We start from the raw sequence: 61482 nt of genomic DNA, 5'->3' as shown, positions 1-61482 counted from the left end.
CTAGTTAAAATACTTTTTGAATTATAAGCATTTTTATTTTCTTTTTATACAAAATAATGGAGATAAACTCTGCTTTTACTATGTCATGGGGGATAATACAATATGTGAGCAAAGGTTATGTGCTAATTAATAATTATGTGAGATAAATGATTCTAGCTGAAATATGTTTTGAAGTGTAAGCATGGAGGGACACATGAACTTGTGCAATGACGGATGAAAGCCAGGTGGTCATAGACCTATAAATAAGACCTGACATAACATATTTTTACATTTTGACATATATCTGTTGTCAGGTCTTAGCGGTTCGTTATTTGGCAAAAAAAGTTCTACTGTTCTAGGTCAATGTGACCTTGACCTTTGACCTATTGATCTCAAAATCAATAGGGGTCATCTGCTGGTCATGATCAACCTCTGTATTTAGTTTCAAGTCCTACAAAGCGTTCTCAAATTATCGTCGGGAAACGGTTTAACTGTTCCGGGTCACTATGATCTTGACCTTTGACCTACAGATCTCAAAATCAATAGGGTCACCTGCTGGACATGATCAACCTCCCTATTAATTTTCAAGAGCTTGGGCCCAAGCGTTCTCAAGTTAACTTCCAGAAACCGTTTAACTGTTGGGGGTCACTGTGACCTTGACCTTAGACCTATTGATCTTTAGTTTGTTTTGGTTTACACAGTATTACAACAGTATTTCAGTTACATAACTGCGGGCAGTTTACCTAACCAATGTTCCTGGATTCTGAACCAGTACAAACCAGTTCTCCGCAAGTAACTGCCAACTTCCTCACATGAATCAGAGGCAGAGGATGAATGATTTTAGACAAAATGTTTTTTATCAAATTGTCACAAAGAACATATGCCCTCGCCCAGGGCTCGAACTCACGACCCTGCAATCTGTAGATCTGTGCTCTCCCTATTGAGCTAAGCAGGCAGGCTCCCTACTGATCTTAAAATCAATAGGGGGCATCTGCTGGTCATGACCAACCTCCCTATAAACTGTCATGATCCTAGGCTCAACAGGGGGCATCTGCTAGTCATGACCAACCTCCCTATAAACTGTCATGATCCTAGGCCCAAGTGGTCTTGAGTTATCCTGAAAACAGATTGGTCTACGGACCGACCGACCAACAGACAGACATCAGCAAAACAATATACCCCTCTTCTTCAATTTTCAGTCCCATGATCACTATGACCTTGACCTTTGACCTACTATCCCCAAAAGCAATAGGCGTCATCAAATTAATTAACCTAATCATGCTATCAAGTTTGAAGATAGTGATACTGGGTCAACTAGTTCTCAAGTTATTAAGTGGAAACAGTTTTCAAAGTTCTGGCCAATGCGACCTTAACTTTTTGACTTACATTTGACAGATCTGTGTCAAATGGTTCTTAAGTTATCATAAAATCCTGGTGTCTTATGGATCTTGTGTCATAATATGGGTGTGGGTGATGAGGTGAAAAAATCAAATTAAGTTTGAATCAAATGCATTTATCAACATGAGATATATTGAAAAAGCATAAAAATTAAACTGAAATTCTAAGTCAAGAGGGACATAATTAAAAAGATATTTGTGCAGAGTTATGAACCTTGTGTCATATGACGAGGACAATGGTGAGGAAGAATGCAATAACAGGCCTCAAAATACATGATATATTTCACAAGATGAAGGTAAAACTATTTGTGTGTCCAAAGGTCACAGGTGCTCCCACTCCTGTCACTGTAAATAGTTTCATGACTAGGAGAAATATTTTTTAGATATACGCAACATGAACCTTTAAGCACTTAATAACTCTGAGTGAAATCCCAAACAAAACACCAGGTGCACAACTTCACATGCAATATAATGTTTTATTACTCTAGGTCTAGTACATTTTCACTAAACATTTATGCATAGTTTTGACTAAGTCAAGGGCATAACTCCGGTCTGGCTGAGTGATACCTCTAACAAAGCCCCATGTGCACAACTTCACATGCTAAAAATATTCCTGTAATGTTTCATAATGCCGGGTTAAATACTGTTTGAGATACATTGGACAAAAACTTATTATTATAGGCCCTTTTTATGCATGTTTTTGACTAAGTCACGGGCATAACTCTGGCCTGGCTGTGTGAGAACTTAATTAAAACATCAGGTGCACAACTTCCCGTGCTGAATAACAATCCTATGAGCTTTGTTGACCTGGCTCAAATACTTCAACACACATTCGAACTGACAGACAAGGGTCACTCTAAAAGTCCAACCCCCACAAAACTTTTGGGGGGCACAAAAGCTTTCAGTAACTGGGTGCTTATCTGTTTACTAGCTAACTAACTGACTTTTGTAATTACCATATTTTCTCCTGATCCATCGGCCATGTCCAAAGACTGCATATCACATGAGGGTCCTGCCTGTAAAGAAAATAGCTTAATACCTTATCAAGGACAGACAATATTCAGTTCCCAAATTACTGAAAAACTAGAATGTGTCTGTAGGACACAGGGTGTGCCCCCCCCCCCCCCCCACCCCACCCCTGGTACATTTGTCAAAAATAAGGGGCAATTATTCAAATGTTTGCAGTCTTAATGGGGTATAGTCGCAACAAATTTTTATGAAAACGATTCATTATTCTAGGCCATATACTTTTTGAGCTATGAGCATCACAAACAAAAAAATCCGCTATTTTGGCTATTTCAAGGGCCATAACTCTGTAAAAGGGCTAAGATTCTCAAGAAGAATGCCAAGTGTGCAAGGACACATCATGATAAAGACTTGAGCAAGGTTTCATGAATTTACATCGAATACTTTTTGAGCTAGGCACATAATTATGTGAAAATATGCATTATTTTACTATTTCAGGGGCCATAACTTTAAAAATAGGGGGTGGAGCCAGCCAAAAAATAAGAGGTTTGCAAGTTTATATCATGATGAAGACTTATGCAAGTTTTCAACCATTTATATTAAATACTTTTTGAGCTAGGTGCGTCACAAGATGAAAATGTGCATTTTTGACTATTTCAGGGGCCATAACTCTGAAAATAGGGGGCGGAGCCAGACGAAAAATAGGAGGTGCGTAAGTTCATATCATGATAAAGACTCATGCAAGGTTTCATCAATTTATATCAAATATTTTTTGAGCTAGGCACATCACAAACTTCAGACGGACGGACAAGACCAAATCTATATGCCCCCACCACTCATGGGGTGGGTGGGGGGCACAACAAAAAAGACGTCAACAATGTATGACAAATGCACCGATTCAAAAAGGGCCTAAACTCCAGAAAAAAGTCTGAAAACTACAGTGTTAATAATTTTTCTGTAATTTGTCCTACTAACCTAATTTTCAACCTTTGTACCATGGCCTTTACTTCCTAGAAAAAAGAAACTCTTAACAAAATTTGGTAAGGATCAAGTAGAAAATGTGACCTTTTAAGGGTTAAGATTCCAAATAGGTTTTAGTCACTCATTTTTGAACATCATTTTAGGTTTCATTGAAACACTGACAAATGTAGTGCGCGTGTGTGCGTATGTGCATGTGTGTTTTGAATAAGTGCCTTTTTCAACAATATTTCAGTCATTTAAAGAACAGTGTCTACTAGTATCAGTGAGCACAATGCCAAACTTAGTGGTGCCTCACTGGAATATCACGCTGTAGACACATGACATGATACACAACCCAGTCACATTATACCGACACTGAGCTGACCAGTCCTAGAACACTCTTCTAAATGCTGAGCACTAAGCAAGGAAGCTACTAAATCCATTTTTCACATCTTTAGTATGATGTGGCCAGGGAGTGAAAGCTTTCTCTGTCTCACAATTTTATATGTTGATCAGATAGAAAATGTAACCTTTAGAGTGTAAACAATATACTTCTATGATTTGACCTAGTGACCTACTTATCAACCTCTGGTAACTAATTTTCAATCTTAATGGTTAATAAAAGTCTACAGATTATTGTAAACTTGACCTTTGATAATAATTATCATAACATTACAAAAGATAATCTATGATTATAAGCAACTGTGCAATTATATTTGGCCTAGTTTTAAACTTTCATCCACATTGATTTATGACCTTTGCCCTGCTACCAGGGTATTTCATCCTTATATAAGGCCTAAAAAAAAAATATGTTTGTTTCCTGTAACATACTGAAAAAAATGGGGGTCGGTAGGTAGGGAATGTTTTTTTTTTTTAATTTTTTTTTAGTAGGTGTCAGAACATTTCAGCGTTTAGTAACCTTATTATCGCCAATTAACTGCCTAATCAGGCCTCAACCTTAACTTTTTTCAGCAGTTGCCAGCAGGTTCACCAACTGCTAAAATCTAGTAGACCTGCTCAGACTTTAGTGGACCTCCAATTCTATCTCATAAATTGTGATGCTGTAGACGTCATAACTTCATATGACTCAAAGAAACAGGACTTATTTCTAAATAATTAAAAATGGAAGACTGTAGCAATCTGTTATCCCGAATAATAATTATTTTGAAAAGTGTCCCAAAATATGGACACAATCAGCACCAGTGTTGAAAGTGAAAAAAAAAAAAAAAAAACATCAACAGTTATCGGTAATCATTCTGATGATAAACTAAGTAATTGGCCTCGTTTTCATCATCAATTAACACCCCCTCAAAGAGCTAAAAGAAGTGTGTCGGTTATTGTGGCATCTGCAGTGGAGATCAAAGCGGTATAGTTTCCACGAGATTGTCATTGCATTACGTCATGTTTTCGCGCCATGTGACACATCACTGTCTGATCGTACTTTCTCGATTCCTTTAATTGTTGAGAAGAAATCAGTAAAAAAGTTTTTTTCTTTAATTTTTTAAAAGCGAATGTGCAATATCCCGAATAAACTGACATGTAAATGTGTCAGACCGTGAACGATGCTGACCTATTTGCCCTCAAGAAATTTACATTATTGTTTGAGAAGAATATCTAACAAAGTGTTGTGTCAAAAAATATATGTACGAAGACTCATTTAAAACTTATTAAAAATCGCAACGACATCATACTGTCTCATTTTAAAACCACATTTCTATTTACGTTCATGAGGTCACGTAACCTATTCTGCCGTGCTAACAGAAGTCTGTTTGCCAAAAAATCGTTTTACTCCATGTATTTAAATTGCTGCCGCTTTTTCATTATTTAAGATTTTTTAATTGTGTTTTTTGTACTTTCTGGTCAAAAGTCTGAATTTTATTACCATAGTATGTACCGTTTATTTACTTTAAAAAGGAAATAAATAATCAAGATCGCGCTGTTTGAAATTTTACAAAACATTATATGAAAATTTGATCGTTTTAAAAGGATTTTGCCTACATTCCTGTCGATATCTTATTAAAATTGTTATAGAATTCAAACTTTATTAGTTCTCAAGCGGTGTTGAATATCTGAAGCGATTTTATTAAAAAATGAATACACTACGCGCGTTTTTTGTGTCAAAAGTAACTGCGATGTAAATTAAGTATTAATAGGGCGCACGTGCTTGTCGAATGGAAAATTACCAGCATGACGTTTTGATATTTTTACGATTCGCGGGTAAATTCCAGTCAATCAAGGTAATTTTGCCTGATGTAATTACTCAATTTGGTAAAGTTAACACGTAAAAACCACTCACCCGATCGGTGGAGTAGTCCATTCGTGCTATCCTGACTTTAACTCGCCAATGCTTATAACTGTAGAATGCCGTACTAAGGCAAAATCAACTTTCGTTTTGTGAATTCGCCGATATGGGTATGATCCCCCACCCCCCACCACCCCTATTTTTTCACTTTTAAGGGTTTTATTTTATTTGCAGACCGTGACTGAAAATTGGTTGACCGTCGGTCTACCCAACTTTTGATAGTGGACCTGCCGATATTTTTGGTTGCGTCAGTCCAACGGTCCACCGCTAAGGTCGAGGCCTGTAATTACTAATCAAATAAAATTGTTGAAAATTTGCTCCCGCCTTTCAATAACAGATGTTGTTCATACAAGTTTTTTTTCTACACTGATTCCTTTTGTTCAGTAAACATTGTGTAACAGGCAAAGTTCATAGTTTTGCAGACAGACATAGCTTCGGGCCGTTTTTGCCAATTAGAGATTTTCGGGGCCACAATTAATCTTTTGTCGCAAATGGCTCAAGTGCAACCGACAGCGTGACCCCTGAACAAGTGGTACAAACATGATAATAGACTGCTCTTCTACGAATTGTTTATCAATTAACGTTTACACCTTGATCAATAAACACCTTTCATAATGAAGTACTAAATACAAACCGCGAGATAACCACGTGTCAGTCGGCGCGTGGCGTGACTGACATCTGTCAGTAGCTAATTAGTATATGACGCTCCGCCTACTGCCATACTTCTGCTTGTGGCGGCGAACAGTATTGAAATTCACCGAGATTTTGATTGACAAGGGGCAGAACTTTTGAACTCGATATGCATCAAAGAAAACTTCTCGATTTTCGCGGGTGAAAACCCGGAACCTCGAGTCTACCGACAAACAGGCTTTTCGCCATGTTGTTTTATGTCGACAGAACCAGGAACGTTCGTGACTATGCGCGACGAGGTCGGGTACAACTAAATTATCCCTATAATCAATAAAGATATGATCAGAATCTCGAATTTCAGCCCATAAAAAAATTGCGGTCGGCGGTAAAAACTTACGGTCGGTCGGGTTACAGGAAACAAACATATTTTTTTTTTAGGCCTAACAGAGGCTGATATTCCCCACTTCCCAGTTGAAAACAAAGATATTTAGACCAAACTGTGGCAGAGAATTTTTGAAAACGTATTTTTAATTTGGCAACATTATTTCACAAATAATGAAGTAATGATCACATTTAGGATTAGGAAACCAACAAATTTCTTCCTCTCAGTCTGTAACAGACACCTTTTGCAGACGGGAAGTTGCTGGTTTTAACAAGAGCTGTCAGTTGACGGCGCGCTTGACTATTCTCAGTGCTTGGTAGTATAATATAAGCTATGAGTAAAACTTTAACATTACAATAAGCATATTCTAAGTCGAAAAGGGGCCATAACTCAGTCAAAATGCTTGATAGAGTTGTCTGCTCTTATTTACAGACTGGGGTCATGATGGTAAACAAGTATGCAAAATATGAAAGCAATATCTCAATGGACTTTGAAAATATTTGGGGTGGTACACAAACTAACATTACAATAAGCATATTCTAAGTCGAAAAGGGGCCATAATTCAGTCAAAATGCTTGATAGAGTTGTCTGCACCTGTTTACAGACTGGGATCATGATGGTAAACAAGTATGAAAAATATGAAAGCAATATCTCAATGGACTTTGAAAATATTTGGGGTGGTACAAACGTTAACATTTATTCTAAGTCAAAAAGGGGCCATAATTCAGTCAAAATGCTTGATAGAGTTGCCTCCTCCTTTTTACAGACTGAGGTCATGATGGTAAACAAGTATGCAAAATATGAAAGCAATATCTCAATCGACATTGAAAATATTTGGGGTGGTACGCAAACCTTTACATTTATTCTAAGTCGAAAAGGGGCCATAATTCAGTCAAAATGCTTGATAGAGTTGCCTCCTCCTTTTTACAGACTGGGGTTATGATGGTTAACAAGTATGCACAATATGAAAGCAATATCTCAATGGACTTTGAAAATATTTGGGGTGGTATGCAAACTTTAACATTTGTGTGACGCTCACGCTGACGCCGGGGCGAGTAGGATAGCTCCCCTATTCTTCGAATAGTCGAGCTAATAAAATGCTCTTCCCAAACTAAGAAAATTATCACATTCGAATTTCCAAATTTAAAAGGCCAGGGCCTTTTCCCAATTTCCTGATGAAAAGCCCTTGCTACATTAAGTTGCCAATAAATATTTTGTCTTGAAGATACAAGCAATTATTGAACTTACCTCATTTTGTGATTCCTCACTACAAATAAACTGAAGGCACTTTTTCTTTTTACTTCTTTTCTCTATATCTGAAATTATGAACTGTTCAACATAAACTATCTTTTATTGACATTTTGTTATTTTGATTGCAGATGTCATCTGCACTTTGCTGCAGTACAATATTAAAATGTTTCAACTCCATTTCAAATCTAGCATGAGATTTCGTTTGACTGGTTTAAATTCACTTTGTAATATTGTTCACAAAGGAATTGTAAAGCAGTCAGTTAAATCTGCCTCAGTCCATGAAATGACATTGAAATCAACAATAACAAGAATTTGTAACAGAGTTACCAATATCCCTCGCCTATGGACATTTTTCACAAAACATACTGCATGCCAATACAGCATCTTGGCATGAACAAAATATAACAAAGAGTGCCAGGATCTCACAATACCGTAATGTAGATGTTACAGTAAAACATACTCTGTACAAGGCAATTCATTGATGCAAGCATCAAAGACGCCGCCAAGTGTTGTGTCTGAAGTACATTTATTGCAATATGAGAAATCACCTAATCATTACTTTATTAGTCTGACTGGCTACAAGTTATCAACATTAGCACATAAAATGAAGAATAAACATGATAGAAAAGTTTTACCATGCAATACAAATCCTCTACCTGCAATGACATTAACATTGCGAGTAGGTGGTCCCTTTACATACAAAATTAAGGTAATTATTTCACTAACTAAGGTCATCTCCTGTGAAAAGTTCTTATATGCAGGAGCGTGTGTATGAAGTTTCACAGAAATGCAGTTTGTTGGGAAATGAGGAAATGTTGAAATTATTTCAAAGTTGTGGTTCACAGAAACCATTATTTTTATTATCATGTAATGTAATGAGTGTTTTCTATTTACTGATGAAGTTTTATGGACCTTAGTCACCTACATTATAGATTTCAGAATGCAGATTATACACAGCAATTTACTGTTTCCCTTGACAAAAACAATCAAAAATTTTGTCCAAGAAAAGAATGATATAACATAAATAATCTCTATATTGCCCCTATTCACAAAGCATGAATCTTTCTTATATACTTTTGAATATCATAGAAATCATTTTTTTTTTCGGACGAACGATAAACTTGAAGTCCTCGTTGAACTGTAAGGTTACTAGGAGTATTTTAGGGTCTAGTTCAAATCTAATATTACAAGAAATTTAGAAAGCATAATAACCCACTGCCAAAGTGTAGAAAATATTTCAATGAAAATGTTTTTTATTTATTTTTTTTCTTTGTCAGGAATGGACAAATACAAAAACTATCTATTAAATTAAAAAGAAAAAAAAAAGAAGCAAGTAACAAGATATAATAAAACCAGAGCAACTGACTAGTCATATAAGATCAATGAACATATAAATTCAACAAGGAATTCTATTTTAAAGTCACTGATGCTTTGATAAGTTATGGTCCCATGGCTTTTGATATTTCGATCTAACCACATTTAAAGAAGTATTAACTTGTCACTGACAAATTCAGCCAAATGCTCTTTAGCCTATTGCACACCTTAGTTGACAGTGTATATCTGTAAACAATGAGTAGAAAACAAACAAACAAACAAAAAAACAAATAGAAATAGGAATTTGCAAAAGTGTGCGCATTCTGAAATTACATCACTGTACCTATCAACAAAGAAAATAAGACAAAAAGGTTAAAAATAAGTTAACAGCGGTACTTCCTTCGTTCATTTCAACATATCTATGCTTATTGATTCCTTTATTTACTTTGTAAATACGTTTTTTTTTTTCCAAGGAATTTTTATGCAGGCAATTGTAATTTTCCATAATTTTTTTTTTTAATATTCTCTGCGAAGTTGTAAAATACACGAATGCTCCCTTGTCCAGGCGATTCACGCTTTACAGTATGGTATATCTGCGGTGTGTTCTATTTATAGAAAATGAGATAGGTAAGTAGGTCATGCTAAGAATAGAAATAGAAACTTGACTTACAGAGTAACCTCCCTTATCAATAAATCGGATCAACATTTTTGACGAAATTGTAAATAAAAAAATATGTTCTGCTCTACAAATAAGGAGAGGAAAGACAGATAGCATTGTTTTAAATCACATAATAAGTTGCATTACATACATTTTTTATGTTTTCTTTTTGCCATTTTTTGTTTATTCACTAAAATGTATTGTGCAATATCGTTGATCCTTTTACAAACTATTCACTGTGTTCAGTTTATCACACCGAAACTATTCATTACCATCTTTACAGGGTCCGAAATAAAAGTGTATCCCATATACTCGACACCGCCTTCAGGGCGGCGTCGAATAAGTTTGGTCAACAGCTACTAGTAAGCCAAAACAATGACATAAATTATCCAATTCTAACAACCAGGTTAAAAAGTTTCAAGAATAAGCTATTTATAGTAGCAATAAAGGGAAGTAAGTTTTCTTTTTCTAAGTCCACAAAAAACTCCTTACCAGGAAGTTTTGTTTGTTTTGGGTTTAACGCCGTTTTTCAACAGTATTTCAGTCATGTAACGGCGGGCAGTTAACCTAACCAGTGTTCCTGGATTCTGTACCAGTACAAACCTGTTCTCCGCAAGAAACTGCCAACTTCCCCACATGAATTATCAGAGGTGGAGGACGAATGATGTCAGACACAATGTCTTTTATCAAATTGTCATGGAGAACATACGCCCCGCCCGGGGTTCAAACCAGCGACCCTGCGATCCGTAGACCAACGCTCTCCCTACTGAGCCTAGCGGGCGGGCTTGCCTTACCAGGAAGAGATACCTTAAAATACACCTAAAATTTGAAAGTAACATCTATGTTGTACGACAGAAAAGTGGTCTTGATTTTTCCCTATGGTCAATTTATAAACAAGAGGGCCATGATGGCCCTATATCGCTTACCTGAGTTAAGTTGCTTGTTTGAACAAATCGAGGGGTTAAAGCCAGAACGGTATAAGTCCATTTTTCAAATAGTGGAGAAAAATGCAAAAGAAGGTTTTAGACACATAAAACGTTTTACTGAATGAGAATATTTAGGTAAGATTTGGTTATATCATAGACAATAATGTTGTTATAATATATGAGGAATATAAAAGGACTACTCACAAATTAAATTGGTTTTATAGTTAAAATTGTACTTAACTCAATCTGGCATACAACAAAATGGAAAATAATTTGGGGGTTCAAATGTGTTAAGTGCACTTAGTACTCTAAAATATTGCAATAATGCTGATTTTATTGGATGCCATACTGTCACAAGTGCACTTAGAACAAAACTATCAAATCTTATGACATGATTTACAAAGTCTAAGGAAATATGTGCACTTAGTACAAATAGAAATGTTGAGTAAAATGTGTATAAAATTACAAAATATGTTTAAAATTGTATAACTATTACACCACACAAAGTTTCAACAATCCATTCTAGATATTAGTAAAAGAATGTTTTCCCATCTGTTTCTATATAGTACCTCTTAAAACAAAACAACTCTTTTGTACTTATAATAACTATTCAAATTATCAGGCTCATCACTTACTTCCAACATGTCTGGTTCTGATAGGCAGTCTCTGGCTGCTTTTCCAGAATGAATATTCTTGAAATACTGATGGAATTCTGAAGATATTGTTCCATCAGAACAAAGCTAAAGAAGGACCTTCCTTTTTTGTATAATCGGAAGTTTTGCATTGTAGATCGACAATAAATCAGATTTTATAGAAGCTTCTTTCCTTGATGATTTCAGTTTTATACATTGGAAATGTAGGTCATCGAAACTGTATTCAACATATTCATTTGCAGGTTTACCTTCTTTAAATTTGAACCTTTTAGATTTTTTTTACTTTTCTGTCCCTTTTTATCTTAGCTTTTTTTGGAATTCATACATTGCAATGCTCTTTATAGAAAGAAAAACTCTCACTCAGGTAAATGTGCTACAACAGAAGGATTTTTTGTTTTTGCTATTCTCTAAATATTCTCTATCCAACTGACAGGGTATGAATACAGTAACAGTTACTGAAGTTACTTTCTATGCTCTTCTATCACCTTGTTTATACTACTACTCCATTTACAATCATTATCTGTTTGCATAAGTTACTTTACTTAAAACTTGCTCAATGGCTTCTATTGTTATTGTATTTTTCTAATGCATGCCAAGTGTATATAAACCCCCCTTGATCAAAATTCCTTTCACTGAAAAAAAGACAGTATGTTACAAAATCCCATTCATATTTTTACAGTGGTATCATATTGCCCTCTTCCTCTTTAAAAATAGCAGGGGTATCATAATCCCCTTCATGAAAATGTCGGGGCTATCAAAATCCCCTTGATTAAAATACCTCCTACTGAAGAAAATATCAACAAGGGTAACTTTTAAGTTAATATTTGAAGAATTGTGTGGTTCCTATTTTGATAAAGTGAAAATAATCAATGAACTAACTTTAAGTATTATATTAAACCATTTTATAACCAAAATTCAACAAAATAGAACTTTGAGTGTTTACACCTGAAAAACTGAAACGGTGGAAGTGATAATTAATATTAAACAAACTGAATTATACATTTCTCTTATCCTTTTCATTAAAATTATTATCAGTGTTATTAAATAAACAACAGTATTTTCTGACAAACAAGTATAGATCAACTTTATGCATTGAAGTGTGTCTGCACTTTTAGCTCATAACAATATTGCGGTAAACATCGAGGATAGCGGATAAGTCACGCCTCACTAATTGACGTTGAATTATACCAGCCAAACACTATTATCACTAAATGGCAAATTCTGTTAAAATAATTATCAATTTTGATTGTCCCCCACTTTAATGTTACAGCAACAATGCTCACCTTCACAAGAATCACAACGAAAACACACATGCTTTACTGTCCTAGTAAATTATTTCATGTACATGTATACCAACTTCAACATGTTCAAAGTTCACAAAAGTTTCTTTATTCTTCCGATATTTTCCACAATTTGCATGTTGAACTTAAATTCGGCAAAGAGAAGAAAAACAAATTGTAGCCATCTAACTTTCTCTTTATACATGTAATAAACTTGGTTGACAATGGAACATTGAGTCAGTAAAACTGCGGATGGTTGGTTTTGTTTCGTGCTAAATTTGTTTGAATTTTTTCTCTATCTCTGGTTTTCATTTTACTATGTTCCCGATTAAACAGTCTCAACTGTTCTGTCACCTGTTCTGACAACTCTTGTTTTCTGTTCACAGCACAAGCTTGACAAAAAACTGATAGTAACTTACCTCCTTTTATAATTCCCTCTCATAGTTTTAATACTTTTCTTTGCCAAAACTATTTAATTTATACAAATATGGCAGAATACTGTTAAATCTGGAGAGTTTTCACCATTTTAGCAGGGAACAATATTAGTTTTCCCAGGCTGTCAATTTGCTGGTAAATAAAAGGTTAGAAATTGTCAGACTCGATTCCCAGGCTAGGGGTCATCAGGTAATTATAATTAAACAGTCTAGGAAATATGATCTGATAATTTTTGAAGTATTTTTTCCTATATAACTCATATATCAAGTGACCCCTGGGGCAGGGCCTCTTTTCATCCCAGGGGCATAATTCGAACAAACTTGTTACAGATCAACTAGGCAATGATTCATACAAAATATTAAAGGCATAGGCCTTGAACTTTCAGACAAGAAAATTTTTAAAGTTTTTTCCTATTCAAGTCTATGTAAAATTTGGGACCCCAAGGGCAGGGCCTCTTTCACCCCAGGGGCAAAATTGGAACAATTTTAGTAGTAGTCCACTAAGCAATGCAACATACCAAACATCAAAAGCATAGGCCTTGCAGTTTCAGGCAAGAAGATTTTTAAAGTTTTTTCCTACATATCTCTATGTAAAACTAGGGAACCCTGTGGCAGGGCCTTTTTTCACCCCAGGGGAATAATTTGAACAATCTTGGTAGAGGACCACAAGGCAATGCTACATACCAAATATCAAAAGCCTAGGTCTTGTGGTTTCAGACAAGAAGATTTTTAAAGTTTCTTTCCTATACAAGTCTATATAAACCATGTGACCCCCTGGGCAGGACAATATTTCATCCTAGGGGATCATTTGTACAATCTTGGTACAGGCCCACTGTATGATGCTACATAATAAATATGAAAGCCCTAGGCCTTATGGTTTTGGACTAGAAGATTTTCAAAGTTTTTCCCCATATAAACCATGTGACCCCCAGGGCGGGGTCATAATTTGAACAATCTTTGTAGAGGCCCACTAGATGATGCTACATACTAAATATCAAAGCCCTAGGCCTTATGGTTTTGGACAAGAAGATTTTCAAAGTTTTTCCCTATGTAAGTCTATATAAACCATGAGACCCCCGGGGCAGGGCCATATTTGACCCTAGGGGGATAATTTGAACAATCTTGGTAGAGACCAACTAGATGATGCTACATAACAAATATCAAAGCCCTAGGCCTTGCAGTTTTGGACAAGATTTTTTAAGTTTTTCCTTTCGGTTGCCATAGCAACCAGAGTTCTGTACAAAATTCAATTCTTTGAACAATTTTTAAAGAAGACCATCCAAGGATCATCCCTGTGAAGTTTCATCAAAATTGGCCTGATGGTTTAGGAGATGTTGTTTAAAGGAAAGTGTGGACGGACGGACAGACGGATGCCGGACGGTGAGTGATCACAATAGCTCACCCCGAGCACTTTGTGCTCAGGTGAGCTAAAAAGTTACAATATATATATTATTTATACAAACAACAAACGGAAGTTAATCTTAAAAAATAATTTTAAGTCCACACAAAAATCCTTATCAGGTAGCGATAGGTCAAAATACACCTAAAAATTGGATGTAACATGCATATTGTAGTACAGAAAAGAGGTCTCCATTTTTTCCCTATGGCCAGTAATAAACAAGAGTGCCAGAATGTCACAATATACGCCCGTCACATCAAATTTCTTTACACTATAGCATCTGTATTTGCAAATGGAATAGAGAGATACCTTAACATACACTTAAAATTTGAAAGTAACATCTATATTGTACCACAGAAAAGTGGTCTTGGTTTTTCCCTACTGTCAATTATAAAAAAGTTACAATATAAGTTATTTATAGTAAGTAGGGGTGACTACTGAGGCCAATTTTGACTATTGCAATACTATTGATATTGCTGAAAAACTATTGTGATACTATTCTATTGCAGGTTACTATTGCGATACTATTGCAATAGTTATCGGCCACCATGTTGTATACAGTAAAACTACCAACTGGCATTGTTACTTAGTGTAAGACATGGCACTGTTTATAATTGCTGTTAATACACATTAAGATGTTTGTATAACTGAAATGGACAGAAATAAATCTAACATTCTAACATGGCTCAAATTGATTTCCAGTTAAACAAAGAAGAAAATCAAGCTCTTTTTTTTATGCGATAAAACAACGGTTGACGCGCGAGAGCATTATGACGTCAATGATGACGTCAAATTGTCGCATGACGTCTGATACATTACTCCTCGCGTAAATGAAGCCCAGCATAATATTTATTAAAATATATCAATGAACATGTCAGAATGAAAACAATCAAGGCCTTCTTGTGATTTATCGTCTAATTTACCACGGTTCATCGTTCAGATGCTTCAGTATTTAACCACTCGGGCTAACGCCCTCGTGGTTCAATTCCTACGCATCTGAACTCTGAACCGTGGTAAATCAGATGATAAACCACTCGAAGGCCTTGATTATTTGTTAATTAAATATTTTTAACATTTTTTTTTCTATTTCTTGCCTCCCTTGGCTTTGAAACAATAAGTAAAACAATAAACCTATGCAAGGTATACTCAAACAAATTGGCCATTTTGTTGCGAATGTCAACATGTTTAATAACCCAAAGCATCGAAAAAGACGAAAATTGACCGATCAGACTGGTGTACCAGCACTAAATGAAGGGCCCTACCGAACAGTTTGCTATAACATACAAGTAGCCTACTTTCTCCATGTCCATAGTACATTTTCTCATTTAAGATTAACAGGTTATTTAAATATATTTAATCAAAGTTTCTAAGAAACTAAATTTATTAATTATCTCCCAGACTTCCCAGTCTTTGTGGTAGTTTAATTCCATGAGGGTAATTATTGTAATGGAGACGTAAACATTTTCCGAGGCGCAAATGAAAGCTGGCTCTGTTTCTTGGTTTATAAATTAAAAATATTTTCTGTATTTACTAAAATTTCAAAACTATCGAAACTATCGATTGTTGAAGGAACTATCGGCGATTGTTATTGGATCGTGACTTTTCTATCGATGCATACTATCGGGACACTCAGTATCGCAATGCATCGATATTTCGATGTATCGTTACACCCCTAATAGTAACAACGAAGGGAAATTAATCTTTAAAAAAAAAAAAAAATCCCCCCCCAAAAAATTTGTAAGTCCACATAAAAATCCTTACCAGGTAGAGATAGGTCAAAATTGGATGTAACATGCATGTTGTACTACAGAAAAGTGGTCTCGATTTCTCCCTACGACTAGTAATGAAAAAGTTACAATATAAGCTATTTATAGTAACAACAAAGGGAAGTAATTCTAAAGATGGGACCTGCGCATGACACTCCGTCTCATGATGGTGTACAATTGTGCCAGGTTACATCAAAATCCCTCCATGCATGAAGAAGAAATGCTCCGGACAAAGTCATTGTTGTATCTGACCTTTGGCCTCTAAATGTGACCTTGACCTTAGACCTAGGGACCTGGTTCTTGCAAATGACACTCCGTCTCATGATGGTGAACAATTGTGCCAAGTTACATCAAAATCCCTCCATGCATGAAGAAGATATGCTCCGGACAAAGTCATTCTTGAATTTGACCTCTAAGTGTGACCTTGAACTTATACCTAGGGACCATGTTCTTGCGCATGACACTCCTCTCATGATGGTGAACAATTGTGCCAAGTTTCATCAAAATCCCTCCATGCATGAAGAAGATATGCTCCAGACAAAGTCTGTGGACACCGCTCATCCGCCTGCCCACCCGCCTGGGGCATTCCCATAATACGTTTTTTTCAAACGGGCATATAAAAAGTTACAATATAAGCTATTTATAGTAACAACAATAGCCATGTTACACATGGCTAATCCCCCCGCCGGGCATATTATAATTGAAGGCTGAAGTTCCTGGCAAGTTAGTGTCTGAAAGTATTAATTTTGGGGAAAGCTTTGAAGAACCGTTTAGTTGTGGTCCGCATCAGGGGTTTTAAGATGTGGAAGAAAGAATAAGTCAGTAGTGAGGTGGTTTACTGCTAAATTTTATTAACTTTCATGGACAGTATAGCTATGATGTTTTTCTATATGGCTACTGTAAAAAGAAGGAATGGAAAGCTAACAGGGAACAAGAGTGCCAGAATGTCACAATATATGCCCGTCAAAGCAAATTTCTTTACTCTAGCAGCTGTATTTGCAAATGGAATGTTAATTTTGTGGTTGTTTAGTAATCACTGTAAGTCTTTTGTTTTTTAAAGTCCACAAAAAAAACTCCTTACCAGGTAGAGATACCTTATATATAATAAAATACACCTAAAATTGGAGAGTAACATCTATGTTGTACCACAGAAAAGTGGTCTTGTTTTTTCCCTAGGGTCAATTATAAAAATGTTACAATATAAGTTATTTATAGTAACAACTAAGGGAAGTAAATCTTTAAAAAAAAAAAAAAAAAAAAAAAAAAAAATTGTAAGTCCTCACAAAAATCTTTACCAGGTAGAGACTGGTCAAAATACACCTCAAAATTGGATGTAGCAAGCATGTTGTACTACAGAAAATTGGTCTCGATTTTTTCCCTACGACTAGTAATGAAAAAGTTACAATATAAGCTATTTATAGTAACAACAAAGGGAAGTAATTCTAAAGAAGGGAACTGCGCATGACACTTCGTCTCATGATGGTTTATAATTGTGTCAAGTTACATCAAAATCCCTCCATGCATGAAGAAGAAATGCTTCGGACAAAGTCATTCTTGTATCTGACCTTTGGCCTCTAAGTGTGACCTTGACCTTAGACCTAGGGACCTGGTTCTTGTGCATGACACTACGTCTCATGGTGGTGAACATTTGTGCCAAGTTATATCAAAATCCCTCTATGCATGAAGAAGAAATTCTCCGGACAAGGTTTTCATTCTTGTATCCTTTGACCTCTAAGTGTGACCTTGACCTTAGACCTAGAGACCTGGTTCTTGCGCACGACACTCCGCCTCATGGTGGTGAACATTTGTGCCAAGTTATATCAAAATCCCTCTATGCACGAAGAAGAAATGCTCCGGACAAAGTTTTCATTCTTGTATCCTTTGACCTCTAAGTGTGACCTTGACCTTAGATCTAGGGACCTGGTTCTTGCGCATGACACTCCTTCTCATGATGATGAACAATTGTGCCAACTTTCATCAAAATCCCTCTATGCATGAAGAAGATATGCTCCGGACAAAGTCATTCTTGAACTTGACCTTTGACCTCTTAAGTGTGACCTTGACCTTAGACCTAGGGACCTGGTTCTTGCGCATGACACTCCGTCTCATGATGGTGAACAACTGTGCCAAGCAGGCTTGTTGCAGTACTAGGGATATAGTACTGAAGTACCAGTACCAGTACTTGCACATTTATGCAGTACCAGTACCAGTACCAGTACTAAATTTTGTCTGAGTACTGCAGTACCAGTACCAGTACCAGTACTTTCTTGAGGTCAATTGTTATGGGTACTTGCAATAAACTGACTCGTCATAAAACATTACATTTTCTCAGCTATTTTATTTCTAACTTAAATCTAGTGCATATTACATTAGTGCGAGAATATCATTTATGTATTTGTTTAACCTTGAACACAGCACTTTATGTATAGTTATTCATGTTTAAAGTTTCAACACACTTGTTAACTTTTTATGCATTTTTAGCTTCTGAATTGCATTTGATCATCATAAGGTTATGAAATGTCTCGTGCAGGATTGCTATTATATTGCTATTATACATTCAACAGCAAAACAGGTTTATCCCATAATTGCTGTTCTTTTATATATGCTTCAGTCATGTCAATAAATATGATTGCTTAAAGGCATAACATCTAAATTATATTAAAGGCAGCATGTATTAGATGCTAAGTTATAAAGGCACCATTTCATAAAAATAGTACAATTTTTTGAAAATCAAAACAACAAAGAAAAAAAAAACAAAGTACTGGTTGAGTACTGCAGTACCAGTACCACTTTTTTGAGACAGTAATGCAGTATCAGTAACAGTAGTCGCCAAATTTTGACCAAGTAATTCAGTAGCAGTACCAGTAGTTGCTAAAATGGCTTCAGTAGTACTGCAGTAGCAGTACTACTGGTACTGCAACAAGCCTGGTGCAAAGTTTCATCAAAATCCCTTCATGCATGTAGAAGATATGCTCCGGACAAAGTCTGTGGACGCCACCCGCCCGACCGCCCGCCCGCTCTTCCCATAATACGTCCCGTTTTTCAAACGGGCATATAAAAAGGTTAAATATCAAGAGTTTTAAGTTCAAAAGGGGGAATAATTTTACCAAAATGCATATCAGTTATGGGACTTGCTGCTATCAACTAGTTTTATAACCCCGAAGGCACATGTGAAGTTTCAATTCAATATCTGCATTAGTTTTGGAGATAGAAACTTGCATGTAAAACTTTAACCAGAATTTTCAAAGTCCAAAAGGGGGCATAATTTGCCCAAAATACATGCCAGAGTTATGGGACTTGATCCAGTGAGGTTAGTAATTGATCTAGAAAAAGAAAAAATAAGTTTCAAATCTATATGCCTTAGTGATGGGCCGACAATCGGCGACAATCGAATAATCGTCGGCGTTGCATTCATGAGCGCGATCGCCGACTTCACTTTTCCCTGACCGATTAATTATTTGGCACCCTAAACGGATAATTTAGTTGTTTCTGACCTCTTTCTTTCTGGTATTTATGGTTCTTTTGGGCAATTACGTCAAGGGAAAGTACTCTACCTAAAAATGGCATCCTCCAAAGTCTCGAAAGAAATTGAGGTCATCTGTGATCACCCAGATTTTGGAAGATATATGGCTTTTACAACATTAAGCCGGGAAACCCATCAACCTAAACTCTTGACATTAGTATGGCAGTATGCATAGCATGCCGTAAGACTTACGCAAGCATATTAGCAAAGGAATTTTCATTTTTTGATTTTGTGGGATTGAAATCATTCCAGTCGTAAACTAAGAATTAATAAATCATTAATACGTTTTTTGCTCCAAACAATTTTAATTTGATAACACAATATCACTGGATAAGTCCCTTGTGAAATTAAGACAAGTACCTGATTTGAAGTTTACTGTCTTCACAGATATTTTACTCTTATGCTATTAACTTGCTCATGTTTATGAAGGGATACAATAGAAACAGGATATTTGACGTCTGTGTGGTTCATTTCCTAAGTAATGACATAAAACATACACTGTGAGATGACCTTATAGATATGCAACTAGAGTAACCGATTATCCGATTATATCCGATTAATCGAATCGGTTGGCTTGTCCGATTATGCCGATTAATCGATTGGCAAATCTAACCAATTTGCCCATCACTAATATGCCTTTTAGTAATAGCTGTATGTACTTGCACGCAAAACTTTAACCAGAATTTGCTAAGTCCAAAAGGGGATATAAATTGGCCAAAATGAAGGTCAGAGTTATGGGACTTGCTGCTATCAACTAGTTTTATAACCCCGAAGACACATGTGAAGTTTCAAATCAATATCTGCATTAGTTTTGGAGATAATAACTTGCATGTAAAACTTTAACCAAAATTTTCTAAGTCTAAAAGGGGGCATAATTTGCTCAAAAAACATGTCAGAGTTATGGGACTTGACCCAGTGAGGTTGGTAATTGATCTAGAAAAAGAAAAAATAAGTTTCAAATCTATATGCCTTTTAGAAATAGCATATGTACTTGCACGCAAAACTTCAACCAGAATTTTCTAAGTCCAAAAGGGGGCATAATTTGGCCAAAATGAAAGTCAGAGTTATGGGACTTGCTGCTATCAAATAGTTTTATAACCCCGAAGACACATGTGAAGTTTCAAATCAATATCTGCATTAGTTTTGGAGATAGTAACTTGCATGTAAAACTTTAACCAAAATTTTCTAAGTCCAAAAGGGGGCATAATTTGCTCAAAATACATGTCAGAGTTATGGGACTTGACCCAGAGAGGTTGGTAATTGACCTAGAAAAAGAAAAAATAAGTTTCAAAGCTATATGCCTTTAATTGATGGCTGTATGTACTTGCATGCAAAAACTTAACCAAGGTGTGACGCCGACGCCAGGGTGAGTAGAATAGCTAGACTATTCTTTGAATAGTCGAGCTAAAAATACAGCCTCTATCACATACACAAGCTAAATGTTGACAGACGACAGACAGACGCCGGACATTGAGCGATCACAATACTCACCTGAGCATTCAGTGAGCAAAAACTTATACCAGAAAACTTCTAAGAGCATTACGATGCTGCTAGCTCAAAAAAGAATGAAAATTTGTATGAGGGTCATGATGACCCAATATCACTCACCTGTTAAACTTGGCTGTGGAATCACCAAGATAAACATTCTGACCAAGTTTCATGAAGATATGGTTATAAATGAGGCATCTTTTCCAGGGTAAAATTTAACATATTTTTGGCTCTTTCAGAGGTCAATTAGGGGCCGTAACTCCGGAACCTATGATTGGATCTGACAGTCATCAATTCATGGATGTTGTTAAAGATATTTTGCAAGTTTGTATCAAATCAAAACACAAATGAAGTCTCTATATTGCTGCAAAAGCCAAAAATGTAAATCTTGGCCCATTAAGGGGCCATTACTCTACAACCCATGATGGGATCTGGCCAGTTTTCAAAAGGATTCCAGATATTATGCCAATACAATTTGTGTGCAAGTTTGATTAAAATCAATTGCAAATTGTGGACGGATGACGATGGATGAATAGCGAATAGCTATGTGACAGGTGAGCTAACAAGTATGCCCACGGGCAAAATGCCGAGCCCGCCAGCTGTCAAGTGTGACCTTGACCTTAGACCTAGGGACCTTGTTCTTGTGCATGACACTCCTTCTCATAATGGTGAACATTCATGCCAAACTTCAATTTGACCTTTGACCTCCAACTGTGACCTTGATCTTTGAGATAGGAACATGGGGTTTGCGCACGACACTCCTTCTCATTGAGGTAAACATTTATGCCAAATATAAACAAGATTGGTCTATGCATGTCTAAGTTATGGTCCGGACAAAATTGGACAGACACACGCACATACCCCGACCCACCAAAAGTGACGACTAAGTCGAGCTCACCGCAAGCGTGCTCGACAATAAAAATGAAATATTTTCACCTTTTCGTATCATATTTCTGATATTTTGAAGCCGGTTTGTCCAGTCATCTGCCGAGAAATGATAAATTACAGGAATCTCTTCACCCTTTGATTTGTGTTCTTTTGGTTTTGCATTCACAACTGCGTGTATAACACCATTTGCATTTATGAACTGCCTGAATAACTTTTGACCTTCTATCTCCACTTTTCCAATAGTTTGACCATCTTTCACCATTTCAACTGAGTTGTCATCACTCACTGAACATAAAATACGATCACCAATACTTGGAACCCGAACTTCATTGTAAACATGGAATCCTCTCATTGTCATGCCCCTAACGGAAAATTCAAACTGGGTTTCATCAGTATCTGAAAATGTCTGAAAAATGAAATTACTGCTTTTACATAATGATATTATATGTTTCATGACTCTGTCAGTTTGTTTTTTTTTGTTTTTTTTAGATACATGTGACAAACTTCCAGGCACATATCCCTATTTTTATTCAGAATTTTTTAGGGATGTAGTCTCTAATGCAACTAGATCTACATAAATTTAAAGATTAATTCAATATGTAAAGTGTTTTGTTTAAATTGAAATTAAAATTAAAAAAATACCATTTTTTCACTTTCATCTCCATCCACAACCTTCAATGATTTCTTTTTCAGCTTCGAAATGCCTGAAGTAAGAAGAATTAATCAGAGCTCCAGATAAGCTGCGTATTTGCTTATTTACGCAATTAAAATTGTAGAAAACCCAGTTGAATTCATACAGTGTGCATACTAAAACGCAATTAAAATTCCTAATACCCAATTCATAAAAAATCGCTTGCGTATCACGTTTTCCTTATTGGCTTAAGCCTATGTATTGTTTTTGTTTTTTTTGGTACCCAAGTGTGTGTTAGTATGATACGAAAAGCCGGGAAGCTGTTGCAAACCGAGATCAATATGTTACGAATTCAGTGATTGGTTGCAGCAACAAGTGACCTGTGACGTAAGCTGCGCAATTGCGGAAATATTGGAAGTTTTCCGATTGCAGTTGCTCTTTTGTTTGTCTATTATTAAAATGGGGGTGTACAGCAATATGAATATAACTATAAAACGTAAGTCTGTACGATAAACTGAGAACTTCTCAATTTTGACGTTTACGTTATTCATGATTGAGTTTACATTTATCCATTGTAGTAATTGTTAAAACGATTTAACAGGCAGCTGTGAAATTTGTTCGAGAACACCCCCCTGAAAGGATGTAACCTGCCAAAAGGTGTCTCAAAAGACATTTTGCCGCCAATTTTTGACAGGACTATTATGGTTGGTTCGATTATTTTTGTAGGGGTGTTATTAAAACAAGTTAAGGAAGTGGCTCTGCAAGGTATATTAAACCAATTTTTTTCACAATACCACTGTATTTTGTATATCAGTGTTTATATTTCTGTGTTCGTATTGTAATTATTGGTGAATGCCACGGCAAATCTGGGTTGTTTTTCGTATGTGCACCCTTTTGTAAGGAATAGACCATACCCTTAGAAAACTGGTGTTCCCATGGGAACAGCAGTAGAAAATCGCAATCATGTTTTGCATAGAATCTTATGTAATGACCCCTACCCCCACTTGTCCATTTATGTAGACTATGCCAAAACCAACCAAGCCTTTCCTTTTTAAAAGGAAACTTTATTTTATATACTAGAATGGGTACGAGACTTTAATGCTAGACAAATGACTGGTTATACGGTTTTGTTTTTCTAAGTCCACAAAAAAATCTCCTTACCAGGTAGAGATACGTTAAAATACATCTAAAATTTGAAAGTAACATCTATGTTGTACCACAGAAAAGTGGTCTTGGTTTTTCCCTATGGTCAATTGTAAAAAAAGTTACAATGTAATTATTTATAGTAACAACTAAGGGAAGTTAATCTTAAAAAAAAAAAAATTCCAAACAAAAAATTGTAAGTCCACACAACTCTCCTTACCAGGTAGAGATAGGTCAAAATTCACCTCAAAATTGGGTGTAACATGCATGTTGTACTACAGAAAAGTGGTCTCAATTTTTCCCTATGACTAGTAATGAAAAAGTTACTCTAAAGGGACGTGTGCATGACACTCCATTTCATGATGGTGTGCAATTGTGCAAAAATACATCAAAATCCCTCCATGCATGAAGAAGAAAAGCTCCGGACAAGTTATTCTTGTATCTGACCTTTGGCCTCTAAGTGTGACCTTGACCTTAGACCTAGGGACCTGGTGCTTGCGCACGACACTCCGTCTCGTGGTGGTGAACATTTATCCCAAGTTATATCAAAATCCCTCCATGCATGAAGAAGAAATGCTCCCGACAAAGTTTTCAGTCCTTTGAACTCTAAGTGTGACCTTGACCTTAGACCTAGGGACCTGGTTCTTGCGCACAACACTCTCGTGGTGGTGAACATTTCTGCCAAGTTATATCAAAATCCCACCATGCATGAAGAAGAAATGCTCCGGACAAAGTTTTTAGTCCTGTATCCTTTGACCTCTAACTTTGACCTAGGGACCTGGTTCTTGCTCATGACACTATGTCTCATGATGATGAACAATTGTGCCAGGTTACATCAAAATTCCTCCATGCATGAAGAAGATAATGCTCCAGACAAAGTCTGTGGACACCGCCCGACCGCCCATCCGCCCGCCAGGGGCGTTCCTATAATACGTCCCGTTTTTCAAACAGGCGTATAAAAATTGGAACTGTCCATTAGATAAATGGGAAGTAATTACATGTACCAATAAAAAAAGAAAATTATTGAGATCCCTGTCACCTTATCCTATGGGCTAAAGGTCAGGGTCTTACCGACATATCAATTGTCATGTAATGTTGAATATAAGTGACAAATTATCAGAATATCCATCCATGCACATAAGATAGAGACTGGACAAAAAAAATGAATCTTTTAAACTTCAGTGTGACCTTGACCTTTCAGCAAGGGGTGTAGGTCTTGCATGTGATACATCATTTTGTTGTGGTGACGTAATGTGTCATCTTGAATATCCATCCCTGCATAGCGAAGTAAAATAGTCTAAATCATTTTCCTCTGAACACAACATTGACCTTTGAAATAGGGGAGGAGTCTTTGGAGCAACGTTTTCTAATTATGGAGAACAATTATGCCACATACTGAAATCCCTTGATAACTGAAGAGTTATTGATCAGAAATGAAACTAACTCTGTTATCCTTTAAGCTAAGTTTGGCTTTGACCTTCAAGCCAGGGGTCTGGGTCTTGCAGGTAATATATAATCTCATCATGGGGTACATCTGTCTCTGGTAATTTCTCAGGTAATGGACAGTCAGACACATGCAGCCCATTAATTTTCTGTATTTCTTTTTTGTTTTCATAGCCTGCTACACACTAAGTTTGGTGACAGTATGTCAATCCAACCTTAATGAAAGAACCAGAAACCACCTTTCTGCTGATACAAGCAAAACTATCTATAGTTTCAACAACTGACCTTTTACCAAATAAATAAATTTAAATAAAGCCGGGACCAGAATTCGAAACAGTACTTGTCAGCAGCCCTCCTAAATTTCTACATTTCAAGTTCTTAAAATAAATTAAGATCTGGTGGTCACACCAAGGAATTTTGATTGAAAAATAATTTGTAGATTCAAAGTTTTGACATAAACTAAAGTGGAATATTTTTTCTATTAAGCTTTAATTGTGCAACCCTAAAAGAAACAATAGCACCGCATGCATGTGCCATTGCTCATCTGCAAGTGCTGGACAATATGTAAGAGAAGATTTACAGTTATTGGCCTTCTTACCCAAAGCTATAGTTAGTATTCAAGAAAAATTAACTTAGACAACAAACAACCAAGAAATACTGGGTTTTTTTTAAGTACAAGGGCCATAATTCTGACAAAATGCATATCAGAGTTATGGTTCTTGGCCTGTATACGAGGGTTGTCCCAGAAAATCGTAGACTTTTTATAATAAATTATATTATTTCTAAAATAAGCGACGCAAAAAATAATCCTTTTAACTGATTTACAATGTATACTCGACAAGACTGTATAGTTTAAAATTGAATACCTCTCATATTATTTGAATAATGGACGGCAGTCAGTGCTAGTCGGTGCACGCTCATTTTTCCTCCTACAAAAAGAAGAGGCTTCCATTTAAAATCATGTCACTTACCCGTTATACAGGGTTTTCCCTCGGGTTTTTTATTTGGGAGTCCATGGACTCCCATGGCTGCTAATTTAAGGGTCCCTAATAATTTTTGGGGGTCCACAAATTACTGCTCTTGAAAATGGCCATTAAATATTACTATAAAAATTTACCCTTTAAAAATCTACCCGAATGAACTTGTATCTTTTTAATTTAGATAGCAGCTGATTCAATATTTCGGAATGGTATCTTTCAAAATGACATGAGCTTCTCAATTCAGACCGAGAACAAAAGGTGTGATACTGTGAAATCATTTATATTTGTGGGGGACTAACCTGTGGTTGAATCAATCCACGAAATTTAATCCCAACAAACAAGTGAAATTCCCATTCATTTTATGTTCAAAAGTTGAAACCCACGAATGCATATCCCCATGAAATTGCCTCTTTTACCAAAACCACGAAATTTCATGTCCACGAAATTAAATGATTTTACAGTAGTCTTTTTGTTACGATCAAATAGCCAGTTATTACCAGCAATTAACGTGTCACCTTGTGTTAATTATAATGTTCACAGTTTGATCTCGGTTAAAGATAATACTCGATCCTTAATTAGTATCATAATTTTTGTGATTTATTAATATTTCTTTCATCAAAATACTTTTAAATTTATATGGAATTAATTTTGTTTGAAAGAAAAATAAATCATTCGATCTTTTACGGAACGTAATGGCAATCTTAGATTTTAGTGGTGACAGTTAGCGCGGAGAGTAGTTTCCCTCTACCAAAATGGTGAACATCGCTGTAACAAAACCTGTTTTGAAGTTGGAAAATTGTCTATACCCATGTATAATGTGCAACCACGATTCGGGGGTGGTCCTGGGGGTCAAAAACCTGCGCATTATACATGGGTATCTGCGCAAAGGAGGCTTCAGTGCAAAGGAGTTTCGTGACTGATTTTACGGGTCCACTGGACGCAGAGGCACTAAAAAATGTGAGTTCAAAGCAGTAAAAGCGCGTCTGGGACGCAGAAAGCCTGTGTCCGGGAAAACCCTGCGTTATACATCTCATAGAATTAAAATTTATATCGACGTTAATTGCAATGTGTGGCACGTAATTATGTTGCGTTTCAAGTCTTTGGCATCACTTGCTTTAAAATGCTGATGTAAATTTGAAAGTAACGGTTGCACGAACTTCCAGATATGACGACATCAGAAAAGGTGGCGGCACAGGAAGTATTAATAAAATATTGTGTAGGTCGCGGTGTGACACCTTCACAAACAAAACGGGAAGTGAAAAATTCTGGAAGTCAGGCAAATATAAGCAAGACACTTGTCTGTACGTTGTACAAACGTTTTAAGGAAAGTTGGGCAAGTGATTCAAAGAGAGGGCGACAAAATGCTTTTAAAACATTCTGCGTTGCGAAGTTATCTGATGTAGTCATTTCTGAAAGTGCGTGCAGCCGTGACGTTCAGAGTTATATCATTATTTTAACATAAGTGATGCCAAAGACTTGAAACGCAACATAATTATGTGCAACATGTTACCATTAACGAGGATATAAATTTAAATCGTGTAAAATGTATATCAGGAAAGTTTCATGAATTTGAAAAGGAAGCCGCTTTTTGTCGAAGGAGGAAAACTGAGCGTGCGCCGACTAGCACTGACTGACGTCCATTATTTAAAAAATACTCGAATAATATGACAGATACTTAATTTTAAACTCCATAGTCCTAGAGAGTATAAATTGAAATAACACCAGTTGAAATAATTATTTGATGCTTGGCTTATTTTAGAAATAATAAAAAAGTCTACGATTTTCTGGGACAATTTTTAACCCTCCTGGTCACCTAATGATGATAAACAAGTACGCGAAGTTTCAAAGCTGTCCCCTTACAGGAAAAAATGGTCTGTGGTGAATGGATGCGGTGAATGGTCGTTCAATGATTGGTTAATAGAAAGTGAATGAAGTTGGGACCATTAACTTTTCACATGCAAATGAGGTCTGCGGTGAATGGCTGCTGTGAATGATCTGCGAACAGTCTGCGTTGAATGAGCTGCGAACATTCTGCAGTGAATGATCTGTGAACTGTCTGCGGTGAATGAGCTGCGAACAGTCTGCGGTGAATGAACTGCGAACAGTCTGCGGTGAATAAGCTGCGAGCTGCATGTCTGCAGAAAGTTTTCATCTTGTAGGTTCAGAAGAGACATTATTTTAAGAAAATATTTAGTTGATGGATGAAAAGGTGGACAGACAATGAACAATCACAATAGCTCATCCTGGCACTTAGTGGCAGATGATTTAATAAGCTAGTAAATTAGCTGCATGGATACCTCTATCCATTTACATGTACAAGAAATCAAAGTCATGAAAACTGATGACAAAAATAAGTCTGCATCTGTTTAGAATTACATGAATCAACTGATACCATGCTATTCACATAATTCTGCAGTGCTCAGCATGGTCCAGAATTTCAAACTATACAATCATTTTGCCACCAAAACTGGTGCAGCTATTTTATTTACATTTCATGAAATTAAAGTTTCTCTGGTGAATAGAAAGTGAATTAATGATACAATATTTAAAATACCAAGTCCTGCGGTGAATAAGAAGTGAACACTGGAGTCTGCGGTGAACAGAATATTAAAAAAGAAATTTGATCGCCAATCATTCACCAGATGTGGTGAATGAACAGCGAACTGCTGTGGTGAATAGCTCCATTAACTTTTTATTAACTTTTCATTCACCGGAGAAGGCTTGTACTAATAGTCTTTTTGAAAATATGGACCTAAACAAAAAATTTATAACCAAGAAACTCAAATTTTCCAAGTACAAAAAGGGCCATAATTCTGACAAAATGCAAACCAGAGTTATGGTTCCATGCCTACATAGTCAACTACTGATGATAAACAAGTGTGCAAAGTTTCAAAGCTGTAGCTCTCTCAATTTTTGAGAAAAGGTGGACCAAAAAAAACGTGCTCGCAAACACCAATGATCGAGTGAAAACAATACCTCATAGAATTTTTTCAAAAATCAGACGAGCAAACATAAAATAAACATTCATTTTGTATGTAAGTATACAGCATAATTATGATATTTTTGTACAACGTAAATATGTATAATATAAATGAAATTACCTGTGGTTATTGCGTCTTTAAAATGAATCATTCTAAAGTTCTTAATGCTCCTAAAAACAAACAGTACAGGCACTTCCTCTCCTTTCTTCCCAGGATGTTTTTTTGGCAATCCTGTAACTACAGCTTCAATATTTCCATTTTCTTTAAGCCAGTCTTTGCACTTATTAGGAGCTTCTGTTGCAACTTTCCCAACTGACTGATCATCTTTTAATACATCAATTGCGCCAGAACGAAGGGCACATGACAGTCGCTGACCTCCTTTAGGCACCCACTTGTCATCATTATGATGAAATCCCCTGACAGTCAGGCCCAACACAGAAAATACGAGACTTTCCTCGGACATGCTGCACCTAGGTAGAGATTCTTACAATGTAATGATGATGATTGATAATACAAGTTTAACAAGAGCTGTCACTAATGGTGACAAATGCCCCCGCAGCACCTTGACCTTTGACCTGGTGACCCCAAAGTCAGTAGGGGTGGTGTACTCAGTAAGTACTATCAGCATGTGAAGTTTGAAGGTCCTGGGTGAAGTGGTTCGCATGTAAAGTGCCTTCATGCAAAAAGTTAACGTTGGCCCCTGTGACCTTGACCTTTGACCTGGTGACCCCAAAGTCAGTAGGAGTGGTGTACTCATGAAGTACTATCAGCAGGTAAAGTTTGAAGGTCCTGGGTGAAGTGGTTCGCAAGTAAAGTGCCTTCATGCAAAAAGTTAATGTTGGCCCCTGTGACCTTGACCTTTGACCTGGTGACCCCAAAGTCAGTAGAAGTGGTGTACTCAATAAGTACTATCAGCAAGTGAAGTTTGAAGGTCCTGGGTGCAGTGGTTCGCGAGTAAAGTGCCTTCATGCAAAAAGTTAATGTTGGCCCCTGTGACCTTGACCTTTGACCTGGTGACCCCAAAGTCAGTAGGGGAGGTGTACTCAATAAGTACTATCAGCAGGTGAAGTTTAAAGGTCCTGGGTGCAGTGGTTTGTGAGTAAAGTGCCTTCATGCAAAAAGTTAACGTTGGCCCCTGTGACCTTGACCTTTGACCTGGTGACCCCAAAGTCAGTAGGGGTGGTGTACTCAATAAGTACTATCAGCACGTGAAGTTTGAAGGTCCTGGGTGCAGTGGTACGCGAGTAAAGTGCCTTCATGCAAAAAGTTAACGTTGGCCCCTGTGTCCTTGACCTTTGACCTGGTGACCCCAAAGTCATTAGGGGTGGTGTATTCAATAAGTACTATCAGTACGTGAAGTTTGAAGGTCCTGGGTGCAATGATTCGCGAGTAAAGTGCCTTCATGCAAAAAGTTAACGTTGGCCCCTGTGACCTTGACCTTTGACCCCAAAGTCAGTAGCGGTGTTATACTCAATAAGTACTATCAGCATGTGAAGTTTGAAGGTCCTGAGTGCAGTGGTTCGCGAGTGAAGTGCCTTCATGCAAAAAGTTAATGTTGACCCCTGTTACCTTGACCTTTGACCTGGTGACCCCAAAGTCAGTAGGAGTGATGTACTCAATAAGTACTATCAGCATGTGAAGTTTGAAGGTCCTGGGTGCAGTGGTTCGCGAGTAAAGTGCCTTCATGCAAAAAGTTAACATTGGCCCCTGTGACCCCAAAGTCATTAGGGGTGGTGTACTCAATAAGTACTATCAGCACGTGAAGTTTGAAGGTCCTGGGTGCAATGGTTCGCGAGTAAAGTGCCTTCATGCAAAAAGTTAACGTTGGCCCCTGTGACCTTGCCCTTTGACCTGGTGACCTCGAAGTCAGTAGGGGTGGTATACTCAATAAGTACTATCAGCATGTGAAGTTTGAAGGTCCTGGGTGCAGTGCCTTCATGCAAAAACAGACGGACAGTTGAAAACTAATATACCTTCGGGGGCATAAAAAATAGGGGCTGCTTTTAGTAAAAGTACATATCTTGGGAGAGACTCTATACCACTTCATTTAAACAAATAAGTGAAGGAGGAAAAAACGAACAAAGGAACACAGTGAAGTAATAATCAAATAAATAGGAAAACTCAACAAGTGTGTGTGTGCATGCAGGCTTGGGGCTGATGTGTCAGTAATTGATTACATTACAATTACTTTGATATTATCTTAATACAATTACATTTGATTACTCTAAATTTGCATCAGTAGTTGATTACATTACATTACTTGCACTCAAGTAATCATGATTACATTTGCTTTAACTTTCAATATAACTTTCAATATAACCATTTGTTTGGACGACAGAAATATAGGTATATAACTGAATATATAAATTTTAACTTTATTTATAGATTTGATAATGCAATTAATGAGTCATTAATCTGGAAACCCAGAAACTTAATTTTTTGGCACTGTGTCTCACTATATGGTATTATTGCACTAATAATCATCATTAACTTGTGAAATTAAGCTGTGACAAACAAACTAAGAACATTATTTCCATTTTCTAATATTCAGTATTTAAGCTTCCAGGTATTTTTATATATGTACCCCCAGAAATTACAGATGGGCACATTTTACATTTGGCCTTTATGGACCCAGAACAACCCTTGGGTATAATATAGAAATAGTCCAGCACTCACTTTGACATCTTTCAATAGTGCTGAAAGGACTGTTTGGTTGAAATTATATCATGCAGAGAAGGGACTGCTCACAAAAATGCTACTGATGTGAATGCAAGGGGGTAGTAACTGGGGCGGCAGGGGCGGCTACTGCCACCCCAATATTTTGAGGAGCGTCTAAATGCTGAACTCGTAAACGACTAGAAAATATAATTGAGAACTAGAAAATGCTTTTGTAAAAAAGCGCATGTCTCCCCCAATGCAAAGTCCTATAGGCAATAAGTCAATAGGGGTCAGGAGCGAAAGTCAAAGAGACACTGATGGTTGGCTGCAATAGGGATCATCTACTTGGCATGTCCAGTCATCCCGCTAAATTTCAACACTCGTGGCCTAGTGGTTCTCAAGTCACTGTTCAGGCTCCTGTGACCTTGACCTTTGATCAAGTGACCTCAAAATAAATAGGGGTCATCTACTCTGCATGCCCAATCATCCTATTAAGTTTCAACATTGTAGGTCAAGTGGTTCTCAAGTTATTTCCAAAAAATGATTTTACATGAGCAGGCCACTGTGACCTTGACCTTTAACAGACTGACCCAAAAATCGATAGGGATCATCTACTCTGCATGTTCAACCATCCTATGAAGTTTCAACATTCTGGGTCAAGTGGTTCTCAAGTTATTGATTGGAACTGGTTATCAATGTTCAGGCCCCTGTGACCTTGACCTTTAACGGAGTGACCCCAAAACAATAAGGGTCATTTACTCTGCATGAACAATCATCCTATGAAGTTTCAACATTCTGGGTCGAGAGGTTCTAAAGTTATTGATTGGAAATGGTTTTCCATGTTCAGGCCCCTTTGGCCTTGACTTTTAAAAGAGTGACCCTAAAATCGTTAGGGTTCATCTACTCTGCATGATCAATCATCCTACGAAGTTTCATCATTCTGGGTCAAGTGGTTCTCAAGTTACTGACCAGAAATGGTTTTCAATGTTCGGGCTCCTGTGACCTTGACCTTTCACAGAGTGACCCCAAAATCGATAGGGGTCATCTACTCTCTATGACCAATCATCCTATGAAGTTTCAACATTCTGGGTCAAGTGGTTCTCAAGTTACTGACCGGAAATGGTTTTCAATGTTCAGGCCCCTGTGACCTTGACCTTTAATGGAGTGACCCCAAAATCGATAGGGGTCATCTACTTTGCATGTACAATCATCCTATGAAGTTTCAACATTCTGGGTCAAGTGGTTCTCTTAGTTATTGATCAGAAATGGTTTTCAATGTTCAGGCCCTTGTGACCTTGACCTTTGACGGAGTGATCCCATAATCAATAGAGTCATCTACTCTTTATGACCAATCATCCTATCAAGTTTCAACATTCTGGGTCAGGTGGTTCTCTAGTTATTGATTGGAAATGGTTTTCAATGTTCAGGCCCCTGTGACCTTGACCTTTGACGGAGTGACCCCAAAATCAATAGGGGTCATCTACTCTTCATGACCAATCATCCTATGAAGTTTCAACATTCTGGGTCAAGTGGTTCTCTAGTTATTGATCAGAAATGGTTTTCAATGTTCAGGCCCCTGTGACCTTGACCTTTGACGGAGTGACCCCAAAATCAATAGGGGTCATCTATTCTTCATGACCAATCATCCTATGAAGTTTCAACATTCTGGGTCAAGTGGTTCTCTAGTTATTGATCGGAAATGGTTTTCAATGTTCAGGCCCCTGTGACCTTGACCTTTGACGGCGTGATCCCAAAAACTATAGGGGTCGTCTACTCCAGCAGCCCTACAACCCTATGAAGTTTGAAGGTTCTAGGTCAAATGGTTCTCCAGTTATTGCTTGGAAATGAAGTGTGACGTACGGACGGACGGACAGGGCAAAAACAATATGTCTCCTGGTGGAGACATAATTAATACAGTGGTCTTCCCTTGCCAATTGTCAATTCACTAGTATCATGAAGTACATCGGCGACTGCTATGTACACAGAATCTTGCAATATTGCTGACACCTTGCAAGATCACCTTGGTCAAAGGATGTTGTACAAAATTGATAATCCACAACAACCAAGGTCGCTGTATTTTCACGCCCTGCAGACTCTGAATATAGGTGATACATTTATTAACTAGAGCTGCTTTTGAGAAAACCGCATGTCTCCCACCACTGCCTAATCACCTGAATAGCAAGTCAGTCTTTATATACTGTTTACTCACTGCAAATATACATTTGAAGAGTAAAAAGGCTGAGGAGTTATGATCAAAAACATTTGGGTCAAGTTTGGTGAAGATTGGATGAGAAATGTTCGCCTTAAGAGTGCTGACAAGAGTAAAAAGCTGATTTTCGTTAATTCAAGGGCCATAATTCTGAAGCGCCTGGGCCGATTTGGCTAGTTATCAAACCTGGCCGAGGAACTTATGGTCAAACACATTTTATTCAAGTTTTGTGAAAAACAAGAGCACCGACTTGCGGGTGCAGAAGCTCATAGATCTGATTTTTTTGTCGCTGTATAATATTGTCCTAACCATGATTTTCTAAGTCCTAAAGTGGCCATAATTCTTGCAAAAAGCAATGTAGAGTTACGGTACTTGCTGTGCAGAGTCAACTTTTAATGGCACATAAATGTTCCAAGTTTTAAAGCAATAGCTTTGACTGTTAAGGAGAAAAGTTGACCTAAACACAAAACTTAACCATGAAATCTGATATTTTCTAAGTCCAAAAGGGGCCATAATTCTTGCAAAAAGCAGGATGGAGTTACGTTTCTTGCTGATCAGTCAGCTTTTGATGGTGAACATGCGTTTCAAGTTTTAAAGCAATGGCTTTGACAGTTAGGAGAAAAGCTTACCTAATCACAAAACTTAACCAAGAAATCTGATTTTCTAAGTCCAAAAGGGGCCATAATTCTTGCAAAAAGCAGGATGGAGTTATGACCACTTCAGGGAGTATTGACCGGGGCGGTTTTAACCGGTTAAAACCGCTGGTTAAAACCGGGGCGGTTTTAACCGCCCAACATTGCTGAAAACATATCCCAATTAATTGAAAAACATATACCAAGACGCATTTCAAACTCAGATCATCGCAACCCATATGTAGAGGTGCAGCTGAAGCAATAAAAGTAAAAAGACAGAAATGGATAAAATATATGAACTGTAAAAACCAAAATAGATATAATGAATATAAACTAGCAAGAAATAAAGTGGACCGTGTATGAGTTAAGGAGGTCTAAGTACGAATAATGAGAAAAACATAGCACAAAATGTTGGCAATAACACCAAGATGTTCTGGAAATATGTTACATGTAGATCCAATACCAAAACCAGTGCCCAAGTAAATAGTATCATAAAGGAACATAATAACATCAACAGACGACCAAGAAATAGCAAATACATTAAATAACCACTTTATTAGTGTCTTCACCACTGAAAATATAAATGATATGCCAGTTAAGAAAAAATTATTGAAAATACACTGTCTGATATATTTATAACAGAAGATATGGTGCTCAAGTCCTTAAAGGAAATAAATCCAACAAAAGCCCAGGGGCCAGATGGAATTCACCCCAAAATATTAAATGAATGTATGATGACTGTAATTAAACCACTAAAAATGATTTAATTCATCACTACAGGAAGGTAAATTACCAACTTCGTGGAAGACAGCCAATGTCTCTGCCATATTTAAATCTGGGTCAAGAAACAAACCAGAAAATTATCGTCCTATTAGCGTCACTTCTATCTGCTGTTGGGCTATGGAAAGGATAATCCAAAACGCTGTTGTGGAGCACTTGGAAAACAATGGGATTCTTACCAAACAACATGGTTTTAGGAAAAATCATTCATGTACCACACAACTCTTGGAGTGCATTGAAGATTGGAGTAGAGCCATCGATGAAAAAAGGAATGTTAATATAATATACTTAGATTTTAAAGATTAGCTTAAGCAATGAAAATCATTGAAAGAGGAATTAAAACTCTTTTTTTCGAATGCGCAAATTTATTTCAAATATAGAAAATTATCTTTCTTCAACATCAAAATTATTTTGGGAGTTTTGTTTAAGCATTAAAATGCTTAAGCAAACTTCTATGACAATGTGTTTCTTGTAAAGTTTACTTGAAATAAGTGTTTCAATGAATAAATAATGCGACTGCAATGAAATGATTGTTTCAATAATGAATTCATGTTTTTTCAACACTTACAGCAGTAAGCTAAATGCTGTCTTTCGATCGAAAGACATTTTGTCTTTCAAACGAGAGCCAGTGTTTAGAGCTAGAGACTGTCTCTCAATCCAGGGGAAGTCTCCGACTTGATATACACATATAAATATTATGAACTGGAAGTGCCAAATACCATATTGGGAAAACACATGTCAAAAGGACCTAAGAAACAACATTGTTTATACAGCTCTCGCTGTACGGTTTCTATCGAACTAATCCGACGTATACAGTTTGTTTTATATTGTGATGGTCAAACTGCGGTGGCTGCAAAAGTCAGAAATTTAAAAGCAGCCACTCAGCGACAGTAAGCTTGTCTTGATGATTATGGATTGACGCAATTAGTGGAAGAACCAACCCGTGAAACAAACACTTTGGATTTAATTGTAACAAATTTTCCATCAAGTTTCCCCCGAATTGATGTTATCCCAGGTATTTCTGACCATGACATAGTGTATACGGAAGTGAATGTCTCTCCAAGAAAATTCAAGCAAATACCAAGAAAAATCGCCTTGTATCGTAAAGCAAATTGGGATTCCATGCGCGGGGAGTTAAATCAAGTCCATACTGAAATACTGGAAATGAAACAAAATGGTAGTAGTGTGGAGGATCTTTGGAACTTGTTTAAATCTAAACTTGAAAGTTGTGCTGACAAACATATACCCCATAAAAATGCAAAGCAGAAAGAAAATCTTCCTTGGATTAGTTATGAGCTAAAAAAATTAATCAGAAAACGTGACAGGTATTACAAAAAAATGAAAAAAAGTGCAGATCAATCATTCAAAAATAAGTATAAAGATCTTAAGAGATTGGTTCAGAGGCAGCTCAGGAGAGCATACTGGGAATATATTGAGGATGTAGTAACTCCCCAAGAAAATGACAATGATTATTCGGGGAAAAAACGTTTTTGGACTTACATAAAACATAAGAAGTCAGACAGCGGTGGAGTGTCTCCTTTGAAAAGTAATGGAATCTTACACCCAGATCCACTGGATAAGGCTACAATTCTGAATAACCAATTCAAATCGGCTTTTTCTAATAGCGAACACTTAACAGACAGTGAATTTAAAGCAAGATGTAACATGACTGGATCACACCCAAGAATTAATGAACTTGTAATAACAACGAAGGAATTGAAAAACTCCTCAAAGACTTGAATGAATTTAAGGCACCAGGCCCAGACAATATTAAACCAAGGTTGCTAAAAGAACTTTCTAGTGAAATTGCACCTATCCTAGTGTTAATATTCAATCTCTCCCTTGAAACTGGAGACATTCCTACCGACTGGAAGAAAGCCCATGTGACACCAATTTTTAAGAAAGGACAAAAATATAAAGCTGAGAACTATAGACCGGTCTCATTAACGTGCGTGTGTTGTAAACTTTTAGAACACTGCGTTACAAGTCACATCATGGGACATGCCGATATAAATAACATCTTGTATCCTTTGCAACATGGTTTTAGGCGGGGGCGCTCTTGTGAAACGCAACTCATCGAATTTATTGACGACGTAACAAAAAATATGGATTCTGGTAAACAAACTGACGTCCTAGTTATGGACTTTTCGAAGGCATTCGACAAAGTTAGCCACAGCCTACTGATTAAAAAACTAGAACACTATGGTATTGATGGCAAGATTAATCGTTGGATACAAAGTTTCCTTAGTGGCAGGTCACAATCCGTGGTCGTAGAAGGGGTAACATCTGAAAGTATCAGTGTTGAATCTGGCGTCCCTCAGGGCTCGGTCCTGGGACCAAGCTTATTTTTATACTATATAAACGACATGCCCCAGGGCATAACATCTAAAGTCCGTTTGTTTGCTGACGATACAATAGCATATCTAACAGTGTCATCAAAATCAGATGCCCATACTCTACAGAAAGATCTTGATACTCTCGCCATCTGGGAAAACCGATGGAAAATGTCATTTCATCCGGAAAAATGCAATGTGATAACAATTTCTCGTAAACATCATCCAATTAAGTACAATTACAAATTACATGGTCACACCTTGGAATCAGTGCAAGTTGTTAAGTATCTCGGAGTCTATATCACATCTGAGCTTAAATGGACTGAGCATATCGCAAAAATCTGTGCTAAAGCTAATGGAACTCTTGGATTTTTAAAGAGAAATTTAAACATTTCATCTACAAAAGTGAAAGAACAAGCATATAAAAGTCTGGTTCGTTCGAATATCGAATATGCCGCAACGGTATGGGATCCCTTCTTTCAGCAAGATATATCTAAACTCGAACAAGTTCAGAGGAGGGCGGCAAGATACGTATTGCATAGACACGGAAATCGATCTAGTGTGACCGAAATGTTAGACCACCTTGATTGGCAATCACTACAAGACCGCAGACGGAGTCAAGACTTAATATGATGTTCAAAATTGTAAATGATATTGTAACCATCGATAAAAGAAATCGTCTAATTCCACCAACTCGACAAACAAGAGGTATGCAAGAACACTCGTATCAAATCCCACACTGCAACAACGATTATCGTAAAGAATCCTACTTCCCAAGGACGATCAGGGAATGGAATGGGTTACCTCCGGATATAGTGTCAGTGGGGACCCTGGAAACTTTCAAGTTCCAGGTGTCCAAGTACTTTGCCTAATCTCTGTAAGTTATTCTTATTTTTAACTTTCCTCTGTACATAGTATATCTTTTAACTCTGAACTTTTTCTGCGCATACTCCCAAAACGTCAGTGTAATCAATATGTTGATTGTGGACGTGAAACGGCAGAAGCAGAAGCAGAAGTAGATTTAGTCTCAGATCAGATTCAGTCGCGGGACGGTCGGCGATTTCGCCGGCTACTGAAGGATTTACCACAGGCTACTGTACTTTTCTCAAACTAACCAAAAAAATGAACTTTAAAATAGCTATAAAATTAATGGTCGAATGAAAACATTTTAAACAAACCGCTATCAGTATGTGTAGGTGTACAGCTGAGAATCTATAAATATACTGACCCAAGTGAATTGCGCATGAAATTTGCGCATCTATTTTTAATCAGTCTCGCCACGTGACGAGTACTGACGAATCGTATTAGTTCTTAACCGGAAGAAACATCGATGGAATATTCTGGAAGGTTGTATTTATATTTACATCACGTGACCGTGGATTGGAAAAACCCACGATGTTTTCTCTATAGGTTAGAGACCACCAATTGTTTTCCCATAGACTTACATTGTAACATTATGGCGTGTACGGCCTTCCATACATCGAAACATGTATATCTAATTACAAGTTTTTCAAGAACTATTTTAGTTCTACCAAAATATCGGACGGAAAACATATGAATAGTGATACTTTATTTAAATAATTTTCGTGTGAATGAGATGACCCCCTGTTTACATCATTGACATGGCGGGAGAAATTCGTTTGATAAAACTTTTCTTCAATACACATAAAATGTAGCAAATTTTGTCAAAATGTATAATAAAATACTGTAAATGCAGTGAAAAAATAATCACTTCCTGGGTTTGTTTACATCACTGACCAATCAGAACGCACAGACGTTACCTTATTCCCCAATCTCCAAGCAGAGTTGTCGTCCGTTCCTCAAGAATCTCCAAGCAGAGTTGTCGTTCGTTCCTCACCATACAATGCTAATGTAACCGGTGTGCAAGAGAGTGCTTATTCCTAGGTATACACTTACCTCATTCCCAGTAAGTTCCCTGTACTTTTTTGAATTGGTGGTCTCTGACCATTACAGATCCGGTGCAGCCGTTCTGCGCATGCCCGGAAGAGATTATCAAGGTCTTACATGTAGCAAGTCGCAATATTGCACTTCCCTTATGAGCAGAATCAGGGTGGCCATTTTATAAATTGCGTGCATGTTTTGTGCTTTTAATTAATGGCAAGATCAGGATTCTCATACAAGAATAAAGAAAGTTATCAAAACGAAAGATTTACACCATCCTTGAAAAAATAGCATGCCAAAATCATCAATTTTGCGCTTTTTGAACAGCCTGCAATGATCCCGCTGCAAGAACAATGCTCAATTTTATTGCATTTCTCAATTTAATAGCGAGCTCGAAGAGCAGGCCCGAAGGACCTGCTCCAGAATCGAGCTTTACGGTAACGCAAGTATACTTGCACACTTGGTGATGGATTTGAAAAGTTTCGTCGGAAGTTTTTAAAAAGCGCACCCTAGCGGATAGGTGCTCACAGGAAGTACTTCTTTCCGGAGTGAATACAGAACTTCATTCAATTGATAAAAAAATATTCATCACTCAACAATAGTGAAAGAATGATTACCAGTTGTTTGAAAAAAATATTGTTTTCATTTAAAAGATCAAGCATCGGCCAGAAAATGGAAAAAATGTCATTAATAAGCAGAAAGAAACGGGAACGCGGTAATGACGTCACCGCGACACCGGCTTCCCATAAATTTTGCAACGTATGATATTCACTGTTACAGGTATATGACACTAAATGTAAACTTTTTCAAGTGAATAGGTTTTCCTGAATTCTTGTGACTAGTGAATAGTTTCTTTGTGACAAATAAATGATGCATAATATTTTTAGCTAAATCCGATTTCTTTGAGCTCGCTTTGAGGCTTTGCCTTATTTCATATTAGTCCTTACTGAACGTCAGGATATAAACGGAATGGGGGCCCATCCACCTCGTTTTTTCACAAAATAGCGAAAATGTTCCTTTGTATAAATCAACAAGCACAGAACCCTTCCTTGATTTGAATTTTCCACGAAAAGGTGTCTCACTGACCATACAAAGCTACCAGCAGTTAGTTTTCCAACTGACATCAGAATTTTACATGTGTCGGCTGTATAAATTTTCTAAAGAATTAATAATCATTATCTCTCACCTTAATTTACAGACATCCAAAATCACGAAGTTCTATTTATAACAAATATTGACGGGGGCCAAAATTCGAAGTGTACCCTGCTACCTTAAATTGATATGTCCGCACGTATTTAGGCTATATACCAATAAAAGAAATTGTTCTTTGTTTCATATAAAATTCAGCTACTTCAAACCAATTTTGTTACAGTTTCTAGATTTTCACTCCGTCGTAGACCTATTTTCCAAAAGATATCCATACATTTGCTTCAAGAAAACGAAAAGAAAAAGGGGTGTTGAATAGTATGCAGTGAAATGCAAGTCAACTGAAGTCATGTACCCTCATATTGCCGCATTTCAGAAAGCGGTCCGCAGAATAAACACCCTACTTTCGTTTTCAAGTAAACAACTCGAAAACATGCGAGTATTAGCATGAAACGTGTCCTCTTTTATGTAAATTTCATTCCACGAGTGAAATAATGCCCATTTGGCCCCCGATTTACGCGCAAATGCGCGAAAAATGGAAAAAATAGGATCTATTTATTAGGGACTTCTTTCGACTACACAACGGAAGCACATTTTGGACCGAATTACTGCATTATAACCTTTACTTAGGTGGCAGGGGAGTGCAAATTTACGAATTCCACATTGACGTGTAGGTACCAGTGTTGAAATATCCATAGAAATCTCGTTTTTGCTTATTTTTCTTTGAAACTACTATGGACCATTGCAGATACTATAGACTACATAAAGACGCCTCTCCGGTCCTATGAACATGTCATTTTCCACGCCAGATGTAGTGAAAATCGGCCAAAGCATCCAAATTTTATAGACCAAAAATAGCCTAACCGGGCCTCACTTTGAACTCTGCCATTCATCCATTTCTATTTTTAAATCCAATTTCGTAGCATATATCTATAGTTCGAACATAGATGCATACCAGGGTGGTGTGGAATGTGTCTGCCTACCACCACTTTATTTCCCTAATTTTCACTTGAAAAAAAGTGGATGGATGACAGCCGCGAGTCTGGCCGACTTTTTGTTCTGATATTTATGTTTTAGCCTCAACCGGAAGTACGGAGCTAGGAATTTTAAAACACCCGCCATGTAGAATCATTAACTGTTCCACATTCCCCAGATATATTAAAGAATTAATAATGATAAATAACCAGTAAGATAGATATGCCTTTATATCTACCCTGTCCTGTTTATACAGAAAATCGTCAGGGGCCAAAACTACGAAACCGCTCCTCTGCCACCTTAGTGTATCTCATGGTTACAAAATATATACTGGTACTGATGAAGTACATTCAAGATACTTTTCGTTTAAATTGCTTGAATCCGGTATATACCGGAGTCTGTAATATATCACAGGCCAAAGAAGTATAAAATACTTTATATTTTTATAGCTCTTTGCACAGGCGCACCAGATCTGTTTTTAGGTTAATTCAAGGTAGTAGGGTACACTTCGAATTTTGGCCCCGTCAATATTTGTAATAATTAGAACTTCGTGATTTTGGATGTCTGTAAATTAAGGTGAGAGATAATGATTGTTAATTCTTTAGAAAATTTATACAGCCGACACATGTAAAATTCTGTTATCAGTTGTATAACTAACTGCTGGTAGCTTTGTATGAACGTAAAATCTTTTTGTCAACCACCAAATCGTGTTAACTCGCAAACCACAGATTCCGATCCCGCCTACATCTTTAGCTCCGCCCCTAGAATGAATCGGAAGCAGAAGTAGGCAGTCCGTAGAAGTAGAGTAGTACGACATCTTGCCAACGCGGCGGTTACAGCAATCAGAAGTGTCAAAAACCTGAGTAATTGTGTTTACATTTCCTGATTTTTTTTTTATATAATAATACTTCAAATGCGTTTTCCCCAAAAAGATATGTTCGTAAAAACTTTTGAACTAATTTATTTTATGACTTACTGTAGGCCTACTGCAGTAGCCATAATAATTCCACGTTTGTTTTAACTTTTATATTTGCAAAGAACTATAAAACACATCTACTTTTATAGCTCTTTGATATTTGTGAGTGGGGATATTTCACATTGTACTATTGTTTTCCTATTAAAAATAACCACATTAATTAGGTCTAAAAATATTCGTTATTTCCGGTATCATGCTCTAAAATATTAAGGTAAGTAGATTGGAAAAACAATGTTTTTATTATTATTATTTATTATCATTATTATTATTATTATTATCATTATTATTATGCATTAAGTGAGACTTTCTGGAAATTATTTTTTATGTTCGGAGGGGCGGCCATAAGGAAGTTTGTCGTTCTGCCGGTGTGACAGAATGAAATATCGAAATGGCAAATCAACCACCATATAGGAAACAACTGTACTGTCTATGTTTTCTATAGATCTAGCTACGATTATGGCATGTCAAATGTTGCTAAATCATATACATGTATTATATGTATGTAATTATTATTGTATGTTTGTTATTGTTATTCAATGTCTTGTCATTCGTATTCTAAAAGTCATTATTGTTATTCTATATTGTGTTATTCTTATTGTATCTTTGATATTGTTACTTAATGTCGTGTCATTTATATTCTAAGTCTTACCATTGTTATTCTATATTTCGTTATTCTTATTGTATGTTCCATATTCTTATGGTAAACGTCATTAATGATAATGACTTCTAGAATACAAATGACAAAACATTGAATAACAATAACACACATACAACATACATATCAAACATATATAATTTAGCAACGTTTGACATGCCATATACGATGACGCTTTTGCAAACAGATGTTTGCATGTTTTACTTAGAAGTTGATTTCGGATTCCGTGGCTGACAACGACGGAAGTATCAATACAGCAAAGGAAAGAAAATTAAGTGTCAAGAATAAGTTATATCATCAAGTGTAAAAAATGTTCTGTATAACTATTTACGATGAACGTAAGCAAACAACTGTATTTTCAAATGTTTTACACTATAATTTGGACTATAGTTTGTTTTATTTCGGAATCCGTGGTTGACATTTGCGGAAACTGTTTTACAGTAAAGTAAAAGTGTACAGTATCCAGAGATAAGCTTTAACATTATTTTAAAAATATTTTGTTAACGACACCTTTGTGAATTTTGCACACTATTGATTTTTTCACTTTCTTTTCATATATTTTACACTTTAATTTGTACTAGATCTATACCTTTATTTCGGAATCCGTGGTTGACATTTTCAGAAATTCACAGTAAAGTAAAAGTGTAAAGTGTCCAGAGATAAGCCTTAACATTAGTTTAAAAATATTTTGTTCACTAGACCTTTGTGATTTTTGCACTCTATTGATGTTTTCTTTTCTCATGTTTTCATTGTTTAACACTTTTATTTGTACTATAGCTTTATTTAGGAATCCTTGGTTGACATTTTCAGAAAAAGTGTCACAGTAAAGTAAAAGTGTACATTGTCTAGCAATAAGCTTTAACATTAGTTTAAAATATTTTGTTCACGACACCTTTGTGATTTTGCACACTACTGATGTTGCTTTTTCCACGTTTTTCGTATGTTTTACACTTTAATTTGTACTAAAGCTTTATTTCGGAATCCGTGGTTGACATTTTCAGAAAATGCTTCAAAGTAAAATAAAAGTGTAAAGTGTCCAGAGATACGTTAGAACATATAGTGTAAACATATTCTGTTCACCTTTGGGATGTTAACACATTATTGGTTTTATTTCCATGTGTCATTCTTTAATTTGGGCTATTGTTTGTTTTACTGATGGAACTAGCTTTAGTAAAGCCATATTGTACATTTTACAGAAATAAGCTTTAACATTTGTGTAAAAGTATTCTATAGACCTAGTTACGGTGGCGCTTTTGCAAACATTTTTTGTTTCATGCTTTACTCTTTAATTACGACTAATAGTTCATTTCGGATTCCGTGGCTGATGATAAAGGTAGTGTCAATACAATAAAGGAAAATATTAAGTGACAAAGAATAAGTTCCATCGTCAAGTGTAAAAAAATATTATGTTTAACTGTTTACGGTGAATGTAAGCAAACAACTGTATTTTCAAATGTTTTACACTATAATTTGGACTATAGTTTGTTTTATTTCGGAATCCGTGGTTGACATTTGCGGAAACTGTTTTACAGTAAAGTAAAGGTGTACAGTAGCCAGAGATAAGCTTTAACATTATTTTAAAAATATTTTGTTCACGACACCTTTGTGAATTTTGCACACTATTGATTTTTTTCACTTTCTTTTCATATATTTTACACTTTAATTTGTACTAGATCTATACCTTTATTTCGGAATCCGTGGTTGACATTTTCAGAAATTCACAGTAAAGTAAAAGTGTAAAGTGTCCAGAGATAAGCCTTAACATTAGTTTAAAAATATTTTGTTCACTAGACCTTTGTGATTTTTGCACTCTATTGATGTTTTCTTTTCTCATGTTTTCATTGTTTAACACTTTTATTTGTACTATAGCTTTATTTAGGAATCCGTGGCTGACATTTTCAGAAAAAGTGTCACAGTAAAGTAAAAGTGTACATTGTCCAGCAATAAGCTTTAACATTAGTTTAAAATATTTTGTTCACGACACCTTTGTGATTTTGCACACTACTGATGTTGCTTTTTCCACGTTTTTCGTATGTTTTACACTTTAATTTGTACTATAGCTTTATTTCGGAATCCGTGGTTGACATTTTCAGAAAATGCTTCAAAGTAAAATAAAAGTGTAAAGTGTCCAGAGATACGTTAGAACATATAGTGTAAACATATTCTGTTCACCTTTGGGATGTTAACACATTATTGGTTTTATTTCCATGTGTCATTCTTTAATTTGGGCTATTGTTTGTTTTCGGAATCCGTGGTTGACATTTGCAGAAACTGTTTTACTGATGGAACTAGCTTTAGTAAAGCCATATTGTACATTTTACAGAAATAAGCTTTAACATTTGTGTAAAAGTATTCTATAGACCTAGTTACGGTGGCGCTTTTGCAAACATTTTTTGTTTCATGCTTAACTCTTTAATTACGACTAATAGTTCATTTCGGATTCCGTGGCTGATGATTAAGGTAGTGTCAATACAATAAAGGAAAATATTAAGTGACAAAGAATAAGTTCCATCGTCAAGTGTAAAAAAATATTATGTTTAACTGTTTACGGTGAATGTAAGCAAACAACTGTATTTTCAAATGTTTTACACTATAAATTGGACTATAGTTTGTTTTATTTCGGAATCCGTGGTTGACATTTGCGGAAACTGTTTTACAGTAAAGTAAAGGTGTACAGTATCCAGAGATAAGCTTTAACATTATTTTAAAAATATTTTGTTCACGACACCTTTGTGAATTTTGCACACTATTGATTTTTTTCACTTTTTTCTTATATTTTACACTTAATTTATACTAGATCTATAGCTTTATTTCGGAATCAATGGTTGACATTTTCAGAAAATGGTTCACAGTAAAGTAAAAGTGTAAAGTGTCCAGAGATAAGCCTTAACATTGGTTTAAAAATATTTTGTTCACTACTCTTTTGTGATTTTTGAACTCTATTGATGTTTTTTTCTCATGCTTTCATTGTTTAACACTTTTATTTGTACTATAACTTTATTTTGGAATCCGCGGTTGACATTTTCAGAAAAAGTGTCACAGTAAAGTAAAAGTGTACATTGTCCAGCGATAAGCTTTAACATTAGTTTAAAATATTTTGTTCACGACACCTTTGTGATTTTTGCACACTATTGATGTTGCTTTCTTCACGTTTTTCATATGTTTTACACTTTAATTTGTACTATAGCTTTATTTCGGAATCAGTGGTTGACATTTTCAGAAAATGCTTCACAGTAAAGTAAAAGTGTAAAATGTCCAGAGATAAGTAAAAACATATAGTGTGAACATATTTTGTTGACCTTTGACACAGTATTGATTTTTTTTTAATTTGTCGTTCTTTAATTTGGACTATTACGGTTTGTTTTCGAAATCCATTGTTAACACTGATCCCAGCAGGCACACAACGTTGAATCAGTTGATCAACCTTATTTCAACCTTCAGCAACCATATGAGGAGTTCTGTTGCTATTTGGTCGCTACCTGACGTCGAATCAACGTTGAATATTGGCCATGTTTTGATGTTCTTGCAAGGTTAAGATTAAAAGTGGTGCTTTGAAAATTGTTTCAAGATCAAAAAACAAAAAAAAAAAAAAAAAAAAAAAAAAAAACAAGGAAGAATGTCCAACAGGGAAAGCCACGTTCAAAACACGCAGCCTGCCCAAATTAAGACACACATGAACAACCCTCGCACATAACACAGAAAATGAAACACCAAAGGACAAAACAAACAAATATAGGAACACAGTGGGGCACCGCCTTGGAACGGTCAGTAGCAAAACCACCACTGGGGAGTTTAAATCGGTTTATGGTGCACCTAACCTCACTCTTACCCCCACCATGTTCCAAAGTTACAAGACAGTGTAAATAAAAATAATCCCCGCCAGGCGAAATCCTAACATACGTAAAGTCAACAGAAGGTATGTAATGTAAAACACAAAGATTACAAAATATAATATAAAAATGCAGTCCTTAAGAACCTAATACGAATGTACTCAATGCCTTTGCAGAAGACAGAGCAACAAGGAAAACACCCTTAAGGGCCCGACGAAACAGGCCAGAAGACGAAGTCCTGGTGGGATTTAAGAACTACTAATCATAGAGTCCTCCACCTGATCCGTTAGACACAATCAAAGCTGACCTGCCTTTATATCATGTACACTCAGCTTGCCAGTATGACAATTTAATGTTGCTTTTTCAAACAAATATCTCGCACAATTCTGTTGGTATTATTTACACATCTTTATTGTTATAGTTGATAAATAAATATATTATGCCTGCTGGGAGTGAACTAATTTTAGTAAAGCCATATTGTACACTTTCCAGAAATAAGCTTTAACATTTGTTTAAAAGAATTCTGTTGATCTATTTAAGGTGGCGTGTTTGCAGACAATTGCTGTTGTTGCTTTGTTTCATGTATCGGTCTTTAATTTGGATTAAAATTTGATTTTAGGTTTTCATTTCGGAATCCATGGTTGACATTTTTGACATTTTCGGAAAATGCTTCATACTCAAGTAAAAGAGTACAGTGTCTAGAGATAATCTTTAACATTAGGGTAAAGCTATTTTGTTCACCTATGGAATGTTTGCGCGCATTGTTGTTGTTGATTTTTGTTTTTCATGCATCATTCTTTAATTTTGACTAGTGTTTGTTTTCGGAATTCATGATTGACGCTGACGGAAGTAGGTGTACAGCAAAGTGAAATTTTACTCTGTCCGGATAAAAGTTAAAATGTTAGTGTCAAAGTATTCTGTTTACCTTTTTACTATGAGGTCATAGGAATTAATGATATTTTCATATATTTTACTCTTTTAAAAATAATAAAACGTTTGATTTACATAGGAATTCGTGGTTGGTGCAGACGAAAAATACTTTACAGTGAAGTCAGATTGAACATTTTCTAAGGAAAATTAATACGTGAGTGTCAGAAGTGTTTTATTACCAAATTGCGGTTGAGCGTTAACAGAATCTATATTTTCACATGTTAAAATACCAATGCATTTAGGCTATACTTTGGTTTCGGAATCCGTGGTTGACACTTACTGATCTAGCTTTACATTAGGGCAAAATTGTACACTTTCCAGAAATAAGCTTTTATTTGTGTAAAGGTATTCTATAGACATAGTTACGATGGCGCTTTTGCAACATTTTTTGCATGTTTTACTATTTAATTACGACTAGAAGTTGATTTCGAATTACGTGGCTGACGATGACGGAAGTATCAATACAGCAAAAAAAAAAAAAAAAAATAATAATAATAAAAAAATAAGTAACCAAGAATAAGTTGCATAGTCATTGTAAAAACTATACTGTTTAACTATTTACGGTGGGTTTAAGCAAACAAGTGTATTTTCAAATATTTCACAGTGTAATTTGTTAATTTGAACTCTAGTTTTTAGCTCATCTGATTTTTTTAAGAAAAAAAAGATGAGTTATTGTCATCACTTGATCGGCGTCGGCGTTGCCTGGTAAAGTTTTATGTTAAGGTCAGCTTTTCTCCTAAACTATCACAGCTGATGCTTTTAAACTTGCAACACTTGTTCACCATCATAAGCTGACCCTGTACAGCAAGAAACGTAACTCCATACTGCTTTTTGCAAGATTTGTCGCCCCTTTTGTACTTAGAAAATATCAGATTTCTTGGTTAAGTTTTATGTTTAGGTCAACTTTTTCTCTTAAACTATCAAAGCTATTGCTTTGAAACTTGCAACACTTGTTCACCGTCATAAGCTGACCCTGTATATCAAGAAACATAACTCTATCCTGCTTTTTGTAATAATTATTGCTCCTTTTGGACTTAGAAAATTCAGTTTTCTTGGTTGAGTATTATGTTTAAGTCAGCTTTTCTCCTAAACTATCAAAGCTATTGCTTTAAAACTTGCAACAGTTTCTCACCATCATAAGCGGACGCTGTACATCAAGAAACATAACTCTATACTGCTTTTTGCAAGAATGAAGGCCCTTTTTCGACATGGGCATGACAATAGTTCTATTATACAAAAAAATCGGATGAGTGTCAGCACCCGCACGGCGGTGCTTTTTTTTTTTTTTTTTTTTTTTTTTTTTTTTCGGAATCCGTGGTTGACATTTTACGAAACTCTGTACAATAAAATAAAGTGTACAGTGTTGAGAGGTAAACTTAAACATTTGTGCAAAAATATTTTGTTCACCTATGGGATGTTTGCACACTGCTTTTTTCTTATGCCATCTTTTAATTTGGACTATAATTTGTTTTCGGAATTCGTGGATGACACTGACGGAAGTACCTGTACAGCACAGTTAAAATTTTGCACTGTCATGATAAATGTTATAACGCTAGTGTAATGTATTTTATTTACCTATCAATGATGGGGTTATAGAAAACAACTGTATTTTCATCTGTTTTACACTGTAATTTGGACTATAGTTTTTCATTTCGGAATCCGTGGTTGACATTTATGGAAAATGCCTTACAGTAAGATAAAAGTATACAGTGTCCAGAGATAAGCTTTTGCATTATTGCCAAAATATTCTGTTCAACTATGGGATATTTGCACAGTATTATTTATTCTCATGCGTCATTCTTTAATTTGGCCCGTTTGTTAAATCGGAATTCGTGGTTGACGCTGACGAAAGGGTTGAAGCTGACAGAAGTAGCTATACAGCATAGTGAAATTTTACACTGTCCAGATAAATGTTACAACGTTGGTGTAAATACATTTTCTTGACTTATTTAACGATGGACTCAAAGTAAACAACCGAACTTTCATACATTTTACTTTTAAAAATTTTGTAATAGTTTTACATTGGAATACGTGGTAGATGCTGAGGGAAAATGCTTTACATAACCTCCTAAACGACTATTTCCAGCCACAAGCAAATACTGATGACACTGATTTTTCAGTCTTTAATTACCGGGACTAAAATTTGATTTCGGCTTCCGTGGCGGACGATGAAGGAAGTAGGAATAAAGCAAAGTAAAATTTTAAAGTTACTTCGTCAGTTAAAAATATTCTGTTTAACTATTTACCTATTTACTATGGGTGTAAACAAACAACAGTTTACTGCATTTTCATATGTTATACACTGTAATTTGGACAAAAGTTGTTTTTTATTATTATTATTTCGGAATCCGTGGTTGACATATATGGAAAATCTGTAGAGTAAAGTTATTACTGTTAAAGTGTACAATGTCCAGAGAAAGCTTTAACATTTGTGTAAAAATATTTTGTTCACCTATGGGATGTTTGAACACTATTGTTTTTATTATTATTATTGTTGTTGTTTTCAAATGTCATTCATTAATTTAGACTAGTATTTGTTTCGGAATCCATGGTTGACTCTGATAGTAATGGCTTTACAGTAAAGCCCGAAATTCTATACTTTACAAAAATTTAGCATTAGCCATAAAAAGTTACATGTCCATGGATAAGTAAAAAATATGCTAAGTTACATGTCCATGGATAAGTAAAAAAATATGCTATTCTTTGTTGTTTACGAACAACTTAATCATAATTTGGGCTGGGCTTAAACTGAATTCGGAATCAGTAGTTGTAGCAGTGTGAATGATGATTCAACGAATTTTCAATGTTTTTTACCATCTTCCAAAATAGATTTTCAACGCAAACGGACCTATCTAATATAGTAATAGCGATACTTGTAAAAAGGAAACAAAATTGAGTATTACAAGCAAATCAAAGTCTGTGGTTGACTGTGACTGTTGTAACGATATTTTAAGCAAATATTGAAACTTTTCAAACAACGTGTTAGTGTGCAAAGTGCTTATCTTATCCTATTATGTTCACAATCTGTGGAAAAAACCCGCCCTAACGTTAAACGATATCACAACGAAGTTGAAAATACATTTCTATAAAAGTGTTTTGCAGATTAAGGTTATTACATAATTACAGCGGCCTACCCAGAAAAAAAACGCACAATGTCGTAGTAGTTATTATTACAAAATATTTAAAATCACCGTAAACTAATTCATTGTTTTCTAAAACATAATGTGTAAAGACTTTTATTAACACATCATACCACTTACGATATATAGTTACATATTAATATAATTTTGGATAGTGTCAAATCATATCTAAACAATAAACAATTACTTTTCGAATGCATATAATATAAAAATAAATAACAGAACATTTTATATTTAAAATTACAGACCATATCTGGTACAGTAAGGCGTAAAAAATGTTTGTTTCCATTATCCCGACCAACCCTAAATGTTTGGTCTGACCCAAAACTGTTTATGGCCTAGCACATATTTTTTCAACATTTTTTTTATTTGCAGAACTGCACTTTCTTTGATTTAAACATGGTCAGTGATGCTAGAAATCAACTTACTGTTGCTCTCAAGGCATAACTCCTTTATTTTCATTAATATTTTGACATAAAAATATCCAAAAAATCTCCATTGTAAAACAAAACTTTAAGAAAAATAATTCGACCTACCTACCCTTTTTTGAGCATGTTACTAGAGGCCTAATTAAAGAAAAATATAGCTCTTCGGCCTAATCATACCTAGAGTACAAGTCAACATAAAATCATTATAAACATACAATAAATATATATCTAAGTTATAATTTAAGAAAACAATACATATTTGCAAACACAAAGTTATTATTATTATATTTGCATTCATATTTATTCTAGTGGCATTATATCATTTCAAAATCCGCATAATATATTTTGTTGGTGATGTGTCGTATAATAAAGCGTAAAAGGCGGGGCAAATACAGTAGGCGGGATAAGAACGCGTGGTTGACGTAAGTGCAAGATTTCGTGGTTGACAAAAAGCGATAACCTTTGTATGAATCAATGAGGCACCTTTTCGCGGAAAATTCAGATCACGTAATGGTTCTGTGCTTGTTGATTGATACTCAGGAACATTTTCGCTATTTTGTGAAAAAAACGAGCTGTATGGGCCCCCATTCAGTTTATATCCTGAAGTTCAATAAGGACTATTAAATTAAGATATGCAATAAAATTGGGCATTGTTCTTGCAGCGGGATCATTGCAGGCTGTTCAAAAAGTGCAAAATTGATGATTTTGGCATGCTATTTTTCATGGATGGTGTAAAACTTTCGTTTTGATAACTTTCTTTATTCTTGTATGAGAATCCTGATCTTGCCATTATATAAAAGCACAAAACATGCACGCAATTTATAAAATGGCCACCCCGATTCTGCTCATAAGGGAAGTGCAATATTGCGACTCGCTACATGTAAGACTCTCCGTGTCCAAAATTTTCGAATCTAAGTGTACCCTGCTACCTAAAATCCTTCTTTGTTTCATATAAAAAATGACAGCTTCAGGTCGTCTTTACGTATCTTTAGAGAACATCACTTTTTCCTACACCTATTTTTCATGAAAGATCTATCACAAATTAACGAAAAAATGAAAAGAAAATAGTGAAATGCCAGTCAGTTGTGGTCTGCTACTCTAAAAATGGCGCATATTTGCTCGCGTCCGCGCAGTAAACACCTACTTCCGGTTTCTTTCTTTCTTTCTTCCTTTAATGAATTCGATCACTATTGATCATCACGTCATGCGGGTGGCAATTTAAGCAGTCAGAAAAGTTGATAAAAACAACTACCCATATATAATACAGTTAATAAAATAAGTAATTTTGAAGCCAAAATCGCTCTGACAGCCAAATTACATGTTTTAAAAAGGGTAGCCGACACAACCTGTTAAAACTATGTACAAGACTATATTACCTTACATTGACATAATGGCCTTCTTAAAGGAGTCCACTGTACTAATGGAGACAGTTGACTCAGACAGGCCATTCCAGACTGGTATTAACCTAGGAAAGAAAGGGTACAGTCTGTATATGGAGAAGGTCTATGGTATTGGAAGGGATGACTGTGTCTGGTTCTGAGTGACCTAGTTGTAATCGGGGTCAGATACCTATATATCCTTATCAATACAGACTAGATTGTTATGTATTTTTTAGAAAAAGGTTAAACTTGAGACCTCTCTTCTATACTCTAAACTATCCAGCTCTAATTCTGTCAACATGTCACCCACATGACTGGTCCTGCCCCACCTCCTACATGCCCATCTTGCCACAGTGCGTTGCACCTTTTCAATCCTCTGTACATTTTGTTGGGTGTAAGGATTCCATACTAGGGACGCATACTCAATTTGCGGTCTAACTAAGGTTTTGTATGCCAAAATTCTTGTCACCTGTGGGGCAAAGAAGAGGTTACGACGTATGAAACCCAGTGTTCTAGTGGCCTTGCTAGCCACATTGTCTATGTGTTTGGACCAATCCAAGGTATTGGTGATAGTTACACCAAGATACATAGCAGAGTCAACCGCCTCAAGGACTTGACCATGGAGCAGATAATTATGTTTAATAAGGTTGACCTGTTTATGTCTAGAAATTCTCATAACATCGCATTTGGCCACATTAAATTTCATTAACCAAGTTTGCTCCCACTGTTGCAATTTATTCAAATCATCTTGTAGGGTCAGACAATCTGAGTAGGAATGGATATCACGATACAACACGCAGTTGTCAGCAAAAAGACGCACTGATGATAAGATACCCTCAGGTAGGTTATTAATAAACAAGAGGAATAGCACTGGTCCAAGAACTGAGCCTTGGGGAACACCAGATACTACTTGGGTCAGACTCTACACCATCAAGGACTACCACCTGAGACCTGTTATTTAACCAAGATTCAATCCATTTAAGGGTGGTACCCCGTATACCATAAAAATTTAACTTGTGCAGGAGTCTCTTATGAGGCACCTTATCAAAGGCCTTAGCAAAATCCATGATTAATATATCAGTTTGAACAAGTTTCTTGGTTTTACTCTTATCCAGGTTACGGGCCAAGTCATGGACAAATTGTACTAGTTGCGTCTCACAAGACCTTTTCTCACGGAAACCATGTTGAAAGTTTGACAAAATGTTAGGCAAGGAAACGTGTTTCATTAAGTTACTAACAACTATGGGTTCAAGGACCTTACATGAGATACATGTAAGGGAAACCGGTCTGTAATTGATCGGGTTATACTTATCACCCTTCTTGAAAATAGGAGCTACTAAGGCATTACGCCAGTCATTAGGGGCTTGACCTGAGCGCAGGGAGTGGTTAAAGATAATAGGCAATATGTCTGCAAGCTCACCAGAACACTCCTTAAGTATACGGGCATTAATACTGTCTGGGCCTGATGCTTTATGTGGGTTAAGTTTATTCAATAACTTAAAGACCCCATTACTCTCAACATGTATGTATGACATAGATGGGTACTTGCTATGCCCAATATCGGACATTATTAAGTTATCTTCGACAGTAAAGGCAGAATAAAATTGTTTATTCAAAATATCAGCCTTATCTTTATTGTCAATTTTAAGGATACCATTGTCTCTAAGGGATGTAATACCTTTAGAGCCACTTTTTAAGTTATTAACGTATGACCAGAATTTTTTATTGTTACTTTTATCACCTTCTTGGGAGTGTACCCCTTCCTCAAAAATGTTATTAACATATCTATAATGGGCATCCCTTATGACCTTTTGTACATGGGATCTCATTTCCTTCAATTTGTCGTATATGTGTGGGTCCTTGCTCTTACGAGCTTTCTTAAACAGACGATCATGTTTTCTGATCAGACTTTTTATATTATTATCAATCCATGGGTATCCTACTTATTCCCTACTTCCCGAACGGGAAACAAGTTACCATGTTTAGTAACTTGTTTTCCGTTCAGGAAGCAAAATCATCATTGTTTGACTTGTTTCCGTCAAACAGTATACATATAAATTTCTACCGTTCAGATTTTTTTTACTGTCTTAACAAAATTTTTATTTAATTTTTTTATTTCTTGATTTCAAAGCTTCCCGAACGGGAAACGTTACTTCCCAATCGGGAAACACAGATGTGTATATCATCAAGTTACATTGAATTGAATTCTGTCAAATTTATTACCCCTTTTCCACTCAGATTTTTTTCAGGTTTTTGTTCAGGTCCATATGAAGGTTTTATTGATGCATTCTATTGCATAAAATCAGTCTTGGCCAGAATGTTACAATTTTAAGCAACATAAAATTTAAAACAAGAACTGTATGTGTACGAGTATAAACTGTGTATTTGTCAGAAGTAAGTGTTCGGAAGCATCTGGAAATATTGTTTTGTTTTAGAAATCTTCAAGCAGGACAATGTTAAAAAGTCTTTTATTAGTATTATTTGTGTAACTTAAGTACTCTATTAAGACATGCAGTTCAATATAAATCTATATAATGCGCTTCCCAATCGGGAAGTTAAGTTTTCAATTCAGGGAATTTTGAAATTAAGTGATTTCAATGTTGAATAGATTTTTTATTAGGATATTATAAAGAAAAATGAACGGTAGAAATTTAGACATATTTCTCAAGTTTACAATGGTGTATCTCATTTCTTGTACACCGGGTCTTTTGAATAAAACGAGTCAAAAAAGGGTGATTTTACTTCCCCCTAGAATTTTCAAAGTTAATGGTGAAAACTTTTAAAGCTACACTCTCACAGTTGAACAAACAGTACAAAAATCATATTATAACATACTGCGGCTGCGGGCACCGTGAATCCAAAAAATACTTGCTGTGTATAATCACACTGGCCATAGCTTTCGCAGAAGCGGTGGTTCCAACGCAGCGGCGGTGGAGGATTCGTCGCAGAAGCGGTGGAGAAATATGGCCGACTGTCTACATTTATGCTGTCATCGGTACGTTTTCTAATGACCTTTTCACGTTTGACTGAAAACAACCAGTGAGACAGGAGCCCACATGTGTACTCTTCTTACCAGAAACACTTGTTCCGTGCAATTCTTTGTCATTAATGTAAACACTTCTGTACAGTTTGACGAGGGACTGCCGTTTTTGCAGAATTCGCATTAAAAATGGTAAAATCTTGTACAGAACGACCCCTGAGCACGTTTGCAGCAAATCGTAAGTACGGTCCTGTCAAGCAAAAACTATTTCTCCGTAACAGGTGAATTTTCATTACACGCATATGAAAAAATCGACCAAAAATGATTCCAACGCAGTGTGCGGTGGGTACAATTGCAACGCATTACGGTATCTTGTTTCTTTAATATTCGTTCTGGACTTTTAACTTAAGTAAACAGCATTTTCCTGGGATTTTGATAGGGGTACGTCCATGAAATCACTTTGACATCAGCAACAGAAACTTAATGTTTAGTAAACTAATCATATACTATTGATTTGCACTTCAGTTCTGTTGTGCACACACGAAAATCTTTATTTTAAACTATAATTATTTTACTAAATCAACTGCCAAATAATAAAGCCATGTTCTTTCGTACTAAATACACCCCCAATTATGATTATTGATATTAAAGTATGAAGGTTTTCTTCATTTTCCTTTTCCCTTATTATATACAAAATATCAACTGACAATTTCGATTGTTTGATTAAATGCTTACCACATACGACATCATAGAACAGACCAACTTATCTAATACAAACTGACAGGGTTTCTGTTGTCCCTTTGTTTTGGCCACATAATATCGAATTCGGGTTTGCATTGGAGTGGGGGCGGGGGAGTATTCTCCAACACACTGCACATGCTGCAACCATTTGTCATTTTTATAAGTTTTTAATCATGTTTTAGCATATTTAAGTATGTTCCCAGCTACAATTTTTCTTCAGTTTTTATAATAAGAATAACTGAAATGAGTTTTTCTTGATTCCTTGTCGTCCTCTTGGCACTAGAACAAGGAGTTAAAGGTCTCTTAATATGTTTGATTGGTGCTGTGACAGTTTTCAGAGGAAAATGAAGTTTTTGTCTTTCATTTTTTGTAACATTTCTTTCTGCTTGTCCGTTGTTAGTGATTTGTACTCTGTTTCTCCGTTTATCTTTCAATGTTAAACTTAAAATCATCAAGATAAACATTACTGAAGATAAGGCCATGAATGTGGCATATGGCGTTAACAGGCTTTTCTTTTCATTTGACCTGGTAACCTAGTTTTTGACCCTACATAACAAAGTTTCGAACTTGACCTAGAGATTATTAAGATAAAAATTCCATGCACAGTGTGTCTAATCATGTGATCGCGCTACGTCATTTTGAGCTCGAAAGTGAAAGTACAAAGGTAAACAAAAATTGAAAATCGGGGCGTATTTTTTTAAATCTATATATTGTGTTTATATCGTGCATATGATTCGAAACCTATTTGAAAGAGCTATCCCCACGGTTTCCCCACCAAAGGCTTTTTATTTTAATGCTATTCCAGTTCAGTTGACTTGCACATTGAGCGCACACTGTCGAAAGTGGTTGAACAGGAATAGTGTTAAAACGAGAAGGTTTTGGCGGGACAATTGTAGTACCGGGGCTAGCACTTTCAAATAGGTTTCGAACGATGTACATGATATTAACACAATATATTGAGTAATAAACTTACGCCCTGATTTATTATTTTTGTTTACGTTTCCACTTTCACATTCGGGCTCAAATTTAAATCCCGTAGCGCGATCATGTAATTGGACATACATATGCAAGTATGTATCAAATCCAAGCATAAATGAAACCTTATATATGACTGAGAGGGCCAGAATAGAAATTTTTCCTCTTTCAGGGGTAGTATCTCTTGCAATCTGACTAAAGTACATATTCTATTACGCTACGCTTAGAATCTGAACACGAGTTATTGATAAACTCTTTCTGACGACCCTTCCGCAATCCAATCAAAAGCTCAGTTACAACATTCTGCAAGCCTTGGTTTTTGATATCTACAATTCTTATGTCGTAAGAGGTCGGATAGCCGGTTAGCTCAGTCGGTAGAGCACTTGCTCTGTTAGCGAGGGTCCCGGGTTCGTACCTTGGACTGACTGCAAATTTTTCTTACTCTTTGACATTCGAACAAGTCGTCAGATTGGTTAAAATAAAAATAGATTTGAGAAAATAAAAATAGCAATATTGGAAATCCAAAACATACAGAAGACAAATGTGAATGGTTTGTTCTCAGATCTTCGTTTAGAAAATCAGGTACTTTAGTCAGATTGTATCTCTTGAAAATATGATGGAATCTAGCTGATTTTCAATAGGAACCGAGATCTTACTGTGACTTAATTTGTGTGTAAATGCAGTTAAAGTCGAAAGTAAAATGTCATGGCCATGATGTTCATAAGGTGAACATTTTGGCTCCCTCAGGAATTAAAATCTGTTGAAAATCAGACCTCTATCGTGTTCAAAAGAAATTGTGGACAGACGACGGACAGACAGACGACTGACGGACGACGGACGAAGGGTAATCAAATAATCTCATCTTGTCACTAAGAAAAAAATCTAAACTTTCTCCTTGACACTTTAAGATGCTGTGGTAAACGTCTAAATATAAAAGGATATTGTTGAAGAAGAGGTAAATTAGCCTACTTGTAAAAAGTCTTAACTCCAGTACTACAGCTGCTCAATGGCATTTTGTTATGGTATGCTACATATTAGTAATTGTATTTAGTCAAGTTAGTTTATCATACGATGCAGAGGTCGCATGTGATCAAATTAGAAAATTAATATTGTCACTTGATATTATGTATTTACGGATGTGCAAATCGATGTCATATTTATTCTACACTTTCAGTTTCTGCTGCTATCATATGTCAAAGTGATTTCATGGCCCTACCCAATCAAAATTCTGGGAAAATGCTGTTTATTCCAATTTAAAGTCAATAGCGAACATTAAAGAAACAAGATCCACCGTAATGCGTTGCAACTGTATCCACCGCACACTGCGTTGGAATGATTTTTGGTTGACCATTTTGTATGCTTGCAATGAAAAATCGCCGATTACGGAGAAAAAGTTTTTGCTTGACAGTGTCATACTTACATTTTGATGCAAACGTGCTCAGGGGTTGTTTTGTACAAGATTTTACCATTTATGATATAAATTCTACAAAAACGGCAGTCCCTCGTCAAACTGTACAGAAGTGCTTACATTAATGACAAAGAATTGCAGGGAACAATCCCCCTGTAAAAAAAGTCCTGAAACCGTCCCTGATAAAATTATTCGAGTCTGGGCCGAAACAAATGGAGTGGCTCCTAAGCTTTTTTGTGCAGTGTATTTTACACTGGTGATTGATTGATCAATATGCAAATGAGATTATGACTGTGCAGGTTGACAAATCAGAACACGAGGCCGTAATTTAGTACACGCGGTGTCAGCGTACGATATACTACGATAATCATTTTCGGCAAAACAGAAAGTATGGCTGTTGTGGAAGGACGTGAAAGTTGGAGTAGAAGTGTCGAGTATTTACTGGCGACAGCAGGATATGCTGTCGGTTTGGGAAATGTTTGGAGATTTCCATACCTCTGCTACAGAAGTGGAGGCGGTAAGATCTTAAATATTTTTCCTTTACATCGAAAAATTCATTAAACATGCAAACCATGTTTTGGTTACGCAATTCACAGACACTTGGGGGTCAGCACCCCTCCCCCTCCCATGCCGCCCCTGACAACCTTCAGTCAATACATTTTTGTTTTTTAAAACAAACTGAGCACATGTCTTGATCATCCAACGACTTCTGTTAACATTTCAACATGTTTGAAAATTTCCCATACTCTATCAATGCTCAAAAAAACTATAGTTTTTCTGTGCATTGATAGCATATGGGAGATTTTTTAAACATGTTGAAATGGTAACAGAAGTTGTTGTATGATGGAGACATGTGCTCAGTTTGATTTAAAAAGCGAAAACATATTGCAACAAGACCTCCACAGATTAGAGCAGTGGGAAACAGACTGGCAAATGCAGTTTAACCCCTCCAAGTGCGAGACCATCAGGATCACACGAAAGCGAAATCCAATCAAGACAGTCTATCACATTCATGGCCACCAACTTGCCTGTGTACCAAACGGGAAGTATCTTGGCACTACCATCCATGAGAAGCTCATGTGGAACGACCATGTAGACGCCACAACCAAGAAGGCTAATAACAGTCTTGCATTTCTCAGGAGGAACATTACCAACTGTCCTTCAAGTATCAAAGCACAGTGCTACATGACGCTGGTTAGACCGATCATGGAATATGCATCTCCGGCCTGGGACCCTCATACCAATAGAAACATCAATAAGCTGGAAGCGGTTCAGCGACGTGCGGCACGCTTCGTTACTGGGGATTATAGGATGACAAGCAGCACATCACAGATGATTGCCACTTTAGGATGGCCCACGCTGCAACAGCGCAGAGCTGATGCAAAGCTGATACTTGTGTACAGAATTACACACAGTCTTATTGATATCCCTGCGCCCATGTACCTACACCCAGCCGCACTGTCTACTAGAGGTCACACATACAGATACCTGGTGCCTTATTGCCGGACAGACACATACAGGAACTCCTTCTTCCCGTCTGCTATCAGACTCTGGAACCAGCTGCCAGAAGCCATTGCCACCTCCCAGACCTTGGACAGCTTCAAGGCGGGACTGGGCACTCTTCACTAGACGCACTTCATGGTTTTATCTTCTTTTATCCTGCACATTTGTTTCTGCGCCTCACTTTTACCTTGTACAGTTTTCAAGTACGTCTATGCTCCAGAGAGGGCCCTGTACTTTAATGGGAAGAAGAAGAAGATATATTGGTTGAAGGTTGGCAGGGGCGGATTGGGAGAGGGGACAGGTTCTGACCCCCAAGTGTCTGTGACGCAATTAACACTAATTATGTCATTTTATGATAATGAAATGTACAGTATAGATCTAGCAAAAAAAAAAGGAAAGAAAAAAAATCGTGTCATAGGTTGTACTGTTGTGAACCTCTAGAAATGACATCAGATAAGTTATGGGTTGTATCCAAATAATGAAGTTTTCTCCTCTCTCTCACCTTACCTTTTAGAAAGTGAACTTTTG

The 61482-nt window shown here is 36.3% G+C and overlaps 1 protein-coding gene across 1 annotated transcript; it reads right to left on the bottom strand.

Moving 5' to 3' along the window:
- Nucleotides 1-2332: 2332 nt before the first annotated feature.
- Nucleotides 2333-29837, bottom strand: LOC128552002 (uncharacterized; the record flags this gene model as incomplete). The annotated part of the gene is made up of 5 exons (XM_053532989.1): nt 29495-29837; nt 22839-22900; nt 22245-22602; nt 7865-7932; nt 2333-2392 (listed from the first exon to the last, which is right to left on the bottom strand). Coding segments are annotated over exons 1-5 (891 nt in total), but the record flags the coding sequence as incomplete, so codon positions are not given.
- Between the last annotated feature and the right edge of the window lie 31645 nt (nt 29838-61482).

Source organism: Mercenaria mercenaria, unplaced genomic scaffold (assembly GCF_021730395.1).
Source record: "Mercenaria mercenaria strain notata unplaced genomic scaffold, MADL_Memer_1 contig_1932, whole genome shotgun sequence".
Taxonomy (NCBI): domain Eukaryota; kingdom Metazoa; phylum Mollusca; class Bivalvia; order Venerida; family Veneridae; genus Mercenaria; species Mercenaria mercenaria.
The sequence above is the reverse complement of the archived record's forward strand: the minus strand, read 5'-3'. Positions and strand labels throughout refer to the sequence as shown.